Below are 72,089 nucleotides of genomic sequence, written 5' to 3' on the forward strand. Positions count from 1 at the left end.
TTTTTTCAGGAGCAGCACTAGAAACTTTTTAAAAAAATGAAAGTTATTGACATTCATGGGGGGAAATCCTTACTCCTGCTGAGTGGATTTTTGACACTTTTTATTGGATCAAATTCTTCTATCTGTCACTAACTCACAGAGATCTGTTAATATTGTTCGAAGGATCATGTATTGCACTCTTGATCTGCGAAAAGTATGGACTAGGTAGGTTTCCTACTTGCAGTTTCCTCTTGCACAGTTTACAGGATCCTGTGAAACGTTCCAGCAAATTCAGGCTGGAGTAATACTAGAATAGCTACAGAAAGTGTTGGATACACAAAAACTGAACAGTGGGCAGTAGGGGCCCTTTCAAAATGAAGGTTAAGAACACATAAATGTATTTCAAACAAAAGTCCTAAACCTGGTGAAATTTGTGCAGATGCTTAACATTTTACTTTGTGAGTAGCTCCATTTAAAGCAATGAGGCTCTTCACAGCATGTAAAACTTGACACATACACAAGCCTTTGCAGGATGAGGGCCAAATTTTTTTTTTTTAAGAGTATGACTAGCTTGGAGACATTCCAGAGGAAAAAAAACATGTGGGGCTTTCTATAAAATTGTTGGCACCATTCTGCTTATTAAACAGACAGGAATTCACTCAAATAAGATAAGGTCTAGACATTTATATCAACTATGTGGAAGCTTGTGCCTCTTCCTAAGTTTAAAAAAAAATAGCAATAATGCTTCTAGATTTGTATGCTGGCTTAAATTCTTAATATATATTTATTTAGAGTTTTATAATATTACCTCTCTTACCTATTTTACTATCTTTACCTATAGTTCTGCTACCAGGCAAAATTTGCTCTGTTAGCTAATAAATTGCTATAACTTTCAAGCAGACTGCACGGAAAACAGTTTCTATTATTTACTTTATGACCTTAGATGTGGCAAAAAGTAAATCTTCCTATCTTACCTTAAGCTAATTCAACACTAAGTATATAAGACAAGAATTTATTGTTCAATTTGCAGCTTGTGTATTGAAGAGCAATATATTCATTTCAGGAACAGAGTCTAATTTTAGATCAATATTGAAGGTGCGATGAAAATGTGAATGCTGGGAGTGTCAGTAAGACTTTTCAAGAGCAAGCCCAGTATAGTTCTTGCGCTACAATGATTGTGAGATGAAAGAAATCATAGAACAGACTGTACTGGTCTAAGTGGAACCTGTTATATACCTGAAATTACTCACCCCCCAGTTGTTATCATGGGCATGGCTTCAAATGACTTCAGATAAATGCTTCGACATTATAGCTCTTCAAGAAAACAGAAATAGTCGTTTGGCCCACTGGGTGCTGGACTGCTTGGTGGTAGATGCTGCCAGCACTTTAAATAAGCGGCCTAGGGAGACACGTGGAACATCTGGCGACAGCAGCTACTTTTAATCACACAAGCCACAGGTCACATTGTACCACAGCACACAAAATCAGTGTCACATTTAGCAAAGCACATTTACTTGACCACAAGGTGTCTTGAGGTCAGATTTAAAAGCTTCTGCAGATGTAGACAGCAACCCATCAGGACTTTCACAAGCCCCTAAGTGCTTATTTCCCATTGGTTTCTCACTAGGACTGTCTTTGTATTAATACTTTAAAAATACTTCAAAAATAAGGCGTTGGGTGTCTCAAGGCACACTGCCTTGCTTCAGGCTGCAGAAAGCCAGAAGATGCTGGTTGGGTAACTGGTTTTCAACTACAGTCACTTTTAGGGTAGCTGTCCCACGTCCGTACCGAAATCCTCTAGGGCTCCTAGTCTGGGAACGCAGGAGACCTGGGTGAGTTAACAGGGACAATTGCTACATGAACCAGGGACATTTTAGTTAACAGAATTGCATAGAAAGTCTTGGAAGTCTTTTTTATCTCCTGGGGTGTGGTAATCCCTGTGGATTTTTCAACAGAGATAGCACCCCATATATGCAGAGAAATGAACAGTTTCTTCACCATTTGGGCTTGGCTTGGTGCTTCAAAATCATCTTTGCAAGCAAGGATACCTCCTGTCTCCTCACTGGTGCTCTCCAGTCCCACACCCAGACTGGCCATACTGGAAGGCGTCAGGCCCCTTCTCTAGGCGTACTTCCCTGAGCAACTTCTGCATTCCTATTTTTAAAAGTTGCACATTTTGAAGATACGGGAACACATGCTCTTTGCAAGATAATCTCCAGTTCTTTCCCCTTTCCACACAGTCACGCTGCTCAGAGCCAATTTGAATGCATTGCTGGAAGGTCTGTTATAGAAATGTATATAATCTATATTATGACTTGCCTGAGAAAAAATGGGGGGTGGGGAATGTTCCCGAGGAAGTTAATTGCATTTTCAAGATTTCAGAGTGTTTAGAGCTAGAAGTAATGAATCCAGAGCAACGTCCTTGGAAATGCTATACAGCGAATGCAAGGATGAGCAGAGTAGCACTAGATGGCACTACAGCAATTTTCACTCAAAAAGCATAGGCCAAGCCCAGGGAAAGATGGACTCAGGTCCAGCTCTGAATGGGCAGCTCAGATTTACCATCTAAATTTTACCTGAGTGGCCTGGGGAGATTCTGAGGAATATGAGACATAGCAGTCTTTCCAAGGATTATAATATATAGCCTTGAGTAGGTTGGTAAGTGATATAATATATATGATGAGGAAGAGTGTGGAAAGCTACCTGAATGCTTTTGTTTCACAAAGTGATACCACAAGGCACCTAAAAACCTGTTACGTTCTATTGCACCCAAGGTAAGGATATCCAGATTCAGTACACCTAAAAGCATCTTGCTCAAAAGCACACCAAAAATGTTATGTGTCATCGAGTCAACTGGATAGTTCAATGTCTGTCTGCAGGTATAAACTGGCTGTTTATAACTACAGTGTTTTGTGCCTAAAAATGAAAATTTGACTTAGTGGGCCAAAATCAGCTAGATTTTGGGACTAGCTTCATAGCTTGCATTTCCTGTCATACAGAGTTAAATGCTGACTATTGCCAGTTTCTTTTAACATTTCCCACAGGTGGTAGCTAACATCAAAGCTTGATACGTATCTTGTTCCTAATAACAGACAATATAGCTTGGTGTCTCTAACAGGTACTGCAATAAGCTGATTTGAGACCCTGCTTTTAGAACTTTGCAGAAGTGTAGTCTTTTATAGGAACAACTGAATGATTCTGTAGCTTATATTATCAAATACATATAGGAGAAAATAGAGCCTGTTGAAAAAATCCTACTCATTCTTGTAAGTTGAACCAATTTAAACTAAATTCAGGTGGTTGTTGCAATTTAAAGGACATAGTCTATCTCAGATTTGAGTTCTAAAACATTGTAGAACCAGATTTATAAATCTTGTAAATCCTTTTCAAGGAAACATCTAGGTGCAGAATATTCACTACAACAGCACTACAAGTTATTTTTATAATATCATAATTCTTTTTCTATTATGCATTTCTGTGAGTTATATTTTGCCTTCTGTTATGCTGCAGGTTCAAATCCTCAAAGGGTAATTAGTATCTATTTCACTGGAATCAGTGGGAGTTAGATATTTCAGGGATAGGGAACTCTGACATTTAAGTTCTAAGGAGAGATTGGCATGAATGTTTAAGTTTCTTCAAGTAAATCTTACTCTAGTCATATAGCTACATACGCTTTAGGGATATTGCCAGCTAAAAGGCCACCTGCTTGTCAGTTACAAATAAAAAAATCTAATAGTACATTCCTTTACTACAAGAACAGTCTTTATCAATGGAAATAGCCCAACTGGAGACAATAGGATTGCTTAGAAAAATAAGCGCTGGAACCAGTGGTATTATTTGACCATAGGTTGTGCTCCCACCCAGCCAATATGTGCAGGTTAACCCCAATGGGCTTTCAACACAAAAAGGGAGGGGTCAGAAGAGTCAGAGCATAAAAATCTAGCATTGCACCATTGCTTCAAACTGCCAACATTTAAATAGCATCGTTTAATAAGACATTAAACGCCCCTTGTGCTGGAATTGGACTGTTTGCCCATGCAAGGCTAAACCTGTGGTAAAGATGAGAGACATATGATGTCCAAAAACACTTTAAACTGTCTCTTTTAGTCATAAGCCACTGCTCTTTGAAACAATTCCTGTGTGGTTCTGAGCACATCCTGAGAAAATGTTCTAGTTGTCCTACTTCTTCTAATGTGTACTCTAATAAGGGCTCCTTTAATCTGTGCTTTAAATCTCCTTTAATCTGGTCACTGTTTTACACTTTGAGATGTACCCCTGAGGCCTCCTCTTGCCTCAGAAGAGGCTTGAAAACAACCATAACTTGCTGCTTGCTTTCTCAGACTTGTCTATGTCTACATTCCTGGAGTCGATGTTGGTCCTGATAGACATGTCCTAAAAGCAGACTCCATCCTAGATGCAAAAGTGGTCTGTGTAGCTGGCAATGAAGCATGGCACTCATGGAAATACTCGCTGGTGAAGTGAAGGTCTGGTGAGACATGCAGTTTGTTGTTCAGCCCATTTTGCAACCTGAGTGACTTAACCAAAGTTGATCCCAACAACCCATCTGAAGTCCAGAAGAGCAACTGGGAGAGTCTCCCAAACAGTGTGGTATGCCTGTGGGAAACAACGACAATGCCCCAAAGCTCACTGTTTTCACTGTCACCCCAACAGTACAGGGTGACACAGAAGTAAATGAAGCAGCGCATAGCCTCACCTTGAGCAAGTACAGCCACAGCAGTGGTGTATCGCTGCCCAGCTGTGCAGGCTTGGGAAGAGGTATGTGCTTGACAAATGTGCTTGGTTGAGTGCTAATTACATTGCCAAACCACTCTGTGTGTGTGTATGTGCACGTGGGTGTGTGACGTAGGAGATCAGGGAGTTGTCTTACCTAGGTCTATTACCTGAGCACCAGGTATCTTGCCTAAACTAGTCACCTATGCTCTCTTTGTGTCAATGGAAAGGTAGGTAGGGTAATACATCCTGTTCTAACTTAGGAGATAAAGCTTAGCAAACTAATTTAGAAAATGAATAGCTACTATTTAGGTAGCTGAACATATGATAAAAGTCTCCCCTTGTTTAAAAAATAAGTCAAACTATGATGAAATATTTTCAAAATATAGCACATTTAAGACAATTTAATTCCCTTCTAGGTTTAAAATTCACATCTAAAACTTTCTGAACTTCTTTAATTTGTCTGTTGCAATGAATTTTGATCCCCTCCATTTCCAGCCTAGCCTGGTTCACTCCTTAGGCAGCCTGGTGACCCTGAGCTTCCTAGGGATCACCATACTGAGGCTGGCCTTAGTGCAGACACCTGCTCCGCATAGCACACGGCAGCCTGCGACTCCTGGGCTCAAGCGAGCTGGTGGACTCAGCCTCCCAGGTAGCTGAGACTGCAGGCGTGCACCACTGCGCCCAGAAAACAGCACACCAACAGCATCCTGGGCTGCATTAGGAGGAGCATTGGTCAATGGAGGCCATCCTTCCCCGCTACTCAGCCCTGCTGAGGCCACACCTGGAGTACTGTGCCCAGTTCTGGGCTCCCCAGTACAAGAGAGATGTGGCCTTACTGGAGAGAGTCCAGCCAGCACAGGGCCACAAAGATGATTAAGAGGCTGGAGCCTCTTTCATAGGAGGAGAGGCTGGCAGAGGTGGGACTGTTCAGCCTAGAGAAAAGGAGGTGCAGGGGGATCTTATCCATGTGTACAAATACATGATGGGAGGGAATGAAGAAGAGGGAGGCTGACTCTTCTCAGTAGTGCCCAGAGACAGGACAAGAGGCAATGGGCACAAACTGAAGCACATGAAATTCCATCTGAACACAAGAAAACACTTTTACTGTGAGGGTGATCAAACACTGGCACAGGTTGGCCAGAGAGGTTGTGGAGTCTCCATCCTTGGAGATATTAATAACTCAGCTGGATGCAGTCCTGGGCAACCTGCACTAGCTGACCCTGCTTGAGCAGGGGCTTGGACATGATGATCTCCAGAGGTCCCTTCCAACCTCAACCACTCTGTGACTTTGTGATTCTGTGAATTTTCTTCCAGAAAAGAAAGCTGCAAGTCTTTATTGAGTTGGTACTATAAGGACAATATCTTTTAATGTCCAATCTGTAGTAAATCCAGACAGCCCTGACACAGGAAATAGGCGCTGATTTTAACATAAACCTGGTGTACCCTTATGTAAATGACACTGGATTCACATGAATTGTATGTTTATTATTATTCTATCCCTTTCACTCTCATTTGCCTATAATTTTCATCTGTGCAGCTCTCTTCAATTATGGCTTTAATTGTATTTCCCAGTTTGTATTCTCCCTTCAACAAACAAAACCCCCAAACCCAAAGAAATAAATAAACACGCTGAGTATTTTCTATGTTTCTTGATGGAGAGTTAAGAAAATTTGAGATGTGTTCTCTTTTTTTACTACCTTGCTATTGATTACTAGTCTATATTTATATTTATGCATACACGCATGCACATGCTCAGACACAAGATCATTTAAGTTACATCATTCAGGTGTTTTGACATTGTATGGACTCCTTCAACACTTTCTTCCGTTCTTTAAGTTCAGCTGTCAGCCTTCAGAAATTACATTAGTAGCCACTAACACCAAACATTACTGATTATAATCAGATTTTTATGAGAGTAAGAGATCTAAATCCTCAATCCTACATCACTGATCTTCAGTGCTCTGAAAACACAGAGCAAGTTCAAAACTTCTTTGCTGCAAGTGTGGAAATCTCTATGTGGAGTGAAGCCACCAACCAGAATGTCTCCCAAACCCCCTCCTGGTAGGCACTACCACAGAAGAATATAGCCTGCACAGATATTCTTGGGGACTGTTCGGCTGCTTCAATTTATACTCAAATTACGCTGACAGTCAAGTGACCTGGGGAACAAAGACATGTTTTAAAGCCGCTTTGTAGGTCGCTCATACCTATATTCAAAAACCTTGGCCCATGTCTCTTGCATTGATTCCTTACCTGTTTGTACCTAAATTTCGTTCTAAAACTCAGAAAGATGAAATAATGCAACCCTGTCCACGCTGGTGTCAGACATCTGATTTACACATCATTTTGCTTTGCCTCTTTCTAACTGTGACTTCTGCAGATTAAAAGTGCTATATCAATGCTGAAAACTGGTCTTCCATGTTGAATCGCGGAAGGCACGGTCTGCCAATCTTGCAGCACAGTGCGCAGTCACAGGGACCGAGCACTGAAAATACAAACCTGGAATGTATTTGGGTGGCATTAAGTAGGTTTCAACCCAATCTTTTCCTACTGTTGCTGTAGCCTGAAAAACTATGCAAATGCATTGCTGCTGAAGAAAGGAGGAAAAACGAAACAAGTCCAGACAACAGAACCGCCAGCTCACATTAGTATTCTGCCATGGTGAAATAAACCAGATTGTTCAGACAAAATAGGCACAAACAAAGGTCTCATTGGGAATATAGCTGCTTGAATAGGAATGGCTCTAATCTCAGCAGTGCCACAAATCCCCTTTGAGAAAATGAATTTTGGAACACTTTAAATTTTTAACTGTTCTTCAGTTTCCATGGAATAGCACTGTGCCTCAGGCCACTAATAACATTCCTGGCTTGCCCTGCTGTAACAATCTGTAAAAACTCATCCAGTCAGATGATTTGGGTTTTAATATCAAGTTGCTTTGGAGAACATTCATGGTTGGAAGTGTATAATAATATGTTTTATTATTGCTGTTAAAAAAAAAAAAAAGAAAAGCTAGAAGAGAAGTGGTTTGCTTTTGCCCATTGGGGAGCTCTGGTTTGTTATTACATTCTATGCAATGGTAATTAATGACTCCACAACCAGCACTAAAAAAGTGTTCCCTGGCTAAAATTTTCAAAAGTAACTAATGATTTGGGGTTTCTTTGCTTTTATGTGTCCAGTTTGAAATACCTTAAAGAGGGACCTGGTTTTCAGAAAATGCTAAGCACTGACTTTCTGCAAATCGTCTACCTTCCTCTTAAAACCTTCAGACCTCATCATTTTAAGGTCATCGTAGATGCTGTTTACTGGTAACAAAAGAAAAGTATGTCAATTCACAAATTAGTAATAGAGCACCAGAGTAGATCACAAATAAATCCATTTCAAAGGAAAATATTTTAAAATGATACCTTCCTTGCACCTGCAAGAACAGACTTCTAGACTCTTGGGATGATTGCAAGCTACTTAATGAACAAGCATGTAAGCAAAAGAGGGTAGGCTAGGGACTGGTTCTAGCAGTTGTTTTGTATTACTTAGTAAAAGAAAGATCAAGACCACATCCTACAGTCTTGGGTGGTGCTTGGACATGTCAGAGTACTTTTGAATGTCACTGTATGCGTTGCGCCTGCCTGAAGCTGTCCTGGAGCCTGGCTGTCCTTTGCCCAGCAGGAGGAATCACTATTAACACCTGTGCAAAGTGGGGAACCTGCAACTGAATCAGAAAGCTGATGTTTCAGCCTTGGTGTCAATGCTCATTCAAGGTATGCAATGAGGGAGGAAGGAGCATCATAGATGTTCTTATTTCATCCACCCAAATGACTCAGCTTCAGAAAAATCCAGAAAGGCTTCTAGGTCTTTTCCCCAGCTCAGCTGCACTGGAGCAGGCAGAAGAAAACAAAGGACTGAAGAAGAAAGCAACTAACTGCTTCCGAGCTCTTCCTCTGCCACAGTGATTACACCATGGTATCCTTATTGCACGCCCCTCTACTTCTAGTCATGTTCAGTTAGCCCAGATTAAAAACCTTTGGACCTATGTCTCCCCAGCTTGGTTCCAGTCATTTAAGCAGCCTTGCCTTTTCTTTGAAGGGCAGTCCCTGGCCAGGGTAGGTGTGCTGGATGTTCAGGTCAACGTTTCAAAAATATATTTCTCTTCCGATACCTGAGGTTCTCACATTTTTAAATGCAAATTTGCCTTCTATGCATTTGGGCAAGATGCAACTTTCGGTCCTGTAAAATTAACAATGAGTATGCTTGGAAACAACCAGATCACTGTGCTGCGGCTGACTTTACATGCAAGCAAAACTGTCAGAGGTCAGTGAAGGCAAAGCAGGGTAGCACCTGGTAGCTCAAGGTGCCCAGCTGCATGGAGCAGGCTGGCCTGCTGATGGGGGTTCCTTAGTTCTTAATCCTAAATCTGTCCCATGTTGGGATTATTTTTGTTGGATTAGACACCAGGCAAGGCTCCGCACTTGTGTGAGCTTGCTCTACCTTCCCCAGGATTGTCCACTTTTGCTTTGCAGAGGTCTCTGTCCCTATTGCAAGTCCCTCCTCCCAAATCTTGTGGTTTATCTAGTACATGTTCATTATTCTTTTGCTTAAAGGTGTCCTTTGCTGACAGGATTTATCCATAGACACCAAGATTTCCTCAGCAGGATAATGAAAGTGGTTATTGTTTTACTCCAGCTCTCTTTCCTTGCGGTTATCTTAGATCTTCTGTCACTAATTCTTCTCCTCTGCCTGGCTGAAGGAGAGACGAGTGTTCATCTAGTTCCAGTCTGAAGGGAAAAAGCCTGGAAGTAAGGAGGCAGCATCAAATGATCACACTTCTGACGACTGCTCTGACTTTCATGAGCAATCCTCTGGCTGTATGTCACTTTGGCCTAGAAGAAGCACCCTAGCATGGGAAAGTCCTACCACTATTGCTGCACCACAGTTCTCACAGACACACAGACATCTGGGCACAGGGCAGGGATGCTGGGTCTGCAGAGAAGGCTGCTTGCTACATCAGCCAGAATTGAAAGGGCGCTATTTTGCTTTCCTGAACTACAATTCGATTTTACGACTCCTGATGCACTAACTGAGGTTTGGTATGTGACTGATGCTGCTGCTAGGAGTGAGGGGAGAACATGTGCCTCAACTAACTTCATCAAACTTTATGAAGTTCTGTTTGGAATTAAAAAGTTTTATTTAAGGTCTATGCCTGCATTTGCTTTCTCAGAATTGCTCTAGGCTGCAGAGAGGATAAACCCTGAAGAAGGGAGTGGGAGAAGGTGCTCGGAGCCAGAGCTGCAGAGCTTGCCAGGGTCAGGCAATTTTTCACGCAGAACCAGGATCAGTCAGGGACACACTGAGAAGCAACGATCCAGCAGAGCTGGGCTAGAGAAACGCCGTTAGTGTGGTAGCTTAGGACTGGTGAAGCAACCATGGTGGTTGATAGCACAGAAAGTGGGCAGTGTCACCCAGGAGTGGCAGGCTGAGGGCACGGTGCATGGCATGCCCAGCAGTGCTGCGCTGCATTGTTGGCAGCACACACAGGAGCTGGCGGCACGCCCAGGAAATAAACATCGAAAGATGAAAGCAGGCCAATGTGGGAGGTTAGCAGCCTGCTTCGTTTCCAGCCTCTGATCACCTTCTTCCAAGCCCTGTTTCTTCACAGTGTTCCCTTGTCCTCCCACAATGAATGGATCATTGCCCTCTATCAGGAAAATGAATTGCCTTATGAAAAAAGGGATTGCCCAGATGTTTCCCCAGAGAACTGCTTTGCATTCAAGGGTGTGTGCACATCCTGAGAAAGGAGGTGATCTGATTTCTTTTAATAGACTCATTGCAGCCTCACAGTCTGGAGCCTCCACAATTGCCCATGGCCTTCTCATATCCTTCTCAGAGTCCTCCTGATACAGCTCTTCAAGATGTCCATACCAACGCATTAGTACAGAAATACCACAGCAAGTAGCATCATGCTTTGAGGTCTCAGTGTTGGTCCCTTGCACCAATGCTTCCTCCCAAAATCTAAGTAGATCCCACAGCTGTGCGGGTCAGGCTGGTGAAGCCTAGGGATGATAACCACCAACTGCACAGTCTCCATCCTGCTGGGCTCTGGCTACAGCCTAGCTCTTCTGGTATTAAGAAATCTTCTTCTTGTTTATAGCAAGTAGCAGCCTATTTTCTTTCTTTTCCTCCATCCTATCATCAGATCCCCAAAATGAAACATACGGTAATAAGAACAAAGCAGCTGATTATTTCCCTCTATTCAGTTACTACTTCTTTGCCCAAGTAGCAGACCAGAATGGCAGGTGTTTTCATTAGATGAAGACGACTCTTGCTGAACCTTAATCCTGACAAAAATGGTAACATCAAGAGGATTTGCTCTATGAATAAGAAGAGAGATAGCAAATCTGGGGTTTTATGTTACTAAAACTTTATACTTCTGAGAAGTTTGTAAGTATCTAGCATAAAAATATTTACTACATACTAGAAAAGAAAATGGGAGAGCTCACTCCTCCCCCCTGGTGGGATGGAGGAATCAGAAAGATACAAGTGAGAAAACTCGTGGGTTGAAATAAAGACAGTTTAATAGGTAAAGCAAAAGCTGTGCACGCAAGCAAAGCAAAACAAGGAATTCATTCACTACTTCCCATCGGCAGGCAGGTGTTCAGCCATCTCCAGGAAAGCAGGGCTCCATCACGTGGAATGGTTACTTGGGAAGACAAACGCCATCACTCCAAACGTCCCCCCCCTTCTTTCTTCCTCCCCCAGCTTTATATGCTGAGCATGACGTCATATGGTATGGAATATCCCTTTGGTCAGCTGGGGTCAGCTGTCCTGGCTGTGTCTCCTCCCAACTTCTTCTGCACTCCCAGCCTCCTCGCTGGTGGGGGTGGTGTGAGAAGCAGCACAGGCCTTGACTCTGTGTAAGCACTGCTCAGCAGTAACAAAAACATCCCTGTACTATCAACACTGTTTCCAGCACAAATCCAAAACATAGCCCCATACTAGCCACTATAAAGAAAATTAATTCTATCATCCCAGCCAAAAACAGCACAAAGATAAGTGATGCTTTTGAAGCAAAAGCTCTCAGGTGATGTGGTGATATTAAATGTTACAGAATCACAGAATGGTAGCGGTTGGAAGGGACCTCTGGAGGTCATCTTGTCCAGCCTCCCCCGATCATGCAGGATCAGCTAGAGCTGGCTGCCCAGGACCATGTCCAGATGGCTTTTGAATATCTCCAAGGATGGAGACTCCACAATGTCCTTGGGCAACCTGTTTCAGTGCTTGGTCACCCTCACTGTGAAAAAGTGTTTCCTGATGTTCAGGCAGAACATCCTGTGTTTCAGTTTGTGCCCATTGCCTCTGGTCCTGTCACTGGGCACCACTGTAAAGAGCCTGGCTCCGTCCTCTTTACATCCTCCCTTCAGATATTTGTATACATTGATGACATCCCCAGAGCCTTCTCTCCAGGCTAAACAGTCCCAGCTCTTCCAGCCTCTCTTCATAGGAGAGATGCTCCAACCCCCTAATCATCTTAGTGTCCCTCTGTTGGACTCTCTCCAGTAGCTCCATATCGCTCTTGTACTGGGGAGCCCAGAACTGGACACAGTACTTCAGGTGTGGCCTCAATAGTGCAGAGTAGAGGGGAAGGATCACCTCCCTCAACCTGCTGGCAACATTCCTCCTAATGCAGCCCAGGATACTGTTATCCTTCTCTGTGGCAAGGGCACGTTGCTGGCTCATGTTCAACTTGGTGTCCGCCAGGACCCTCAGGTCCTTCTCTGCAAAGCTGCTTTCTAGCCAGTCAGCCCCCAGCATGTACGGGTGCCTGGGGCTGTTGCTCCCCACGTGCAGGACTTTGCATTTCCCCTTGTTGAACTGTTAGACTAACTAGATCCTGGCTCTGCTGGCTCTATATTTATTTTGCCTGTTGTTACTACTTGTTAGCTCATTCTTTCTTGCACTGTTTATGTAGGACTGCCAAGTGGCAATTTAGCTGCATCTGTGCTGGGTGCACATGAATCCTTCATGAGTGCTACCCAGTTCTAGAAATGTAAATTCACACATTGGCCTCATCAGTATCATTTCGAATGCAACTAACATCAATTATGTATGTTTCATTATATTTTTCATCCTCTTCCAAGGTGCAGAATTGCTTATACAGTGTATTATTTCATCTTTGGGGTTTTTGCTGGTGATGTATATGCTAGGCTGTGTTCTGTATGCAGAAGTATTCTGAAGCTGCCCCTTCTCCAAGCTGAATGAGGCCTGCTACCTCAGCCTCCCCTCACAGGGCAAGTGCTGCAGCTTCCCCGGGACAACTTGGTGGCCTCCCCTGAACTCACTAGTTTGTTGAGGTTTTCGTTGCATTCGGACAGCCAAAACTGGACACACTGTTCTACATGTGGCTGAGTAGAAACAGATAATCACTTTCCCTGGCCTCCTGGTGGTACAACCCAAGACGCTCTTGGCCTCCTTTGCTGCCAGGACACACTGCTGGCTTGTGGCCAACTTGCTGTCCACCAAGACGCCACATCCTTTCCTGCAAAGCTGCTCCCCAGCCCACCAGTCCCCAGCCTGTACTGTTGCAGAGGGCTCGTCCTTCCCAGGTGCTCGACTTGTTGAATTTCCTTGCATTTGCCCTTGCTGAATTTCATAGACTTCCTGTCAGGCCCTTCCTCTAATCAGTCGAGATCCCTTTGAATGGCAGCTCTGTCCTCCAGCATTTCCACTGTCCCACTTTGGCATCACCTGCAAACTTGATGAGCACATGCTCCATCTCCTCCTCAAAAGCCCGCAGTGTACAGATGCCTGGGGCTGTTGCTCCCCACGTGCAGGACTTTGCATTTCCCCTTGTTGAACTGTTAGACTAACTAGATTCTGGCTCTGCTGGCTCTATATTTATTTTGCCTGTTGTTACTACTTGTTGAGAAAGATGTCAAACAGAACTGGCCCCTGCGGTACTCTGCTTGCTACTGGCTTCCAGCAGAGTACAACCCATTGACCCCTACCCTCTGAGCCTGATGATCTAACCATTTTTTTCCCCATCTAACTGTCCACCCTCCGTACTGTAGCGTCCCAGTTTGTCTGCTAGATGCAGAAAGATGAGATGCGTGCTGTTACTTGGAATACCAAGTTGTCTTTTTGTACCAGTGCAGCAATGAGCGATTCCTTTGATTTGATCAAATATACTTCATCTGTACTTTAGCCAAGCAACGAATTTGCTCTCCATTATACGGAGGAAGGGAAAGGAGAGGAAACTCTTTTGAACGGGCTATTACTCCCTTCCAACAACACCCACTTGTCTTCAAGAGTCTCAATTTGTAAGCATTTAGTAGTCCCTTCTGCTTACAAGGAACCGTTTGACTTCTTCAAAGATAACGCTAGGGCAGCTGGAAGCGCTACCCGAAGGCGCAGCTGCCCCAGCAGGTATGTCAGCCAGCCACGGAGCCGTCTCTTTGGAAAAGAAAAAATTCGCACTCGGACCGCGCTGGGGAGCTGCTCTCAACACTCCTGAAAAGCTTTTAAGGGCTAGCGGTGCGGCGGCGGGGAGCAGAGCCGGGGCCTGCACCGCCGCCAGGCCCGGGCAGCCGGGCTCCCCCCAGCCCGCTCGCGGGGGACCGGCCGAGCCCCGTCCCGGGCCCGCGCTCGGTGGGATTTCGGAGGCCGAGCGAGGCACTGCCTCCCAGGGGCTGTCCCCGCCCGGGCTGCGGAGCGGGGTACGGGGAAGGCCGTCCCACAAGGCCGGAGCGGCCGGGCACGTCTTAACCGGCGCCCGCGGGGAGCCTCTCGGCCTCCGCTGCGGGGAGAAGCGCCGCGGGCGGCTCCCGCCGGCCTGCCCGCCCCCGGCCGCCACCGCCGTTCCTATTCTGACGCCGAGCGTCACCGGTGAACTTCGGCCCGGCGAGCGGCTTCCGCGTGCTGCGGGAACACCACGGCCCGGCGGCCGAGCACGCGCGCCCACCGGGCTCAGCGCGGCGGTGGGGGGCGGGGCCGGGCCAGGCCGCGCTGAGCCACCGCCCCCCGCCCCACCGGCGGCCGCCACCGCCCCCTCCCCCGCCGCTTCCTCCCGTCGGCCCCCACACCACGTGACCCAGCCCCTCCCCGCGCCCCTCGCCCGAACCCAAAATGGCCGCCGGTGAGCCCCTTCCCAGATTGGGCATCGTGCCCGACTCCAAGATGGTCGTCAATGGAGGGTAGCTGGAGACATCCTAGCGGGTCAGTCCGAACGCTGCGGCCCGGTAGGCTGGGCGATGCCCCGCCTCAGCCAGCCTGCCGCTCCCATTGGCGCTGCGGAGGGCCAGGCCTGCTCTCATTGGCTAGCGAGGTGTCGCTCCCGCTCTCTCCGCTCCAGGGCCCGGGGAACTATTTTCCATTCGGCGGAGGGGGGCCCGGGAGGGGGCTGCGACGGATCGCTCTGTCCGCGCCGAGCGGCAGGCGGCGGGCCCGGGCGGGGCGGCGGAGGATGCTGCGGCCGTTGGGGCCGCCGGGACGGCGCTGAGGCGTCGCTGTCCCCGCCGCGGCGCAGCGGTAGGTGCCTCCCGGTCGGGGCTCGGGCTCGGCGGACGGGACCTGCGCCGCTCGCCCCCCGGCGGCGAGAAGCGGCCGCTCCCCACCGCGGCTCCGGCCCCGCTGCTGCCCGCCGAGGCCGCGGCTCCGTGAGGGAGGCGGGGAGCTGCCGCCGTCGTCTCCCGGCCGCGGGCAGCCAGCGCCCGAGGGAGCCGGGGGAAGGGACGGGGCCGGGCGAGCGGGAGGGGGAGGGCTCGGCTGCGGACTGCCGCCGCGGGGCTCGGCCGGGCCGGGGCGCGGCGGGGTGCCCGCGGGGGAGAAGGCCGCCCTGGGGCGGGGTGGGGGGACAGTAGGGGGGGCAGCTCGCCGTCCGGCCACCCTCCTGAGAGAGGCGGGGGAAGCCGGGGCTGGCGTTTGCAGCGAAGCCCGGGGGGCTGGGGGTTAAACCTGCCCCAGCCCGAATCCGGTGCCAGCACCCCGAGGCAGTCGGTCGGGGGGTGCCCAGTGTCGGGCAGCTGGCGGGACGGCAGCGCCGGGCTGCGGCTCCCCTTGGGCTTCCAGGTTAATTTTGAAGCTGGTGCAGGAGCGGAGGGGTTTGGTCGGCGATCTCCTGTAGTTGAGTTTGCACGCGTGTTTGTCTGTATGGAAATCACCCTTGCAGAATTGCCATTAAAGAGTCTTCAGGGCACACAGCCTACTGTTAACCCCTTCTGTGGAGGGGGGTACGTTAAACATCAGGCTGTTTCCCTCATGAGCACTCATAAAAGTTTGAAAGTCGTCTTTATATGCATCTAACTCAAAGTTATGAATGGTTTCTTGGAATTGTAGAAGCAGTAAATCGTGTTATTTCTGCTGTTAAACTTTGTAGTTCAATACTTGCACTGAATCACAATAGCTTAATCCCGTGGAATACATTTCTGTCTCTGATATGTTTGTTTCATCAGGGTTGTGTATCATCTGATCATGTATTCTTACCAACACAGCATGTACAGTAGTTACACTTCCATTCCCTGAATGGAAGCATTCCATTACTGAATGCTTCTTTTCCGCCCCCCCCCCCCCCCCCCCCCCCCCCCAAAGCTTGTTGAAGTTTTCTGCAATGTTTCTATGATTGTAAGCTATAAATTTTAGGCTAATCATCATGTGGGGTACCGTATCCCATCATGTGAGGTGTGATCCCTGGCCATGCCACGCAAACCCTCTTATGACAAATACAGCACTTTTCCACTGAAGCTAATTCCAGTATGGTTTGTGAGTTTGGTAAAGATATGGCTTTTCTCACACCAATTGCAACAACTTCAGGAGTGCTTTTGTTGTTACAGTATGCTCCTATACAAGAAAATATTTTGGGGATAGATGTGGGCCAAGTGAACTATTTGCAGGGAGATGGTATGAATAGAAAGTACTACTAAAGCTTGCATTTATATAACATTATTTGAAAATAAATAGGTTCCATAAATTTGTATGGAAGTTGACTGGATATCATTTTAAATTGATCTGCCTCCTTCAGAAGACAGGTGAACTAAGTATGTGCATTGGAAATCAAGATGAGAGTGAAAATCTTGAGAGGCTTTTTTCCTGGCTTTCAAACACTGTGCAGAAGACTAAACTGCATTTTCATGGCTATCTAAATACTTCAAATACATTTGAGTGCTCTGTTTTCTTGAGTTTTTACTTTATCTTAACATCTTTTGTCTAATTATTTTTTAAACTTAAAATTCCCTTAGAGATGAGCAATTGCCTTTCAGGGCACTTCCCCCTCCCCCTCCCCTTCTGGGTGAATGGCAGAAAAGATCCTTGCGTGGTTGCAAGTACCACAGTAAATATTTTACTAGGTTTTAAGTGTGTTATTATTTAAAATGTAGCTTTAGAGTAGTTTCACTTTAATAATTTTGTTAATATCATATGAGTTAGGACCCAATACTGGAAGGACATTGTTCGGTTGTTGGACCCTTTAGTGTGAACTTCTTTACAGTGTCAGTGTCTTAATGTGCCTTTCTAGAAGTGCTTTTGTTTTTATTATGGGATTGTACAATGAGGGTGTAATTCCTAATTTCCTTTCATGTAAACCCGGTTAACTTCAGTTTAGGGATGTTACTCCAAGATACAGGATGTACCAAGATACAGTACTCTTACAAAAGAGACTTTTTAGTCCCATTCCACCCCACAAAGTGTATTTGTGCAACGTGGAGATTGTAATTTGTGGGCACCAGAAGTTTTGAGTCCAACGAATTATTGAGGAGGATGGAATGTCCTTTCATAAGTCCATTTCAGGAAGGGAGGTTGGGGTTGTGTCACTAGGTAATGACCATGGAGTATGTCATAGCCCCCAAATGCCGTTTGCCTTACTCAGATCTCATAACTTTTCTTCTGAGTTCGAATCTCTCATGGGCCACTGTGCACACAGATGACATTAGGTCAATTTTGTAGTTAAATTGTGTTATATCCGTAGAAATCTTGAGGTGTGGTTCACACACCTCAAGATCTTGTGTCGTGCAAGTTTGTGCCATTAAAGGCACATTTTGATGTAGGAATGCCATTTGACGAGGTTACTACAGAGATATTGAAAGAAGGCAAGTTTCCAACTTAACAACCTCCTAATTCATTCAGTTGTCAATCTGTAACCACGATATTCAAGTGGATCTGGTATCAAAGCAATAGCCTTAGCATTAGGGTCTCTGTCAGAACAGATTTAATTCTGTCTTTTTGTGGGTTTTGTACATTAATAACTATGGCAGAGTGAATTAGCTATGCTTTCAGGGCGTATTCTTTGTCAGTCCAAAGCAAACTATAAAAAAGAGGAAACAAAACAATTTTGAGACCTGATGGACTGAGCTGCTGAAATCTGTTCTGATTTTCCAGTTGGTCTAAATGTCTTGCATCTACTCTGGTTTCAGAATTGCATTAGTAATACAACCAACTAGTGAATTCAGACAGCTGGGTAGCATGCAATAGCTTGACGTGACTTCATATGTATGAGAGCATTGGAAAAATGGCTGGGTTAGTCCTCGGAGGAATATCTAGAATTTCTCTTCTATTGCTCTTTTAATGATGGCAGGTACATCTAAGAAAGAGAGAGCAGATGGAAGGGATTAGAAATCCACTGTGTTCTATTAGAAAGGGTTTTTTTAATCTTCTTTGAAACATGTGAAACCTGTCACTCTGTGGCAGGTTTCTAGAGATGACTGTTCATCAAATTTGGTGTGGCAATTCACGTGTTTCCCTGATGGACTAATAACCCAAGATGGTATAACGTGCATTTTTCTAGTCTCATTCATTATGTTTAAAGTTAAGAAAGAGATGTATTTTAGTCTAACCAAAGGATAGTGATGATTGCTGTTAATAGTTGTAAACCACCTTGTCCTGTGATAGCCTGTTGCTAAATAGCTCAATTTTTGGCATATACTTCATGGGATTCAGATGACTCCATGTGACTTCCATACAGTAGGTTTATCTATTCTTAAGATTTAGTTAAAGTGGTGATGTTTCATTTACTGCTACAAATAGTGAAAACAAATGTAAAATCTAAACAGGATACCTTTTTCTCCACTAAAATGTACGTTCCTGACTTTGTAGAATGAAAGAAAGAACTTTTGCTGTAAAGGCTTCACCATAAACTCCTAAAATGTTGATTCCTGTTCCAAAATATTGGAATAGGCTGGCTAGTTAATTAATTCTTGAGTAGCTGTCTATTTTAGCCTGATTTCCTTGCCTCTTGTTTCCCCAAGAGCTATGCTTGGTAGTTTCTTCAACCTTAAGGGGAAATTAGCACTTAGTATTATGTTGTGGTATTTATGCCTAGAGGTGTCATTAAGGCCACAAGGTTTGGTTGTGTTGAGCAATATGCGGTGCTTCCCCTCCATCTGATCATGGCCTGCACTGTATTAAGATGCCTGCTGTCTTCTAAAGATGTCTACCTAGTTTAAAAAAATGCATTTTGATTTATGGGGCTTGGGGTCAGAAGGATTATCAACTTTTCTGATACTGTTAACCTATACATTAGTTTGAAACAAACATGCAATTGCTCCATTAAATAAGAAGTGCCCTGAAACGATATGTATTTGTGTGGTTTGGTTGTTGGACAGCTTATTTTAATCTTTGAGCTATATCTAGTTAAAATATTGTATTTAAAATTTAGTAAATGTATGCTATACCTTCTGGAGCCCTTATACTTTGTCAGCTCTATAAATTAACTCTGACACACTGAATATTTTTCACCAGCTAACGTAGCTGTTAGTTAAGTTAAATAAAGGAGAAAAGCCCACATGCTCTCTCCATGCATACAGCTGGACATCTCTGTTAAATTTTTCAACAAAAATGAGATTTTGATTGCTTTTTAAAGCTTCATGAATACACTAATTGGTGAATCATCTAATGTGCAGTTTAGTTTCAGGAAATATGAAATGGCTCACAAACTTCATGGTTATAGGATTATGCAGACCTTCTGAAAATCTCAGTAAGAAAATGTGTGCAGTGGTGGTGGTTGATATTTTTGGCTGTGAGAGAGGTTGGCTAAAACTCAATGTAGTTATGCATAGTCTGCACTAGTTTATATGGTAGAAACTCCTTTAAAGAATTATCTGGAAGGAAGAAGAATAATTTTACAGGTTTATCTTCTCTTGGGACCTTATCTAGATTTTGTTAAAGAAGTTTGCAGTCAGGAACCTCTTCTGGATCTGAAACTGGTCCTGAACTCCTGAATAAAGTGGTAGTTGCTTTTCACCCTGTGCTTTTACACAGCCATGGTTGTTGAATTCTTCAGCCTTAATGTTGGACAGCTGCAAAACATTTAAAGCCTATATTTGAAAGATTGGGATAAGAAGGAGGGGGAGATGGAGGCTGCCCAGATAAATAATACTTCTTGAGGACTCTGAAGTATTTTCTTTATGTAGCCATATACGGTGTGTTCCTGGCTAGCTGGATACTGCTTGATTATGTACTGTGTTATCAGCTGAAGTATTTAAACCAGTAGTCCCTTCTTGTGAAAGTTTGGGTCTGTACAGTAGTTGAAGAATCAAAGAGGTCAGGAATTTGCTTTTCTTTTTGCTGCAGCAGAACAAGAAAAATTTCAGTGCAGTGCATAAGGTCTCTTTGTCAACTCAAGGTTTTCATAATAAATATTCTTGTTGTTGAAGATGCATGGAGCATTCTTAGAATATTGTTGTGTTGCAATACATATTGCAGTACTTATGGCGAGCACCAGTTTCTTACAGGCAGAAGCTTTTACAGTGTTTGGAAGTGCTTCAGCGATTTCTGATTGGAGTATATTTACAGAGGTGAAATTTGAAAGATTGTTTAAAAATTTAAGTACAGTAGAAGCAATCGAAAATAGTTTTCTGCAATACTAAATCTGATAACATTTTTGTTTCTCCTCAGCAGAATGAATTCTGATAGTAATTCAACAGTCACCGTTGCTCCCAGATGAAATCATTTGGGCCTCATTGCTTAAGGCCCAAATGTCAATCCTAGGACTAAGAATTGTAATTCTGGGATAAAAAGGTCTGGCATTTAGCACCTTTTACATATTTCCATTAGACTAGTAGAGACTCAAGGACTGCAGTTGAAGGAATTAGGCTTGATCAAGACTGTGATTAAAAACTGATCAAGATAATCTCTTAGAATATTTGGCCTTTAATAACGAAAACTTAGGTTGTAGTGATTCCTTATGCCAGTTTGACTTAATTTTCTTCATGGAACTTGGCTAGCTAAGGATGAACATGTTTAATAGGGCAGACCTGCAAGTACCCTGTTTCTTGAAAATAACTTGAACACCAGACTTCCATCTCCAAGATGTCTCTGACTTCTGATACCTTGAATTCTGTCTGCTTAGGTACATCTGCTTTTATATCTAACTATATACTCTGCCTCTGTACCTTAGATTTTTGGTTTTGCAGTAAGGCCTGTGCAGCAGAGTCTGATTTACTGACTGACTCGCTTATGGAAAAAGTTCCCATTACTAAACTTTGTTTTTGGAGAGCTTTTACATTTGGCCTCTGTGAAGAAGGAAGTATTTTAATCATTCCACTAGTGCAATAAGAGGTCTCTTATTCTTTTGAAGTAGCATATGGATAAAGTGAATTAATTTTAGACTGCAAATTATCTTTAATCTTCAATTGACTGGAATCTTTGTGTGATAGATTTGGTTAAACACTTATACTGCTTAGTTGATGCTTTGTTTTCTTAGATCTTTAATTTTCACATTTCTGTTGGGGAATGGTGAATTACATACTTTTTTTAAAACATGTATTAAACCTCACTTGGATAGAAAGTGGAATTCAATTAAATATACAAATAGCATTTTAAAATTGGTTTGTAGTTTATTACCTCAGATGTGCTGGATGAGTAGATAAACCAGCAATTTTATCAAAACACATTTTTTTATTTAAAATTTACTCAATAAGTTAAAATTTCTATTCACTTGTGTCTTGTAGTATTTTAGGCTTCGTAGATCTCATTTCTCATTCATTGGTCTTGCTCATGGCTTGGAAGAGGAAAATAACTATGTATTTTTAAGCTACCAAACAGTTGTGGTGGTAAAATTATTAATACTTAAGATTGAGAGGTCTGGCTAAGAGGTTATCTTTACTAAAAGAACATTCCTTTCAACTAAAAGCTAGCAGTCTGTGATTGTTTCCAACTCCCCACTTCCAAGCTAGGATAATACCGGGTGTGCCACTCCTCTAGGCTCCACCAGGAGCCATCTCTCCATATTGTCATGTTATTTACTGCTTGAGGATCCTTAGAATTGTGGCTGTTTAGCAAGGGACTTAAGGAGCCCATTCCTCCCAGGGATGGGTGCCTGGCTTTGTTAACATTGAAATGATTGTTTTTCCTCGCCTTTTTTTTTCTGAAATGGTATATAGGTTGGGTCTCTGTGATCTCTTGGCAGACAGCCAGGAGAGATGCTGTCAATGTTCTCTCACTGTGATCGTAGTTAATAAAGCTTCTGTCTGACCTGTCCTAAATTTTACCTGTGTTATTACGCACTTGGAGTCCCCAGATTCTCTGACACAGTTTCTCAGTTTTTATTCAACCACTTTGTTTAATCCATGATGTTCTCCTTTCTTTTCTGGGTTAGTTGGTAATGGTTTGTTGAGGGGGACCAACTTGCTGAGACCAACTCATGAGTGCTGGTGTTGGCCTAAGAGAGTGGGCTGGGGTGTGTGATGGGACAAGAGGGTGCAGAAGTGTGATGGTGTTGTGTTGTCCCTTCAGACTGCAGTGACTTGTTCTCTTTTAAGTCTGTCTCATCTAGCCACACCCTTAATGTAAGAAAAGTCTCTTGAATCCAGTGAGCAAAGTTTCTGCTGCCAAGATCTCACTGGGTATTTCTGCAAGTTCTCGCCAGTGGCTTAACTCCTTTGGACATTCAACATTCTTTGGCAACAAACATGATCTGCTTTGATTTTGCTTTATTTTTACTTACTTGTTTATTTATTAATAGTAGGTCAAGGCCTTAATGCAGATTGTCACAATGCTGGGTAGATTTGGATATAAATTGGATTTAAAGTTTCAGTATCAGACCAGCTTTATCTTCAAAAATATGTGTTTTATCTACTGAAGAAGTTCCTCACAATTATTGTCCTTAAGATCTGGATGCCTTATTTGTGGAAGCAAGAAATTTGACAACAGGACCTCTGGTTCTTACAGATGTAAGACAAATTATATGTAATAGTTTCGATTAAGATTATGAGATTAAAATTTTTGTTAATATAATATTGGAGAATGCAAAGGTACTACCTCTGGGTTTAAGGCCCTGAACTGCAAAGTACTGACTCTGGGAGAGGATATCAGGGATGTGTTAATGAATAGTTCACCCGTTCTTATATTTGCTGAGCAGCATGTATTGGCCAGACAGGTTTTTTACTAGGTGTACCCTTTGATAGTCTGGGCTATTCTTATGTTACATCCCATTTCCGTGTTTCAGGAGTGCATCGTCTGCCTGTTAGTATTTGCTGACATTATTAGCTTACAGCCTGGTTTGGCAATTAACAAAATTCTGTCCCATCTTGGATTATGACATTGTGATTGTTGGTTTCTTTTGACGACTTAGTTATCTTTAGAAGACAGTGTTTGAAATAGACTTTTGGAGAAAATCTACATTTATTCTGGAAGCTTAACGCCTTGTGCACTGGTAAAATTGTAGAAATACTGATTTTTCTAATTCCTATTCACTTACTCACTTTGAGGATGAAAATTCTTTTTTTGTTCTTTATTATAAAGATAACTTAGCAATTAGTCCTTCAGTATGACAATTCCAAAATAACTTCTCCTGTGGTCTTCTATGGTGCTTTCATGGCTCAATTAAAATGTTTGCAAGTTCAGTAAATCTACACGGTAGTCTATATTGTAGAGGTATTTTTATTGCCCGTTGAATTGTATTCTAGCAAAATTTATTTGTATATACAAGGACTCTTTCAGATTGACCTGCTGATCTACTGTTTCCCTTTACTGGAACTAAAAAGAGAAAATCTGGGAATCTGTCAGAAGTTTTAATTTTTATAATGCTGAAACAGTTGTGCTATAAGAAGTGAGAAAACTTCTTTGCTTCAAGAGTCTGGGTTGACCAGTGTCAATTCTCATGTGCAGATGATATGGTTTTGTTCTCTCAAATTCCTTGGGGCCTGAAGCATCTGTTAGAGGATTTAGCATTTTTGTCGGTAGAACTGTTAGACCTTATATACATATGACGTGGTTTTGTTCTCTCAGACTCCTTTGGGAGTGAAGCATCTGTTAAAGGATTTTCAGTGTTTTTGTCAGAAGGAATGTGACTAAAATTCAAAACTACCAAGTAATTACGCTCACCTATAGCTCAGAGTTGCTTATGTAGATGACTGATGACCGCTGCATTGAACAAGTTTTCTATTTTGATACTTGTCTAACAGTTGTGAACAGAATAAATGAGGTTAGGGGCCTTAAGGTCCAGACCAGTAGAGTAATTTGCGTCTGAAAAAGTAGTAGTCATCTTATATTTTAGATTAAGGTTTGGACTTAGATTCAGTATGGCATGTGGTTTTGGAAAAACATTTTGTTCTATTGTAGACCTTAGAAATGTATGTAATTCAGGCAAAACTGACTTTTTGTTGATTAAACTTATACTTGTTTCCAGGACTAGGTCTGGAAGCCAGCTTCTAGGGGCTAACTCTTTAAGTGGTCTGAAAGTTTGAAATCTCCCTGCTTTTGTGCGTTGTTTGGTTCGTCCCTTCCCCACATCTATTGATCACTGTACTTTTTTTGGTGAGTGCTGTTTGGCTTTTTTCCAACTAGTTGTGATCAGAATTTTAAGAATGGAAAAAATTAGCATAGTAATGTATCATCAGTTGTCTTTTTGAGGCTATCTATATTTAACTGATACTTGGAAATCCTTGTTGGTAGTGAGCTCCAGAGGAACTTTACAGCCCTGTTTTCAGCAATACAGTTGGTTTATTTGGGTAGAAAATATTCTCCCTGAGCATCATAGATGACAATAGATAAGCTGAAGATTTGCAGTTACACCTATTTTGTAAATGGTTCTTAAGATATAAATGACTTTGGTCTTAGTCCTGTAAGTTCTTGCTTATAGGCTCAAAAATTATCATGTTATGAAATCATGTTTTGTTTCAGTTATGCAAATAATTCCCTTATTTTGACTGTGTAGCAGTAGAAACAAAGACTACAAAAGATCTACATAGCGCATGAATTCTATAATATTTTTTAAACTTTAATCAAATATGAGATGAATCAATTTTGTACCATGATAAGCCAATCATCTCAATGCTAGTGAAGTTAACATGGCACACTAATAGTATATCTATGCGTGATTGAGGAATATGTCATCCCTCTACTTGCTTTAAAGCCTGTAATAAGTGAAAAGAATCTTGATTTGCCAGTTTCATCGACAGAGGCATGTATAATTTCACACAAGTATCTTAATGGGACACCTGTAATGGCATTTTCTGTTTTCCTGAGAAATACAGAGGCATTAAGATTTTTTTTTTTCCCTTTCCTCATAATCCCAGAGAGCAGTGAGTAAAGCAAACCTGAAAATTGTGGAGAAAAGAGAATACTGTTACGTAAGGAGATAAAATGCCATACAGCTGTGGTTTACAATTTGTTCATTACTATAAAATTTGATAAAATTGTATTTCTCTTTTGTCAAACAAAGCATTGATATTAAAAAAGTTTGAATCAGCGAAGATGTGCAAAGAAATAGTTTTGCCCTTTTTGTTATGCAGTACAAATCTAGAAAGAGGCTAGTCTTGTTCAGGGTTCGTTCTCAATATTTTCCTGTAAACTCACCGCTTGAATCTCATTTTCTGAGTTCTCACAAATGTTGGGCTTGGTTTCTTCTGTTACAGACTTGCTTTTCTTTGTACCATTAAGTTATAGCTCTAATGCCAAAAAATCTACTTTGCAATTTAATTTTGGCTGACTTGAAGAGGGTCAGTAATTATAGTTACTGTTTCCAGCAAGTTGAGTTTTTCCAGCAGTCTTTCTATGAAGAATGTGACTGTGGATTAATTGAACATAAAAATGAGTCAAAAACTCTTTTATGCCAAAGGCAAACATAGGAGTAGGTGCTAGTAAGGTTTTCAAAGCTCTGTTACCTAGGTAATTTATAGATCTACTGTGAGCTGTTGCTCAAGGAAGTATAAAACTGATTTAATTTATTGAGAAAGTTGTTGGGGTACAGCTTACTTGTAAAATAGATAGCAATTTTGTGGAAGTTTTTTGATTTTCATTCTTAGAAACAAGTCAATGTCGAGGCATTTTTAAAGCCTACTGCCTCTAAGCTTCCTGCCAACAGTGAGCTTGTCATCTCTAAAGCATGGTACCCTGTCTTTTTTCAAGTTATTCTGAATTCAGAGAGGACAGTAAGTTAACAGTTGTTGATTTAAGAATATGCTGACACCATGGATGACATAGCTAACAGAATTTCTTCTCTTCTGCCTTGCTAGTTTATGCGCATTCCTTTAGTGTCCTGGAGGGGCTGAGGAGGCAGCAGTGGTGCTCTGCGGCATCCGGATGACGTACTTTAGTCATTGAATAGTGTGTGATAGTATTCAGCTGATGCCTGTCTTCTGAAGGATATTTTAGTTCTGCGTTTCATTAATCACTGTAAGTTTTCCTAATGCTCAGTATGCACTTTTCTTTTATAAAAACACCATAGTACTGGTATAAGGAATGATCTAGAGGGAAACACTTCGCAAATGTAGCTGAGTTTATTAGCATGGAAAAGTAGTCTTGATCTTAGCTGTCATTACTGTGCTGTCAGAAACCCTCATGGTTTGCATATAGCAGGAGTTATGATGGTGTTACAGATATAGCTACATTGGCAAAAATTCTGGTCTTTGATTTGGGACAGTGATGAAAGCCAAATCAGGAAAAGAATGTCAATGCACAAAGCTACCTCTCTGTTACAAAATCTTACTAGGTAGGCCTACCGATACAGCACCATTTGCAAATCCCTTAAGTATGGATGAATCCAGTGCTTCTGATCCTTGTTTCCTACTCATTTAGCTTTGCATGTGTATTTTATAATCTTTTTACTAATTTTGGGGTTGAACCATGTATTTGGCTTTAACGGGAAGTGATTGTACTTCAACATTTGAGGCAGCATAGGCAGTTAAATGCCTCTATGCAGGAGCTAAGCCTGGGGCTCAGATAAATGCATGTAGAAAATTGCTACTCAAAAGGCTTTGCAAGCATACCTATCCTATATGTGCAGGAATTAAGTAGATAGGAGTAAACTGTGTATTCATGTACTTTGGTTGTCGTATGGGAGCGCACAGAAAGAAGATAGACTTGAGCCTCCTTGGTGAGGAGCAGCAGCAAAGGAGTGCATCATAAAGTGAGGGAGGAGAAGGAGGTGAAATCAAGTTCTGTGCATGTGGAGTCTGCAGAGCTGAAGCTTGCAGCATGTCAGTAGTAGCATGACTGCTGGTGGTGGTGATACCAAATTTGTGTGCGATCCCTGGGCTGTAATGTAGTGCCAACTGGTGGTGCTGTTAAAAGAATTATTGCTGCTTTTGCATCTTTCACCCCTCTTGTCAGGTAGAAAGGACATATGACCATGGAAATCTGTTGTGGGGGAAATCTGTTGAGGGAACATCCCCCAAACAAACAACCCCCCCTCCTGCCCCAACAACAAATGACCAGTATTTGGACAAAGGTGCAACTTTGGACCAGGTGTAGCTATATTGAAAGGTATTCCAATTTTAGGCTGGCTGTGTGTAGTGCACTTCTCGAGGTACTTCAAATAGCTTTAAATTGCCCATAGTGGAAGTTGAGCAATGGTAACTGGAAGTAAAGAGTTAGTGGCCATGTCTGTTTCTGGTTTTTCTTATATATGATTTGAGGTTAAATAGGAGTCCAGGACTGCTTGGAAGAGAGGCAGAAGAGTGAAGAAAAACCTCTCCTGGTCATTGTGTTTTCTTACTGTTGAGGTGGGGTTTTTCCACTCTTCAGACTCTTTGAGGGGTCTTATCTGGTCCTTGTGGACTTTAGCTCCTGCTTACTGTGGGTCTAAAAGTCCTCCATTTTCTGTAATAACTTAAGAGAATATTGTGTTCTGTATATGTCCATGTTGCTTCACTTTCTTGTTCGCTGCCTCCACTCAGTACTTCAAGGATGGAGTATACCATTGTACAAGATCAAGGCTGTTAAGTCTTCCAATTCAGTGTAATATCTCTGAGGCTTGCAAAGGTCGCTCTGATTTGCCTTTCATACAACGTTTTCTGGAGAAAACAAGATGGCATAGTGTTAATGTTACCTGATCTCAATGAGTAAACAAATAGTTGGAATTTTTAGAGAGGAAGATAGTTTTATTTGTGTTTGCTGGATGATCCTGCTCTGTCATTTCACTGAACCTGGCATTGTCCATTACACAAATAACTCCGAGAGCGTCTAGTTGTTCGCCCATCATTTTGCAAACTCTTAATGGACAATTTGAATAGTTGCGCTTCTGTATCATTGACAAAGTGTCCTATTTTATTGTGCAGCTGTAAACTTCTGTAGCGAAGTGCATTGCTGCATAAGTGGGAATGGGAGTTCACACATGAGTCATTGTTCCCACTGGTGTTCTTCCTTCATCTCTTACTTCCATAGATAATAGGAAGTGTTAGAAAATTTTTAAGAGATGCTGTATTCAGTTGTTTATAACTTTGCTGAACTCTAATCTTTTGGACTGAAATACTTTATGCCTTTTCTTTGTCTTGAGTTTAATTTTGTTTAAAGCTTTCAGCCAAAATTCTTCATCTGTTTTCAGAAAAAAAACCTAGAATAATTGTCTGTGCCGTTTTTTTTATGGCAGTCTCTTCTTTGAAATATTGTAGTGCACCTCTGAACTGGAACAGGTACTTGAAATTTGTCAGTGGGTGACCTCTGGCTGAGATGTAATGTTTTAATTTTATATGAAAATCTGCCAAAATTGAGCCAATTCTCTTTTTGAAAATTTGTGATCTGGACATGGCAACATTTCCTTGTGGAATTCCGTGGAGACTGTCTGCACTCTGTGTGCTCAGCAGGATTTTTCTTTCAAGTACATCTCTGGACTGCAGTAAGCTGTGCGGAGCCTGGGAACCAGAATTGTCCCAAGTTAATTGAGGGGGTTGAGGGGGCTCTTACAGCACAAAGCCAGGTGGGAAATCTCCGTGAGACAGCCCTGGCACACATCAGCTCCAGAATCATGGACTCATTCCTCCTCCTTTCCTGTCCCATCAGCTCCCCAATACCTGCAGACTCCAACCAACACCTGTACTCTTTACAGTGATGGCTTCTCCTGTATGCGAAGATATGTTACTACTGAGCATAACAAGGATGCCACTCTTCATACTAGTGTGTAACTGTGGGTTGTAGGGAGCGTACTCCATCACTTCGTATGAGCAGGGTATACGCATTTGATCAGTGCTGATTGCTGTGCCAGTCATCCAAACAAGCTCAATCTGATTCTTTAGAGACCTTAACAGATAAAATCTGGAAAGACTACTGAGACAATGAACCTAAAGGCTTTTTTCTTCAGGAGTTCCGAACTGGACCAAGTTTGGTTGTACTTCTGTAAGGGTAGCAGAAGATATTCCACACGAAGTCCACACTTGCTGAATTTATAAGATGAGGAGGTGGTGGTGGTGTTTTGTTGTTTGGGTTTTTCTTAAGACACCTGAAATTTAACTTTTTGGTGCAGTTTTCCTACAACAACTTCAACTTTGAAAAACTATTTTAGGTAGCTACCTGGGCTATGATATTCAGACCAAATCAGTAAGCTGCAGAAAGCCACTGAATGTGGTCTGATAATGGGAAGCATTAGGTGATGGTAACAAATTATTTTTTTTTTTTTCAAAGGCATATCCCTCTTGTTGGGAAGAAGACTTTAAGTCCACCAAGTAGGTTAAATTTCTCTGCTACTTTTGAGGTGGCTAGTTCAAGCTTTAAGAAGGGTGGTCTTGCCTGTTTATACTGTACAGCTTAAAGTACCCTTTTTTAATGCATTTCCCCTGTAGCAAAATCCATGTCAATTATGTAGGTGGCTGAAGTTGTGTGAGAGAACCTTCACTGAGTTTTTTTGCTGGCCCTCCTCTGAACTAGCAGCAGAGCCCACTGCGGCAGTGTGAACTTCACAGGAAGTTAGTACCTGATTGAGCAGGAGTTTCTTTTCCATGTTTTTTCAGTATAGGAGAGAACAGACAGATTGTGCTGAAACATCTTCCAGTCTGGCTGGTTATCAGAACTCTTATGAAGGTAAATCTTCATTTTTCTTCAAATTGTGATAGATTTTAAGTTTCCTACTGGTTATTCCTGTATGCCTGTGTGCCACTGATGCCAGTGCTATCAGAAATTTGCAGTCTTATGTACAACTCAATCACTGGACAGTGTTCTCTGGTTTTCCGCTCCTTCCCCTCACCTGACTGGTAGACTCCTACCAATCTGTAGCAGAAGAGTTTGAGATCTGTGTGAAGCTGCATAACTGGTTTTAGTTATTCAGACCCTTCAGCTTTATCTAAGGGTTTGGGGGGGTGCTCAAGCTGTGGCTAATCATGGGTATGTCAAGAAAATTTCTTAGTTTTCATCTATGAATGAGAATTTGGAATTCTCATTCTTGTGATCACCATGCATGTTTTCCATCAGGAGCTCCTGGCCACTATGAGACAGTAGCTAGATGTGGAAACTGCCACATGTCTCCTAATGATAAATTGAGGAAACTTAAATTTCTACATCAAGAATCAAATTCTTTTTCATCATGGAGGATACTTAAGGATGATAGCTTCCTGAAATAATTTATTGAACAAGTTGTCCCTGTGTCCTTGAAAATGTTTATGTGGATTGTCTGGTATTTTAAGTAACAGTTGAACTGTCTTTTTGAAAAAATGAAGAGGAATAGTTCTTGTATTTTTATGTTAATAGTTTTTCCTGTTAACAGTGTTATGGATCCTGTATCTTCTGAAATGTATAGTATTTTTCTAGGGGAGTCTTAGTCTGAAGGCTTCATTTTATCTTTTTGCTGCACAATTATGACTTTCATTTAATCTTTCATTTAATAAAACATGTTTCCTGGTATAAGGAGAATGGCTAAACCAGTGTTAACAGCTCACTGCTGCTAGTAGAGATGGGTCTTCTCCCTTTCTCTCTTTGCATAAGACCCTGGAGCTTCTCGTACCCTCACGCTGTCCCTTGTTTCTTCTGGCTTCTTTTTCCTAGCTGAAGTGCTGTTTGTCTGTCTGGTGCTTCCATTAATTAGCTTATAGTGAAAATAGAGGTCAGATGAATGTTGGAACTGATGCAAAAGCGTGGGAGGGAAACAGGAATATCCCTTTTAATTGCAGCAAAGCAATGGTAGGTTAGTTATCATGGACTATCAACATTAGAGTGCCCTGGCTATGGCTAAATTCTGTTAACAAGAAACAACCTAGAAAGACCTGTATTCTTCTGTTCCTTTCATGCAGGAGATGGTAAATTATCATCTCAAGCTGATATGGTGAAATAGCATTAATCACTCACGTTGTTGTGTTTTGGGGTTTGTTTGGTTTTGTGTGGGGGTTGTTGGTTTTTGGTTTTTTTTTGTGGTGGTTTTTTTTGTTGTTGGGTTTTTTTTTTTTTTTAATACCTGCTCTCTGACAAGTTCATCATCCAATAATCATTGTCTGATTTAGGTTTGGTCAGTTTTATGTGGTGCTGCAAACTCTTCTGCGTGAAATGCAGTCTCTTAAACCATTCGTACAACTGAATCTCTACTTTCATAGATCTGATTAAGGGCAAAAGAAGATTATTAGTTTTATTAGTCTCGTGCAGCTGGTGGTGCTGTTGTAAAGATTCATTTTTCTAGTCCATTCCTTTACTGCATCTTCTTGGAGTTCCTGCAGCCTATAACTTACGCTTAACCGTATCAGACAGGAGCCCATAGATACTTAGTGACTTTCCAATACTGAATGAGCTGTTGTGCGTGTTGGGTATTAGAGTGGTATCACAGGTTAGTGAGTTGCCTTTTTCAGATAAGCCATTTTCCTATTGATTAATAGGAATGCGCATTACCTAACCAGTGGGTTATTGGTCTATGACCAGGTCTTGGTGCAACAATCCTTAGTGAAAACCGGAGTCAGCTTTAGGATTAGATAGATGACATCAAAAGGCAAAGCATTTATATATTTTATTTTCGGAAGAATTTAGAAGCTAACCAAACACGTACATTTTTCTTAGAAAATTCTCATCCTGTGGGGGCTCACTTTCTTAACATACACAGGTGCTTCTTTGCTGGAATAAGCATTTCATTCAAATAGTTTTGGTGTAACTGATTGCATTATGTAAGGCCAAGAAGGAATATGTAGCCACATCTTGACAAAAAGTATCACTTCCTTTGCATCTTACTATGCAGTAGGGTCCAGCTCCCTAAAGATAAGATAGTAACATAATAATCTAGTTAACACCTCGGTTGTAATGGACTGAGGTAATAGATGCTCTTAAGAGGAAAGACAGACCTGATTTTCTTATCAATGATTGTTCAGTCTCTCTAATGCATATCCTGTGCATATAGTCAGTCTTACATTTTTGACAATGTGAAGAGTTAGATTTTTTGCTTGAAGCTTTTATGGTACATCCTGATACTATGTTTTGAATCAGAGCATTCCTGTTTTGTATGGCAGAAGAAAAGTGTTACTTTTTTTTTTTTTTTTAAATTTAAAAACACAGAAGTGGCCTTGCTCATGAGTAGAGACCAAGAGAGCCTCTAAATTTACTCATTAGTCGTCTTTGTGTAAAGGTGCAGAATAGAAAAGGAGAGCAGGTATTGCAAAGAGCTGGATCCTTTACTGTGCTGTCACTCTAAGAAACATTTTTTATTGTTAGAGCAGTAACTCTAAACTTAGTGATGTATAATCTCATTACCCTGAGCTTTTTAAAGATTGCTAATGGATCTTTGTATTAGTACTGTTTAACATCACTATTAGTTAAAGGAATGGTGCAATTGTTTGTATAACATGTTCAGTGAAAAACAGAGCAGCATACTCCATGGCTCTTAGGGTGAGTTTGTTCTAGTGATACCAGTGGTTTGACTATCAAGCGGTTCCATTACAATCTCTTGTTTTCACAAACACCATAATTCTGCATTAACGCTTATTGATTGAAACGCTTATTGATTGTATTGATTCATACAGAGACTATGTACAAGTACTGACTTTGCCTTTTAACACTTCTAAATCTCCAGTTAAGTTATGGAAATATTCGTGCTACCGTACATTGTTGGAATTCTTGACTAGCAAGCCAGAAGTAAAACTCCTAAAACATGAAACTTGGCAGAGGCATAGATAAAGTCTCTGCTGAGCACTTTGCTTTAAAGAAATTTAGTTCTGACTTTTCAATATTTATGTTTAAACTGTCTTGCACAAAAAAATTTAAGTCTGAAATATATTGATGTATATATTTTATATGTATTAATATTTATAGTTTGTATGTGTCTATATATATAATTAGACACTTGTTGGTTCAATAATATAAAACTCCGCTAAGCTAACAAACTGATATATTTTTTTCCCTTACTCCTAAGAAGAATCTCCCTACCTCAGGGGCTCAGCCTGCAAGGCTAATACTTTAAATTTTTTTACTTAAATTTTAATATTGCGAAAAAACAAAGGGCAGAATTTCAGAAAGCTTCAAATTCACTGAAATCATGATTCCTAGTAGAGGTCAAAATATGTTCTAAGTGTACTTTTGGAAGTCCCACTTGAAGTAGTTCGTGCAGTCTACTGTTAGCTAGTTTCCAGAATGCTGTGAGGTTTTTGTTTTGTTTTGGTTTTTTTACTTTTCCTTAAAGATGCACTGTAATTTACTATGTATCATAAACTATCATTGCACATGCTTTATATGTCCAATATACAGAATATCCAGGATAGTCTTAGTTTTGATTTTTCTGGCATATTAGTCTGTAATTTTAAAGTTACAATAACACCTTTAGTTAATTTTTGGTGGCATTTGAAAACCAAAATTTCGATTCCGCTGAAATTTAATAATAGCATTGATGTTGCAGTTGGCCGTGCCGCAGCGTGACCCTGCACAGCACGGCTTGGTGGGCGCTCAGTGGCAGAGCTCGCAGGTACAGAACCATAAAGCATGGGTTCCTGTCAGCTGGAAAGTTGCAGAAAAATATTTCTGATAGCTCTAACTGGATATAGTCTAGGATAAAATTGCCTGTGGATCAAAGTGAAAACATGAAACAGGCTAGACCTACTTACTGGCAGCCTTCCAGCTGCTTCTCCTTCTTTGCAGGGTTTATATTCTTTTACCTACCCCAGCCCAGCCTAGGGAACCAGGTGCTTGCTGCCAATTAGTCTTGTCAGGACAGCCCAGAGCTTCTCTTGACAAGCCTGACTGCTGACAGCAGCTGTGGGGTAGTCTTAGGCAGGATTTTAACTCCTTCCTTGCCAAATACTTCACAGGTTAAATCCACGGTCTCATTCTGCAGTTATTCAAATATGCTTCTATTTTATGAAAACATGTTTTATACAGAAACTGATTTAATATTACCAGTGGTGCTATAATGATAAAGTTTACTTGTCAAACTTCTGGCATGAAAAAATGGAAGTTGGGAGTTAAATCATTATGAAGGTCACTTTATAAATTTGTGGATGCTATCAGAACCGTCCATCCCAGGCCACCTTCTACTTCATGTAGAGCGTAGCTGTAGCTGGATAAGACACCAGGCTGGTCCAGCAGTTTTCTCCCCAGTAGCCTGAAGTTTAATCTCTCTTCAGTATTGCAGTGGCACAAGGGAGTTTGACCAATTTACAGGTCATCCGTTAATATAGTTGTACTATAAAATATAATTAAATGTTTCATATTTTTAAATGTTTCAAGTAATTTATGTTGCTGCAAAGAGAAGCTCATTTTTAGTTGTGGAATTTTCCTGAGTTTTCTTGTCTCTTATGTGTGTGTATGACCTTGCTACTATCAAGTGCTTTGCTCCAATAATGTTAGCAGTGAACAAAAAATCCTATCCATAAAACCTCAGTGGGTTTTTTATTTTCATAAGAAATGGAAGATTTATGAACTGAGCAACTCATAGTGCAAGAGATTTTTTTTTTAAGTGCATGTAGCAATATTTAGTCTTCAGGTTAACACTAACTTCATAATTGCAGTTCCTAAGAAATCACAGCTTAGGCTGTCACTCTTCTCAGTTGTTGTGGTTCTAGAAACGTTTGAACTTTTGGGTCCATTTCACTCAAATTTGAAAGAGAGGTGGCTTTTTTAATATGTCTTGCAAATTGCATGAATAGCAGTACTGCTTTTTCCTATGTAGTCACCATTGTAGATACATCACTAGAGAAAGGCAAGTAGAACTTTGTTTTTATCAATTTTAAGAGGTGGCAGCTAGCTAGTTTGTATTAGAGAATATGATCTTTTGCTTGGTCAGATAGAAGGGAAACATGGGAAGTAGCTGGGTGCATGAGAAGAGCTCTGTGTGTAAAGGAGATGCTTGTAAGCTGGTGTGGGGCAAGGGTACTATGGTGAGGGAGAGGCATTAGGCAGGCTGTTGAGGTTTTGAAAAATGTAGAGAGAAGAAATAAGATTGTTAAAATAGTATAAATTGATCCCAGAACAGAGGAACTATCTGTTTGCAAAATAGCCAATTTGCAATTGAATGAAATGCTCTGTTTACAAAATATCTTAAATTGGATGTTTCTACTGAGTTAGTCAAGGATGTGGGATATGATTGACCCGCCTTTTCAACTTTGCTTCCAATTTCCTTTGCTTTTAGTGAGGCATAGCTATTAAGGTATGCTTTTCCTTAACTCAGAACTACCAAGAATTACATACGAATAACCATTAGAGCACTCTTTATATCAATTTGAGACATATTTATATTTTAAAACTTGATAGAGAAGGATATGCTTCGTTAGTGTTCTTAAAAGTAGAAGCAAATTCTGCTCTGCTAGGGGAGAGCTCCATAACTTTTTCTCAGAGTACTTACGGCTTTTGCAGAGGTCATCAAGAGGGCTGCGGCACTTAACTTGAATGCTGACTGGAACTGTTTATTCTGCCCACATGAATTTAAAAAAGTATATTGGCAGCTTCTGTTAGAGGAGAGTTAAACATAGCAGTACAGAAAACATTTTTTCAGCAAGTCACCTAGAGTTCTCTTCCGTAGTGGGTACCTTACTTTGCTAACTTAATGCTTTTTCTTTTACTTTTTCAAATGATAAGGTGGAGTTATGAGTTGCCTTCTTAAGGTGTGTGGAGGTAATTTAAAGGAAACTTCTTCCATTTAATGTTGCTTGCGTGGATTTACATGTTATGATGAGTGGCCATCAGGATACTGCCTAAATGATTTGAGGGTGTCTTTACTTGGAATTAATATGCATCATTGTCTTGAATTGGCAGAGCTTCTGCCATAGATATCTACCAGTATGCAGAGTCCTCAGTAGATCTGTATAGCATTATTTCTGTGTTATATCTGAAACTTAATGCTTGCTAGGTGTAGTTCTGTGATCCTTATATAATTAGAAGTACTAGCTTTGTTCATGATGGTTGTATTATTATCCACTAGACTTGTGTAAGTACAGGGAAAAGGGTACTTCAGAAACAACTGTTTCTTTATTTTTGGTTCGGTGTTGTTCACATTCTGTTCTTCCGTTGATGTTTTTCTGTTTCAGGGGTTTTAGATTTTCTGAACAGAAAAGAAATGAGTGACAACTGTACAGTATTTTCTAATCTAACATATGAACACATATAGTCCTGACATTGTCCTTTTTGAACCCCAAAGCCTAGTAAGGGGCTACAAGGATGTATCCCACTGTTTGAAATATCTTGGAATGATATTTTTGAACTGAAATTACTAATGTGTAGCTGCTTGGAAAGAAACTGGCAGAACTTTAGCTATCGAAGTTAAGACTGCTTTTTGCTCATTGTGAATCTGCACCAAGGAGGGGGAGGAGATTACTTCTTACTTTCAGGTTGGAACAATGGCAAAATATAATTATTTTTCTTTGACTTGACAGTCTGCCAGCTTAAGTCCTTGAAACTTGTAGCTTTCCCTGTGTTTTAGCAGGATGCATCAAGCCAACTCAGCATTTTATTTTTGAAGTAAACATTTTCAGTGGCTGAACTTTCAATGTGAATGTTCAAAGCAGCAGCTTAAATAGCATCCTAATCTCTCTTCGCAGCCAGAGCCCCACAGTTGATTAATATATAGGCTTCAAATTGAGATTTCTTTTCAAAGTAGCCGTCTAAGCAGTGCTGCTGTGGAAGGAAGCAGTCTTGCCCTGGCTGCTGCTTCCTCCCTCCTTATCCCCTCCTCCCTTGTGTTAACATGAATGTTTATACAGAAGTCATAAACCAGAGGGAGTAAATGATTGAGACTTTTTCTGAGAATTCATTTTAGTCTGGATCAGTTCCTTGAGCTGGTTGACTGAGCAGCCGTACGGTGTACAGACCACCTCCTGCACCGGCACAGGTGGCCAGGAAGAGGCTGACGCCATTTATTTTGGTTGCAGTGCTGACTTACGCCAATTTTGTGTGTTGTTGGAATTACAGCTTGGTATCCTTTACCTCTTCTTGGCAGGTTTGAGTTTTGATTTGGGGGTTCAGACCTTAAGATTCTTCTCCCTGTGCAACTGCACTTCCAAATTATCAGAGCCTGCTAGGAAAAAAACACGAGTACTTTGCCCTGATAAGGCTTTCATGAACACTTGAGACACTTGATCCCTTTACCTTGTCTAGTTAAAAAAATAACAGCCACCTTTTCCTTCCAGCCCTCCAAATCAATTCTTCAAGCTGTCTGCAGGGAGCACATTTTTGTGTGTGTGTAGAAAAATGCATGGTTCCCCTTAAGCCAACATGTTCCTTATTCTTTAAGAAATGTTGTCTCTAGTATTACAGTAGTAATTCATTGTTTCTGGAATGTGTATTGGAAGGGAGGAAATTGCTTTGTAATCCTTAGTATTGCCCTTTCTTCCTTCCTCAAGTGGGTTACTTTAGACGGTAGGTGTTTGCCAGCCTTATTCATTTTGACTGAATAAGGTTGAGGAGTGCTTATGTGAGCAGCTTTGTTAGTGCATCCCTAGGAGCAGTAGCCTATAGCAGGCATTTGGCAATGTGCAAATAGGACATTAACCTCTTCAGCAAGCATACCTTAATGGAAGCAAATGTCTTTAATAATGGAGTCTCTCGTCACTGCTAAGCGAATAATTTTAAAATAAGGAACGATCCAAACAGAAGTGTAGTCTCCCTCCGTTCCTTTTACTTCTGCCTCCATGGTCCAAGGTGATGTGCACCAGCGTCACTGAATATGTTACCCTGCCTGCCTGTGTAGGCTCACGCTAGCATTGAACTAAACAGTGTGCAAGGAGCAGAGAGACTGTGATTTCTCTCCCTCCGCTCTTTTCCCTCCCCTTTCAGGTTATTGGTTTTTTGACTTGTAAGAATTGTCTGGTTTTGTTTTCCTTCAATGTTTTGTCCTTGTTATCCTTCAATGTTTTGAAGCTATCATCATATGAAAATACCAAAACAAAGAATCTTGTAGATTCTTGTTTTTGAAATAAGCATACTGTACCTGTTGTGTAAGGTGCCATACATTAGGTATCAGCTTTTATAAAGATGGTACATTTTTAGGAGTTAATATTTTGAATGTAATTTACCATATCAACTAATTTTTAAATTGAGTAACACTGTGAAGCAAATGTATTATCTTTAGGACAGAGCACAAGCTTGGCTTTGAATGTTCCTCCTAGGAAGTCACAGGTGGAAAGCTCTGGCTAGATCTTGTGACACTTCTGGAAAGAGTGGTCTGAATTTTCACAGTAATCTATTAATATGTTGTATTTCAGGATTACAAACAGGTTGTAACTGTTGTCTTTAAATCATATTACATAAATGGTTTTCCTAGCTCTCTGTAGTTTCGTCATTTGTACACTCAGAATACTTGAAGACTACACTCATGCAAACTTCATGGCTTTGAATGTCTCTAAATTTACTGCAAATGGGAATATAGTGTTAAGATACTACTGCTCATTGCTTCTGTAATCCCTGTAGAGTGCTTACTACCTGTTGTTTTTTTTTTTTTAAGATAACTTATGCCAGTTTGAAGTAGACAGAAATCATTTTTATTTGAAAAGAGATTGTTTTAGGAACATGAGCATAACTTTTTCTTAGAAAATCTACAAATTGATGAATTCACTTTGTGGATTTTGGTGGAATTAAATTTATTTTTCTGTTTAGGCTAAAATAACCACTGGCAGTGCTCCTTTGTAAAACCGGGATGGCTTTAGGGCCAGTTCAGAAGTAATTTGTATTTTGTCAACCTTAGCGCTGCCACAAGAAATCTGTGAAACCACACGTGTTGCACATTGATTTAAGCTAATTTAAAATGACTAGATTGAATATTAAATACTTTACTAATGACTCAAGTTTTATTCTAATACAAGGTTGAGAGGTTTAACTGAGACAGTCACCCAAATTCAAGAAACTGTTTTCCATTAGCAAAGGATGGTTCCCAAAGCAACCACTCCCTCCTGGAGCCACCGGGCAGCTTGTCCAACAGGCTGTGTCAGCTGGCTAGCAATGGTGATGTGATAGGCAGTACATTGACTGTTCAAGTTTCTGAGCAGACCGGAGGAATAATAATGATGTATAAAGTTAAGTACCGTTAAGCGTGAAATTTCAAGATAAGCTTCCGTATCCTTTTTAGATTTAATGAGTTTAAAATTGTTAGTATGCAGCCTCTTTGGCACCTGTGCCCAGTAAAACAGCATTACTGGTTTTATTTGGAATGCAAATATGTCTTCAGAGGCCTGCATGACCTAATGTTTTAAGTAGGGCTTTATTGACAATTGTATAGCCCTTATTCTACCAACTTTACCTTTCATTTGCTCTGTTAAGGCCTTGCTCTGAACCAATTATAGTAGGTTTTACTGTCTTGTGTTTGTAGACTTGCTAGAAACATAATGGGGGGAAAAAAAATGGGTGTAAACGTTAAAATTGCAAAAGAACGGTACTTCAGCATTAATCTTCATTTTGTACTAAGATTTTGTACTTGTAACTCTGTTGCTCTCTGGAAAGGTTACTCTTAGGGAATCTTTCAATAGTAGTAGTATGGCCTAACTTCAAAAGTGTTTCAGCAATTTTAGTGCTTCCAGAGGTGAAGGGAAACTAATAATGTTTAGTACTTTTCTAACATGACTCTGGAGTTTCTGCCTAGGAATATTAACTTTTAATATTCACCTAGTGATTGCTCAACCCCATAGTTTTTTATCCCAGTAAATATGCTTCATATTTGAATATTTTTCTTCATGTTCTGCATGTAAAGCTTTAACATAAGTTCCCAATGTTTTCTGTTAACTGTTACTGCTGTCCTGGGCTTGGTTCTAGCATGGAGAAGCAAGTTATTCTCCTCTGTCCTTTTACTGTTAGATTTCTGACAGTGGTGCGAGCATACTAAATCCCTCAACTCCTCTTGGATTTCTGAAAAACAATGATTATTATTTTAGGGAAGTGCTGACCTACTCTTTTAATAAAGAACTTGTCTTGTATTCCACTTCCCCATTTTTAGAATCATGGTTCATATTCCTCTTGCTTCACAATCATATAACATCCTTGTGGCAAGTACAGCAGTTGCTTACCTGGAAAAGTAATATTAGAAAAGTGTGTATTTTTAGCTGCCTTTTGATGTGATGTAGCAGCTGGAAACAAGGAGGAGAGGCAGTATGAGGTGATCTGACAGCACTGCCAACCGCAACTTGGGAACCACTGCTTTGGACTTGAGACCAAAATGTGGGGAAACCATTTTTACAGGCCTGAGTGTGCCCATTGTGCCCGGCACTTCAGTGATTCAGATGCTGTGGCTTCGCTCGTGGTTCTCAAAGGCTTCATTTGAAGGTCCTCCCCTGGACTCTTATTTGACAAATGTTGTTAATGGATGAAAAAGAAAGTTCTGTGAAGCTTTTTGTTTATGTTAATATGCATTAAAAATACATAATAAGCAGGCAGTTCCATGCACACATTTAAGATATAGTTAGTAAAATATCCCGTTGATACCAGTGACTAATAGTAAAAATCTAAATTAAAAGATATCTAACAACTAACAAAAATACCATTTTTCTCTTTGTAGTAATCATGTCCACAACTCAGAGAAGGAATCTAGCAAATTCATGTTGAGGTATATTCTCAAGACAAGATACAGTGACTCGTATGCTTTTCTGGGTAAGAACGGTATCTATATTCTCTTGAGTATGACAAAAAGTAGTTAACCTTTTAAATTTAACTTTTGAAAAGTGCAGTCTGTCAAGCCAGTATGGTGGGGGTTTTGTGGGTGGGGGTTTTTGTTTGTTTTTTCTTTGTTCTTGAAGCCTTCTGGGCAAGTGTAGAAAACTTTCCACCCATCTAACAGTCTGAAGATATTCTAGACTAATAGTGCAAAGGAAGAGCAATAATGAGCAATTTTAGAATAAAAGACACCAGTGAATAGTGTATGACTTTGGTTAGAAAAGTAATTCCAGTTCATTGTTGCAAAGATGTGTACTGTTTCTAGCCTGATTTTCCAAGGGAATGGAGGTTATATACTCTCTCTTCCTTTTCCCTTCCCCAAAATTTTAAACATCTCTGTGACTAGGAAGAGAAAGACATGTACAACTTGAGAGAAAAGTGGGTAGAAGTCAACCTTATATATACTGTGACAGGCTGGCAGCCAGCAAACATATGCTGCCTCCTGGTCAGTGTGGATATTCTGAGACACCGCAAACAGCTATGATTATTGCGATGGCATGATACATGGTTGTATGGTTCCTACAAATCTGTACGTGATCTGACTTTATTAGTTCTGCTGCTCTTAGAACTCCCCCAGTCCCCCCGCTTGGTCCAGGCAACTCCAGAAAACACAAATTTAGGAATATTTTTTTTTAAATCAGGAAGATATCCCTTGCTCTTTGCTTACACACTTTTACATATGCACAAAACTCTATAGCATCTTCTATGTATAACATTTCTCTGCAACTGTCTCCCTCCTTAACTACTTGGGGGGTGTTCAGATTGTCATTAGCACTGTGTTCTAGGTAACTTGTACCAGTAATCTCCAGAGACTGTTAAGGCCTGATTTCCCTGCTTTGCCCCCTACCCCCACCCCACCCCCAGCCCCCTGCATCCACACTAAATTCATAAGGTTTTATCTTACGCAAGTGGATGTAGATACCTAGCTTGCTGGGTTTGCTGAAGTATCTGAGGAGGGGATGGGTAAGAAAGCTTTTACTCCTTTTGCTTTCTGTTCCTATAACAGTTAGGTGTTTCACGTTCGTTATCCTTTCATGAGTCTCATAAAATGAGAATGATTCTCTGACTCTTCCCCAGTCTCAGTGGATTCTGCTATAAAGTCATGGGCTTACAGCTGTGCTTCTATCTTAAGGGACTTTTATACTGGATCGCTAGAGTATTGCTTACTTGTTTATCATCCACATTATTTCATGAGACCCAGTGCATTCAATCACTGCTTCAGATTCCTTTCTAGCTGTGAACAGGAAAGAACTGCAGCAACAGAGGAATGTTGCTTCAAAATAATATGTTTCCAAAGAACAGAGCAGTTTCCATTAAGAGTTAAATCAGATAAGATGACATGTTTTGGTCCTTTAAGTTTAGCACTTCTCTCGGAATTTAATTAGATCTAATTTAGCTTGGCATTGCGTGACTTTAAGTACAGAATTAGCCTGTTTCTCTCTGTCCTAGGGCAGTCCTGTGTTTTTGGCAGTCTTGTTCCAATTACCAAACTCGGTTTCTACAGAAGTGGCTGCAGAATACACACTGCTAATGTTTTTATCTTTTTACTGTATCTTCATGATTCACTGTTATCATGTTTCTGCTGCAGAGCTGCTTTCTTTTTAAGTGCTCTTACTAAAGATAGAAAAGCTCCTTGGGCTCTTTCATTCTTTTATATCTCAAGTAATAAAGCCAGACAGTTGGGGGTTTTTTTGATGTTTCGTATGTATGGCTTTTATTAATATATCAGAGACTTTATAATTCTAAAATTCTGCTGATACCTTACTGCCTTTTCTTGTCTTTTGGTGATTGCCTCATCGAAGAATGCTGAATGCTTCCCTCCCCCCCCCCCCCCCCCCCCCCCCCCCCCCCCCCCCCCCCCCCCCAATTTCTATTTTTGTGCTAATTTTTTTAATCTTGTCAGTTATAGCTTGGAATTTATCTGACCTGCGGCTGGAGCTTTTGCTTTTAGATGGTGTATCTGGACATTTGCAGTGCACTTGTTGGATTTCACTAACTGCTGTCATAGTTTGGAGTGACTTGAATAGTTCTTTTTCAGGATTTGTTTTACTGCTGCTTATTGGAAGCTTATCAGGGAGTCATACCTTACATATGACTTACAAATTCTTCCTAAAATGAAGAATTTTAGACTGTGTATTTCCTGTCCATCAAATACAACTATGCAAACCTACCTACATGCCTACAGAAAAATGGGAGGGCCTGCTTGTAAATAAAGTGTTTGTAATTTCCCAAACATTTTCTTCATGGTGAATTTTCTAAATATCAAAATGGTGTGATGCGTGTCACTTCCACATAACCATACAAGCGCTAGGGCACTTTTTCAAATGTAGTGCGTTCAATTAACAGTCGTCTAGTGTCTGTAACTTAATTGATAACTGAAGATGTATCTTCATTTTTTTTAAACTATATTTTTATTTTAATATTTCTTCTCCTCTTGAATTTAGATAACGTAATCCATGGATAAAGTGGGAAAGATGTGGAACAATTTCAAATACAGGTGCCAGAATCTCTTCAGTCATGAGAATGGAAGCCAAAATGAAAATGTAGTTGTGAACTCCAATAGTTGCTCATCTGCTAAAGAGAAAGCTATCCAGATAACTGATTTGGCTCAACAACAACCCAGCAGCCCTTTGAGAGAAAACATTGCTTTGCAATTAGGTTTAAGTCCTTCAAAGAATTCGGCAAGGCGGAACCAAAACTGTGTCACGGAAATTCCTCAGATTGTTGAAATAAGCATTGAGAAAGAGAATGACTTGTGTGTCAGCACGGGAGCTAGACTTGCTCGAAGGGACTCTTATTCTCGGCATGCTCCTTGGGGTGGGAAGAAGAAGCATTCCTGCTCTACCAAAACCCAGAGCTCCTTGGATACTGAAAAAAGATTTGGTAGAACACGAAGTGGTTTGCAGAGGAGGGAGAGAAGGTATGGGGTGAGTTCTGTCCATGATATGGATGCAGTATCAAACAGGACAATAGGTAGCCGTTCTCTGCGACAGCGTCTACAAGATACTGTTGGGCTGTGTTTTCCCATGAGAACTTACAGCAAACAGTCCAAACCTCTGTTTTCTAACAAAAGAAAGATCCATCTCTCTGAACTCATGCTTGAGAAATGCCCTTTTCCCGCAGGCTCAGATCTGGCTCAGAAGTGGCATCTGATTAAACAACACACAGCGCCTGTGAGTCCTCATTCAACTTTTTTTGACACATTTGATCCTTCCTTGGTTTCCACAGAAGACGAAGAAGACAGGCTCAGAGAGAGACGTCGACTTAGTATTGAAGAAGGGGTTGATCCCCCTCCCAATGCCCAAATACATACTTTTGAAGCTACAGCACAGGTTAATCCATTATATAAACTGGGACCAAAGTTAGCCCCTGGTATGACTGAGCTGACTGGGGACAAAAACATAACACCTCCAGGAAACTGTGACTCTGAAGAGGACACAACAACGCTTTGTCTGCAGTCGCGCAGGCAGAAGCAGCGTCAGGTGTCTGGAGAGAGCCACGGCCATATCAGCAGGCAGGGGGCTTGGAAAGTGCATACTCAGATTGATTACATCCATTGCCTTGTGCCAGACTTACTTCAGATTACAGGTAACCCATGTTACTGGGGTGTGATGGACCGCTATGAAGCAGAAGCACTTCTGGAGGGTAAACCCGAAGGCACTTTTTTGCTCAGGGATTCTGCGCAAGAGGACTACCTCTTCTCTGTGAGCTTCCGTCGTTACAACCGATCGCTGCATGCACGCATTGAGCAGTGGAATCACAACTTTAGTTTCGATGCCCATGATCCCTGTGTGTTTCACTCCTCCACTGTTACAGGGCTTCTGGAACACTACAAAGACCCTAGCTCTTGCATGTTCTTTGAACCGTTACTTACTGTATCTCTGAACAGGACTTTCCCCTTTAGTCTGCAGTATATCTGCCGGGCAGTAATCTGCAGGTGCACTACGTATGATGGAATTGATGACCTTCCTCTACCCTCAATGTTGCAAGACTTTCTAAAGGAGTATCACTATAAACAAAAAGTCAGGGTGCGATGGCTGGAGCGGGAACCTATAAAAACAAAGTAAATAGAAATCAGAATAAGCTTCTAGAATATGCTTTTTTTTTTGTGTGTTACAGTTTAACTGCAGCGAGCGCACCAACAACGTCTAGCTTTTCTGCAATACCCTATTTAAGCTGAGTGTTAGTATCCTGTCAGATGCTGCCTGCTGTTAATCAAACTAAGTTGTGATGCCTCTTGGAAACAATAAGCAGACACAATTCTGCACGTTTTTCATTACGGCCTAATGAAAATATTTTTGCTAATTTCTAAATATTTTGTTTCCCTTTTATAGCTGTAGTAATTGGATGAAGAAACTATGAGGCATTTTCCATGGGGCATTCATGTAATGCTAATAAAGAAAGGCTTTATTAGAGGAGCATTTTTGCTAATATTTGAAGTATTTTTTTAAAATTATCTTCTTGAAAACTTTCCACTACTCAAAGTACTAATTTAGCTCACAAACAAATTTCCAGATACTAGTGAATGAGAGTATTTTCTTTTAATGAAGAGCAGTTCATTAGAAGCAGTCCATTAAGAGTTAATGGTGTTTTGATGCTAACAGATGAATCATGCTTTTCTCAGTGTATAAGGTTTCCTAATCATTAAGACTTGAATATGCCTGCTCAGTACTGTAATTCTATTTTAAACACTTGGAGATTTAAGTGGCATTGTTAGCAAAAGTAGTACTGTCTTGGACAGTTAAATACCTTCCAGTGTGAATTACTGATTCAGTGGCAGGACACAGGATGAGATTATTGCCATGAAACAAAAGGTTGCCTTTTTTCCTAAAACAGAATTTGGTGGCCTGACTGCTAGTAACTTACAATGGAAGGTAATAGTGAAGAGAAAAAATGTTTAATTATTTAAAGTCATCCGATATTTTTATGGAGAAAATTACAAGTGGTTGAATTATTATAATCGGAATACAAAATCTGACGTATCTGAAATAAATGTCAGGTTTCAAAGGTACTGTTACACTTTATTTGTAAATATCTTTCCATTTGCGCTTTTAAAAATCTTTCAAAGTAATATGCACTGATTATAGTTTGAACAGATTACTTGGAAACAAGATTCTAAGTTCTGTTTGCTTATTTAATTGGAGATAGAACTTAAAATAGTTCTGTCTTAGACATTTTTGCACTAAAATTTTGTTGGAATGCCCTGACCCCTGTTTAATGTTTTGTACCAATTATGAGTGCTCCCTAGTTTCTTTACCAGCTGCTACAGTATGTTATTACTTACTTCTCTATGGCAGTGACCTGTGCGAGGTAGGGAACATTTTGGCTGCAAGTACAATAAACGTTATTCTTGTATGCTACACTAACCCTTCTATTGATGTATTTTTCTGCTTGCTGTGCCTTGTTCTGGCTTCTTGTGCTAATAAAGTACAGTATGTTCAGTGTTATACTTGTATATCTGCTCTGTTTTTATATATTCACGTAACTTGTAGCAGTTAACTGAATTTTTAATAGGCTTTTCTTAGTACTTAGTATAGGTAATGCACAAATAGTGTGCAGTTGAATATTGGTTGGTCAGCACACCATATTCCTGTTTTTTGTTACATGCTTATCAGAAACCTAACAGTGTACACCATTAAATAATGTTTTTGTAGTCACTGCAAAGTAATGGACTTATCTGCAGGCATAGATCATTTTACAGTTTTTTGTAATGTAAAGGATAAATGTTAAGCAAAAAGTATTCTAAAACATTATTGATCCCCTGAAATGGTTGCTGAAGGTGTTTCAGCTTGTTATGTAGCTAACTGCTAAGCTTAATGTTTTGATACTCCCCACTGAGTAAGGAATGGTTATTCCTGTAAATTGACAGTACAGCAGTGGCATTTGTTCACTTTTAGACTATTTTAATAAATAGATGTACACGCAAACTGGCCAAATGTCCTGTTTTTACCAAAGAATACTGTCAATTTATGTTGGGGTATTTTTTTAGTAAAAAACTTAAGAGTGGAGAGGTGCAATTTCTGTTCTATCAAATATTTATCCCAAGCTATGATAAACCAAAGTATTTGACAACTTCATCTGAACTTAAGTAATGTACACGTTTATGTTGGTAGAGCTTAAAATTTTTACATCAACGGTGTCGTTGTTTTTCTTGAACTCACAATGCACCTGAAGGGGAATGATTTAAATAATTTTGTAATGACTGGAACAGCACTACATAGAAGCTCATACTGCAAGGAGTTAATCTGAAGCACCCAGAAAGCACTTTAAAACATGTGTTTATATGCTTGTGGAAAATTTGTGATCCTGTTATGCATTCTTTGTAGTAGCTTATCTTCTTTCATGTGTTAAAAGACTTCAACTGTTAAAATGGAACTTTGTTTAGAATATGTAAATACTAAGTTTATGTAAGTATGTGTACAAATGTGCTAACAGTCACTTAAGTTTTGAATTGTGTGTGTGTCATTGGATATGCAACTCCTGGTTTAAAATCTGCTCTAAGCATAAAAAGAGGAAAAAAGTCACCAGCATGAAATTGCACCTAAGTGTACCTTCACTGTGTCGTTTTCACTGTTCCCTCAGTTGGATCTGAATTCCAGATGAGTTTACTTTAAATCTTGCTTTCAATATTAGTGTCATACAGTCAACCTGCAACCAAGCTTTGTCCCAGTGTAGGGACCTGTGTTTTGTTTACACCCGTTGCAGTTGCTTGTCATAAACTAGCTGATGAGGTTCTAGCTGTGACATTATCAATGTGATCAGGAATACACATTCACTTAAATTTTTATCATGTGGTGGAATCTTTGAAACAAAAAAATATAAAATAAAAACCCCAAACCCTTATCTCAGAAAGTTTGCTCTTGCATTTGTGTAAATAATCTTTATGGGGAGGATTTATTGCTCCCTTAAAACACACAAAAAAGGAATGATCTATTTCTGTACAACTTCTTTAAAGCTTTGCTTCACTGAAATATACAGAATAACTTGCTAGTGTGGTTATGCTAAGAATAATCACTTTTTAAATTATAGTAGACTTGAGTGTTGACTGCTCAAGTTGCAGTGTATTTCTTAATAAATTTTCAGCTCTAAAGGCACTAAAACGTTAGTATGTTGAGAATGCGAGTAGTTGATTCCTCATTTCTGTTTGAGGAGTATGCTTTAACCTTTTGATTTTGTTTAGGAAATCTTATATGTGTCTTCAAGATGTGCACAAACCACTGATATTTTTTTTTTAACAATAGGATTCGATGTAATAAGGTATGCTAGCGTGATTCCGATCTAATTTGGTTACATGACAGATAAGTATTTGATCCTCAGTCTTGTGAAGTGTTCTTTTGAGGTGATTCTCATTTCTACAGAAAGGGCTATAGGAAGGGCTTACTCAGTAGGATTATTTTGCAAAAAATCCTACAAAGATCTTTGACCATATTTGAAAAGAACAAGGTGGTGGTGCTACGTGGGAATTAAGATCTTTGAATACTTAGCACAACTTGGTGGTTTTGTTGCGTATAAATACAGACATCATTATATTTTAGAAAGTCAGCAACAGCTCCAGTTTACCAAGATATGGAAATTAAAATAATTGTAATTTCCATATAACATGTTATCTAACATTGGAAAATTATTGTGTAAATAAAACAATGTCATTAATGCGTTGACATATAGTGCATGGAGGTTTTTTACACTAACTGGATCATTGTTTGTAGAACAGAATTACAATTTTAAAAGTCAGGGCATTAAATCCAAATCTTTTTAGAAATCTATCTATCTTTATGTCCCCATGGAATTGGAAAAAAGTAATTATACTGTATTTTGACTATATATGAGGGTCTACGGCTTGGGTTTTTTTATCAGTTTTAAAGGCATAACTCTTCTGAAAATGCTCTTAAGGATATGTAGACACTTGTCCAGATAGTTTACGTGTCAGAATGAAACTTCTCTTAAGAAAATAAGTTACAAAGCCATGTTTTGCATTTATGTACTTTAGATTTTGTGTGTTTTTGAAGATTTGTTGCTTACAAAATGATAGTTTTTTAAATCAGAAGCATACAGTCTTTTAAAGACCTGTCTGTGTATCCATAGTGTTTGGTAAGATGAATTCAAGCCTTTGCTAGACGTCATCCTGACGGTCACTCACATCCTTAAGTCCATATTTAACTTTAAGGTTCTGCACTACTTAGAAACAAGCAAAGATTCTGAATTTCTGTGATGTAAAACTGGTTTGCTTTAGTCTCCATGTGCAAGCCAAAATATTTGCAGAATGCTTTAAAGCTTGTCTCTGCTGCAAAGTTGCATGTAAGACTGAAGCTGTCAAGTCAGAAGTTGCCAAGTACCAGAGAGATGAATCTGCAGGGAGCATGGTTTGGTTTTGGTTTGGTTTGGGTTTTTTTTTTTTTCCCCCCAAAGCTACCTTGAAATACAGTATTTAATGGAAAAATATGAACTGAATCTTCTGTGATTCTTTCTAAAATAACAATATTTGTCTCCTTTTAAAACTATTCACATTTAAAATTATGAAAGCGCTTTTTGAGTCTCATTGTCCTGAAGTAGTGTTGTGAAATGATCATGTATGTGCCAAACCTTAGTCTGCAAGAATCTACATAGCCCATATATATATGTGTTAATAAGATGCCCCCAAGCATGCATGCATGCATTCATGGTCTTTTTTGAAGCTACCTGAAGTACACCAATATGGTGAGCATTAATATATTGGAATTCTAAAAATTCTCTCTCTAACTTTCTGTCTGCATGGCATGCATTGCAAATAAAAGGACTATTTTATTTGTATCTTCAGCTGTATTTATATATTATAGCCAGTTGATTAGTGTGTGTTTTCCTGCTATTGCAACACTTGCCTAAACGGTTGTCTCCTGACTGTGACCAAAGGAGATTTTTTTTTTGTTCATAATTGCTTTTTAAAAAATCTTACAATGGACAGAAATGAAATCAGTTGGCTTTTAAAGTGTTAACTCTTACAAAGCATGGCGTAACACTGCTAATTGATCTCCCTTTTTGCAATATTGATGTACAAAGAATCATTTCGTTTGACCATGGGTTGTGTCTACCAAATGCAGTTGACTTAAAATGTCTGAATTTTAAGCTTTCTTTTTTCATTTTTAATTGAAAATGCTACTGATGAGGGCTTTGAAAAGAAAAAGGCTTGATGTTTTCACAGCAAGATACATAAAGTAAATGTTTTGCGATGAGGTAAGGATCTCTTGAAGATGCTTTTTAAGATGTTTTCCCCCTCTCACTATGTCTTAAATCAAGATTCTTTAAAAGAAAAAAAAACCCACCCTTTGATGACTTTAACCTTACAATCACTTAAAGACTGAAAAGCAATCTGGTGCTTTTACTTAATTTGCTTGCATGTTGCCATACTGATTTAAGAGGAGTAGTTTCAAGAAGCAAATTTTAAATCTGTTATTTCAATGAAGCATTGCCATTTCTTATTTTTATAAAATATTCCATTTACAAAAACTGTGTGTCAATAGGATGTTAACCTGATACCGTCTTTAAATCTGTTGTTATCAAGGTAACTATTGTGTATATGCTTTTCAAGCTGCATAAATGTTCACTTTGTAAATTTGCATTAAAGCTACAGCTGTTACCAGCTAGGTTTCTTAGGGCCAACACAATGTATTTATGAGCTGAAGCTCCTGGTGCTTGACCCTTTTTTTTTTTTTCCTGCCTTCAGTAGGAAAAGATACATAATTGTGTATGTGTGATATAGCTCATGTTGCAAGTTTCCTCGTTAAGCACACAGCTACACTGACAAGCAGAAACATACCTGAACTTGCTTGTCTGGAGTGAAGCAACCTCTCTGATTTCTCAGCAGGAGTTGTACCTTGGTGGCACGTTGGCAAAGAGGAAGCAGAATTAGGTTTTGTTCTTCTCTGAGCAGCTGTTAAATTGAACGTGGTCTGTGCTTCCTGTACGATAAGGTATATTAACTTTTTAGAGCCCTGAGAATTTTAATAGCTTTTGGAAGACACAAAAGTACTTGGCTGCTTTGTCACTTCTTGCTTTCGTACTTGTAGTTTTGCAAAAGCATGAAGAGATACATTTATTAAAATTGAATCTATGTAGTCACCAACTGTATAAGCACTACTTTGTAATATCTTCACGGAGATAGCAAATTCCTACACAATTATATTTAAACTGTTTTGGGAGAATGAATAATGACACTGTGGGCACAAATTAATTCAGATTGCGCTATAAACTTTCTTACCAGAAGCCTTCATTCTTACAAAAAACTATGCGATCCCTGCACAGAAAAACTGTAGCTTTGGTGATGCGTTCTTTGGTAGGCGTCCAAAAAGCGGCACCCAGGCGGTCCCTGGACCTTTTCCCGACATTCCAGTTGAAGGGGCCCTGGCAGGCCCGCTGGGCACTCGAGGAGTCGGCTGGCAAGCGTGCCGTGCCGAGCCGAGCGTCGCCCGATGCCAGCACCTTGTATAACTGTGCTGGTTTAGGTCTACCGAGCTTAGATGGTTTTTAACCTGCTGCAGCTTAAATGTTTCTCCACCCTGCCTAATTTGTCTTTGTTACCTGGTTGCCAAACTGTCTTGCATCTTAATATAGTAAGAAAATAATGTGATTTATGGCTACCCAACCAGTGTATTAAGTAATAGATGGCTCTGTCTTAATAAATGGGGTACAAACTACCATATTGTTTTCTTTTTATATTTGTTTGGGAGCAAAAAGTTGTGGTTTTAATGAGTTTAAGTCTATACTGTAAATACATATTTTTACAAATATTTAGTTGTCATACATGTCAAAGGGATAAATAGTTAGATCAAAATAATCAGTAACTCATGTTTATTGCAGCCCATTTCTGTTGCATCTAAAATGCTTGGGTGAAGAGATCCAGAGACTGATAATTATCATCTTTAGAAGTTTTGTCACACTCCGAAATTCCAGCAAGCTCTTAATTTAGCGAGTTTTCACTTATCTCAAGGGTTTTTCTCCCCAGTTGTGGTCTGAGTCCATGTTTTTGTGACATAAAAGTGTGTATTCTAGAGCACAGCCCCCATGAGCACAAACTAAGGAACAGATGTAGCTGTCATCCTGTTAACTGAGTGAGTTTCTCCTTTGTGCCTGATGGGAGCTACTCCTAAAGCAAATTAGTGCAGACTCTATGAAAACTGGGCAAAATGCTGCTGGTGAGGAGTTGTAGCTGGGCACAACAACGGCCGTGTGACAAGCTGAGAAAGTATAGTGGGCTGCTCTGTGGAACTATTTCAGGCTTCTTAATTTGTTAATTATATATTTTCTAGAGCATTGCTCCTAAAAATACATTTAGTCTAGGCTCCTTTGGAGTCTGTCTCTCTCATTGCTAGTGAACTAATAGAAAACCAAAACCCCGAAAACAAAACTGTGGTTTTGTGGCTGTTTTATAGAGAGATTGCCTTTGTAGTTTTAGCTTCATTGAAACATGCAGAAGGTTAATTGTCTTAAACTTGGCTAAAATAAATCCGTAATTGATTAATAAAGGAAAGTTATGGGAGTTAACTTACCTGTTATAGTGGTGTGTTTGAAATGTGAAGCTCTAATTCTGTTAAACTTACGGCAGAGGTCATCATTCATAATATTATATGATGAAGTGTTTTGAGTGTTTAGGTAAGGAATATGCAGGCACAATATTATTTCAAAAGGGTTTCAAAACACCAGGTGATCTGAAGCTAAGATTTCTAGAATCAGTCTCTTCTGTGTCACTTTCCCTAGAGGAGGGAATTTTAGGAGCCTTGTCTCAGAAAACTGTTTGTGTTGTGACTTTGCAGGATGTTAAAAGTACATAGGTATCTAGAAGAGAATATATAGGTATATAGAATAAATGTAGGAGAGGCCCTAGAATGAACATGGCTGGCTGCGCTAGTGCGGGTTGTGCAGAAAAGAATATGTACCTGTAGCGGTGTTTCTTGGGCTTCTAATTGTCCACACAAGCATTTATTTGGTTACCCAGATCAAATGCTGGGAAGCAACACAAGAGCTTTCCGCACAGTAGAGATATCTGAAGCAACGTTGCTTCTGCCAAACCCAGAGGACCTGGACAAATGAATCCGTAAGAAGGGTTCGCGGTGTCGCTTCACCTCTGGAGCAGCTGGTGGTGTGAGGAGCATTAGCAGGGTTCCAGATCTGAGCTTCCCAACAGTCAATGGGATAGCTTAGGTGCGGGTGAAATAGTGCTGGCACAACCTGCTTGCGAGACTGTTCTCACTTCACTCTCCCATCAGGTGTCCTGTGGCACCTGGGAAGTCAAGGTTGTAAACCTTCAGTAGGGCTTTTGTAGTCTCTTCTTAAAACTTCGTGAAATGAATAAAAATTGCTATTTGTAGGGTCTCTAATCTTCAGAACAGTGTTAGTTGTAGCTCTCATCTGTTATGTTAGGAGGAATATGTAAATTCATCTCAGTTTTAAGAGTGGGACACAGACTTTGTAACAAGGTCGCAAGGAGCTGCTTGGAATCGGACTTGCTAGACGTGGGGTAAGTTGGACACATTGCTGCTCGCTAGCTCGGGTTTCCCTTTAGTGAAAGAACGGTGATACTTGATCAGTTTGTGAAATACTTTGTGCTCTAGTGATGAGCAGCATAATAGAAGAACTAGTCTGTGTTATATGGGAATGTCTGATGCCCGCCCTTCACCGAGCAGTAGACTTGAGGTAGGTATGTGCCCGCTCTCAGTATTTGTAATTCACTGTTTTTGCTCAAGTGGTAACTGGCTGCTGTGGACACAATATATACGGTGCACAGGTATGTAGGGTGCTGAGTGCCATACGCCCTTTATTTCCTAACCTAGCCCTTTGTCAAGCCATAGTTTGGGTTTTCCCCATGTAAAGTGGTGTTTTCTCCTTGCAAGCCCTGTTGTGGAGACACTGTTTTTGCCTCCTGGCTTCTGTCATTTTATTTTTTGTATCCAATCTGATAAGGCCGATAACCTGCAAGCAGTGTGCAAGGAGAATTTCCTGGCATGAGCCCATGAATTGCTGAGATTTTTATCATTCTGTACTACAGAAGCACCCTGTTTTATTTATACACCGTTTGTCTTCAGTTTCATTATGTGCCAAGAAGAAAAAAGCCAGACTTTTCCTTCAAGCGATTGCTTGTATAACCATTCATACTATGGGCGTGCAGATGCCTGATACTTAAGCCAAATACTTTTCTGCTCTAGCAATGTTCTTAAGGGTACTCTCCTTCCCTCCTCTCCAGTCTGGCGCACGTGTTGTGTACTCTTGGTTGGAGGATGCTTTCACCCTTGTTCTAACTGTCCAGTTGAGCCGGAGGTATCAAACTTTTCTTTTTAACTGAAAATTTGCTTTCTTGTCTTTGTGGGCATGGCTTTGCATAAAGGCTGTGGCTTTAAGCTGTTCCAGATGTGTCGGAGCCACTGCTGACCATCAGATGAGTACTGCCAGTGTTTATGCTGTTCAGGAAAAAGCCAGTGGGAACCATTCTGTGAGCAGAGGTTTTAAGCCAAGAGTTTGCAAGAAGCAACAACAGCTTCAGCTAATTTTTTCTGGAAGATTTTAGCTTCATCTTGATTCCATAATTCAAGGAGTCTTAATCCTTATGCCGGGTCACCTCAACTAGATTTTTTACATTGGAGGGGAAAGGAAAAGAAGGGAAAAGTTACTTGTAAATAATTCCAGCACAAACTTTGAAAGAACTGTTTCCAAGACTGGTATCTGTATCGCTTTAAGACGTCCTGAATTTCTCAGGTGTCTGGTATCTCTCACAGGAATTTAAGACTGGCACCAGCTCCAGAGATACAGTTGCCCAGAAAAGTTGAGTAGTGCCATGAAACACTACTTGGCTGCGGCTGTTGGTAGATGCCTTGGAAGTCACTTCCCAGCAGATCATTACTTACTGCACTACGAACTAGACGGACATTGGTGCCCTCCAGAGCTTGCCCTAGGTCCTGGCTTCTGGTAGTTTGAACATTTTAATAAAGGTCCCATTTCTAATCCTTGTGCTCCTCTCAGGACCGATGCCACCTAATGAAACAGCCTAAGATGGTCTGGGGCTCTGAATGTGGCTCAACCTTCCTTTTGCTTCTTGGGGAGACCTGTTGTAGGTGGAAAGAGAGGGCCAGGCACAGGAGTTGATCCCCATCTCAGACTGGACAGAGAATGGATCTAGTGGCCAACCCTGCTTTCCATCCACTGCAGTTAGAGAGCTTTTGCTACCCTCCTGTAGCCAGAAGTCTCAGGTTCGTAGGAGAAAATCTGGCTCGGCTCCTGCCTGAGTGAGCCTGTGGACCAAATCCCTCTGTCCTAACAGGGCCAGTTCTGGCATCCTTGTCATGTGCAAGGTAAGAGATTCTGCCCAGCTGCCTTGGCTAAGGGTAGTTGAACAGGGCTCTCCTCAGGCTGCCTTTTCTAGAGTACAGAGATAATGTCTCTGCACCCGTATCATGAGCAATTTGCACTCTGAGCAGTGAGCTGCCTTCTGTTTTGCGTAAGGAGAATTTCTGCGGTATTATGGTCCCCTTGAGGTCATTTCAAAGGGCTCCTCTTGGTTTTCTCAAGACAATGTCTAGTCTCATCACATCCATTGTAACTTCAGTCAGTAATAGCTTATAATTTCTTTGTTTTGCTACAGCAAGTTTTGTCAAAAATAACTAAGCAATTTACTAATCAGTAACATTGATCAAGTAGGCACTGATCAACGTTATGTTTCAGACCTGCTCACAGATTTTTAAATCAGCATCTCCACTCAAAGCTCCATTCATTGCCCTCAGTCCGTGAGTCATATGGTCCTCCGTGTTAAATCATGGCTTTGCCTTTCTGTTGGGAGATACCCTAATTAACAGTAGGAATGAATGCCAAAGCCAAGTAATTAGATTCTCTGCTTGAAGCTTAGTCATTTCTTTTCCCCAGGGACGTGTTCCTCTCCTTTCGTTCTGGCATGCTGTTTGGTGTCTGAGCTTCTTAGTTAAAAGTTTGTCTACAGCCATCTTTGCTGCTCAAACACTGTTTTTCTCCTTCATCCTGCAATGTTTAGAAACCTTAAGGATTTAGAAACACTTCCTTTCATTCTCTTTTAATTTTCCTCTCCCTATGTTATTTTAAAATCTCTTTCCTTAGGGAATATTTAAACTGGTTTAGACATCTATGAAGATCAGATCGCTGAGCCCATGGCAACCATTCTGATGGCTGTCAAATCGATGAAAAGGGTGAGCAATACATGCCCTTACAGCTGGCCCTCCCCATACTGTCTCTGTCTTGACAAAATTACCTTTTGCATTTGCTTTACTTTTCTGTCTGAGTTGAGGTGAGTTTTGCTTGTGCTAATTACTCCAATCTTGCCAAAACTGCAGATGTTCATATCTGAACCATCCCATTTTACCCTGGATATTGAGGAACCTTCTGGTTTTCTATCTGAACACCATGAAACTGGTTGGGAGGACCTTCCACAACAGAAGTCCAGGGCTCAGCTATTTTATCTAAAGTTTGTGGTACCAGAGAGCTGGTTGTGACACCACCTATAATGAAAGTGAGAGGATGGAAATATTAAATGTGGTTAAAATACCACCCACCAAAACTTGGACAGCTCAGATGGACTGGGTGAGGAAAGCCGCTACCTGGAACTGTGGTTGCATCTTTACTGAGGAGCGTGCTGACGTGGGGGCTTCCAGGTACGGTGTGGTTTCAGCAGAACGGTACCCTGCTCACCGCTCTCCTAAGGACTGCAAAATACTTCACCACGTCGTTTCCTCAGGTTCAGGGGATAGCAGGGTTGTCTACCAAGTGAATAGTCTGTGGAAATGGATGTTGCTCCTGGAAAAATGACACTTCTGTAACCTGTTCTGAAAATACATTTAATCATAGTGACTTTAATGAGGGGGGAAATACATACGCTACATCTGCTCCAGACACAAGGTAAGCAAAGCACGTGCTGCTGGGCGTTGTGTAAATGGTCACAGGAGTACTCCGATACATTTCAGCTGGGATGTAGCGAATATGTGCCTTAACAGATAGATTTATACTTTTTTTTATTAATTAATTTTCTGAAAAATTTCAAGCTTACTGAAGTCATACTTGAGAGGATGCTTTGCTATGCCAAACCAATCTCTTTGCATGGATGAGGAAAAGGCCGGAAAACTTTAAGAAAATGCCTTCACTTAAAGCTTTTTTAACTAATCCTTAGATATGCAAAAGGAGTTTAAAACTTTCTTACAATGTTTTCATGTACAGAATTACCTTCCAAAGCTGTATCTTCATTCTACAGCTTACTTAATCTAATGTACGTGTGCATATCTCTCTCTCCAGCTTCCTCCCTCTCAGAACTTACTGTGCAGTTGTAGTTGGTCAGCGTACACGTTAGGTGAAAGTTAGATGACATGCTCGGCATGTGCGTGATGGGTCAACAGGTATCAGAACCCGGGGGGAAAATGACAGGACTGTGATTCCCTCTGAGTTGTATGAGATTCTGGAAGTGCCAACCAGATGTGGATTGGCATGTCGCCTGCAATTTTCTGTAGGGTAGCTTTTCGATCTAGAAATACAGAATCTGAAGATGCAGGTTGTAATTATTTATGTGTATTGTCTTGATTTAATTGGTTTATTCTACAGTTATTAAATGCTGTTGTTTGAGATGATAAATTAGTATGAGTTTACAATGGGGACTTAAGGGAAAGCTTTGAGGGGGTGTTTTGATTTATTTTGGGAACTTGAGTAACTAAACTCAGAAATGGTGGACTGGGTTACGCAGCACTGCCTGTCTGTGTGGGGCTGTGAAGTGCTCATGGGTTACCTTCTGGGGTACACCCCACAGCCCCAGCTCCCCAGTCAGCCAGCCTGTCAAATTATTGCAGCTTTTGAGCTGTGTGTTTGTATGTTGTTTGCACGGAAGCTGTGACGTGGGGACGGGGGGGAAGGTGGCCACAGATGGTGCATGCTCACCTCTTTCCTCAAAATGTCCCACAGCATGGACGTGCTGTCCTGGACCCTCTCTGTGAGGCCACAGTCCTTCAGGAACACAGCTGTGCTTTGTTCCCTGTTAGCATTAGGTCACCCGTCCAAATAAGAGGCTTGTTGTTGTGCATTTGCTGGAGGAAAGCTTGAGCCTCCATTATTCCTTGCTAACCACATCTGGCTTGGGACCCAGCGCTATTTGGTGGCCTGTTACACTGCCTGTGTACTCATCCTCTGTCATACGATCACGTTATGGGCTGACTCAGCTCGCTCTTTGTCCTCAGCAAATTGGCTGGGATCACGCGCCGGCGTTCCCTGTTGCTCCCAGGTCTTCCGTGGGTATTTACAGTCAAACAAACTTTTTTAGGATGACACACATGGTCATCCTGGAGCATGCTTCTCAAAAGCAGTCATACGGGGCCACAGCAAAGACCTCACACTCAACTCATACTGTTACGGTATTGAGATGGCCAAAGGTTCAGCCTGCCGTCTTCCAACAAGTGAAACCAGCTAAGGGGGACGTTGTAGGTAATTGTTCATTGTATAAATTTCTCCCTCAGGACACACCCCAAATAGTTTTGATCATCATCCCAGCAATCAGTCGTGCAGCAGAAAGGCTCTTCTACCTCACAAAGATGATTAAAACACGTCATGCAAACATGAAGCATGGTAATTCACCTACACGTGTTATCACTTGAACGAGGTCCCATGTGTTTCTGTGCTTCATGTGTATAATTATGACTAAAAATGTAGACATATTTAAAAACTAACTTGGATTTTTTTTTTTTAAGCTGGCGTGGAGACAAACAGCGTAAGTAATTCACTGCCTTTTCTTTCGTATCATGATTGTTGAAATTTAAACAGACTAGACCTGCTGTTCTGGTGATGATGCTTGCTGGTTGGTTTTTTTGCTGTTGTGGTTTTTTTGTTTAACATCTATTTAGTTAAGATTTATGTAGAATTTACTTTGCCTAAAAATGTTAAATAGATACATAAGAGAAAACCTTCAGAAACTGTTTTTAAAATTATAAATTAGTAGCTGTGACATTAGAGCTTTACACTGCAAACTGGGACATACCCACATTCCCATTCATAATGGGACTACTCATTTTAGGATGGAATCTCCTATTCGTAAATCCTGTTTATTATGTGAAATATTAATATCCCTTAATGGCAACACCTGAAAGGTTTAATCTGTGAAGAGACACATTAAAACTAGTGAGAGTACTGTGGTGTCTTGTCTTGTAAAAGGCAAAGAAAAAAATCAGTTAACCAAACAATCTTTCTGTTATTAGAGCTAGAGATAATAGTCTAAATATGTCATCTTTACATTGAATTTTGTTTGTGATAATGAAGGCAGTCAGACTGATCTAACCTTGATTACTTCTGAGTACACAAAGCCCCAATAGTGTGTTTTTCAGGTTTGAGGGTTTAAAGAAATTTTTTAAAGCAATCTGCATTATTTGCAGATTTTTGAAGTCTCTCCTGCAGCCAGGGAGGCCTGAAAATACTGGATTCATCACATAAAAATTATGTTAGTCTCCAGGATTGATACCTTAAAGAGCAGAATCTGGCTGGTTAAACTAAAAGATACTCTTAGAGATGTGCTGAATGATTTGAGGTAGAGGAGAAAATATTCTGCTAAGTGTGGAGATAAGCAGAGATGTAGTGCTGTTGTAGGATTGCTGTTGTCCCTGTTATGGTGGCTACACGAGCTGAATGCTGACAACAGCTTTTTTTCTAAATTCAGAGATAATTCAAATCCCCATGCACCCAAGCTTCTTTGAGAAACCTTAAGAGAAGCTGGGGACTGCCAAATGGGTGCAGAGTGTATTGCTCCAGCAAAATCAGTCTGTTAGCACAATGTTCATTAGAGGCTCTGGGGAACCCCCCCCTGTGGACACCTTGGAACAGCCTTTCTTGAAGCTTCAAGTTTTCTTTGCCTGTCAGGTGTGTGATTCCAGCAAGGTAAAATCACATTCTGGACAAATTTGATGGGAGGAAAAAGGCCCAGCTCAGCAGCTGTTGTACCTAACCAGGTTTTTAAGCTAATAGAAGCAGTAGTAAGCCCTCCAAAGGAGATCATTTTGCTATCAGAAGAAGCTGGAGAGCATAATACATGCACAACTGTTATTTCAGACTTCTCCTCCCTGCCCCACCTCAGTTCGACTATTTAAAACGGCTAAAACCCAAAGTGTTGGGGCAGTTACCAACTGGACAAGGAGCACCGCAGCTTAGCTGGCCCAAGGACGTTCAATGCGATTGCTCCTCACTCTTAATCTTCTCCTTTGATGTCTCCTCTGGACCGATGGTTCCATCAGATCCCTGGGGCAGGTACAGGACAGCTTTCTTCTCTGCAGTGTGCTTGCTGGAAAGCCTCTGAGTGGTCATCCTGCCGTGAAGATTTCACGCCAGCCCCATCCAAGGAGTTCCCCAGATGCGTGTCTGGAAATGAGCCAAGCACAAGACTGTTTGCTTCACTTTGCTTGTCTTTAAGACTTGGGAGTCTGAAGCCACAGTTGCTGTCAAAGGCTCTCTTGGCTTCATTTGAGAGTTTACTTCAACAGTTATTTTCCTCAAATTCTTTGCTGTCCCCAACTTTTACGGATTTATTTTGTTCTTTAGAAAGTTACAATTCTATCGGTGAGTTTTGTTCTCTCTGTAAGTTAGAAAGGAGGGGACAGATGATGCCAGGGTTTGCTAAATGGTACTTCATATGACTACATCAGCTGGTCCAAAGCCTGCCCTGACAGTGAGGGACTGAAAGTTGCATCTGTAACGCATGTGTTTCATGGCTGATGGATCTTCTTGTACTGACCAGACTTTTAATATCAGAAACTAAATTTGTCAGAAAACATCATTTCCCTTTCAGTTGAACATGTACAGCTGTTGCAAACACTGCTGCATGCTGGTACCAAAAAATACCACATTTTTCTTCTACAGTTTGAACGGGAAATAATTGTGGTTTCTCAGATCCCACTTTGAAGCGGCGGTTGTTTATAGCTGGCTGACTTTAATAACTGTAATTGTACGTGCAGTCCTGCTCCAGCTGTGCACTGGGCACCATGAGTCACTGTCCAAAAAAATCACTTAGGTTCAAATCCCTCTTAAAAGAGACGGTTCTAAAATTCTCCTGAATATCCTCTGCTCTGTTATCAGGAAGTCCCCTTCTGGTCAGGCAGCTGTGTTGTGGCCATTTTAGATGGATCTCCTGGAGTTTGCATAGGCATATCCTACGTTGCATGCTCCCAAGCCGGAGCTGGGGACAGAGGAGCGGGCTGTCCCCGAGGAGCCGCGGCTCAGCCAGCAATGGGCACGTGCAGTGATCTCACCCCACAGCACGGCGGGCAAATAGGCGCATCATACGCAGGCCATTGCATGAGTCACCAGCGTCACCCTGGACCCTCTCCTGAGGGCACGCGCGGGCCTAGGGACCGTTCCCACCTCTGCTGCTCATCCTCTTTATGCAGAGCTATGAGCTGCTTCTGCCTCTTTGCTCTGCTCCTCGCTGCTGTCACTCCAGCATTTTTCATAGTAGGTTAATTTGCTATGAACACCAACCAAGAAATCCAGGGATTTTGTCCATTTTGTCAGAAGAAGCCACAGTTTAAATACCTTTGTATTATACTGTTATAAATCTCACCAGGCTTTACAAATTCCTTTCCATCAGCAGAACTCAAATCAGTTTATTAAACAGCTAAGTATTGCCTGGTGTGGCTGTAAAAGTAAAGAAACTGAGGCAGAAAAGTGGAGTTCACCTCATGTTGCCAAGTGGCCAGTAAGAAAGCTGGGGAAAAGGAGGTTATCCACTTCCAGCTCTCTTCCCAGCAGCTATTGCCGTGCTGTAAATAAAGTTTAAACACTTAAATATTTTTTTAAGTTCCTTTAAAATAATTATAATAAATGTCTTCTTATTTCGTACATTTCCTGCCCACATAGCGTATTTACATATTATATGTAGCTGGAAGGTATTATTAGAGATCCCTGTTCAGGCACCTGAGTCATAGCACCTTTAACTTGCCACCATAAATAGGCATGTTTGACTGAGACTGCTTGTGACGTGATGCCTCAGCCTGTGCATCGAAGGCTCCCTCTCCTTCTGATAGCTAAGGAAGACCGCAAAATCGGGCTTCTTTTCTACAGCAAAATCCCGTTTGCATGATTCCTGGCAGATGTTTGCACAGGCTTGGGAGCTGAGCCTGACCCTCACTCTGTTACTGGCCTCATCAGGTGGGATGAAGATCACCTTCAAGTCAAAATATCCATGAGACTTCCTCTAAGTGAAGCATGGTGGGACCCAAGGGATCACTCTCTGCGGTGCCAACACGACTGTCCAGCCTGCCGCCCATCCATGTCAGCAATGCTGGAGGCCAACTGTTAGTGCTCTGGGAGATGCTCGATTGCAAAGCGCTAGGTCTGTGCCAACCAGCTGGCCAAAGGCGCAGAAGTCAGGCACTTCAGTCTGATTTTCTTATGTGCTGAGGCATGTAGGAGGTGGGGAAAGAGCTGTTCAAAGGTATCTCAAGCAGTCGGGTCTGAAATGGACTCTATAGTGCTACTACTGTCTGTACTAATATCTCTTTGAATTTGCAAATACAGGACTTTATCCAAGAAATGTCAAATCTCCCTTGCCTAAGCTGGGCACGTGGTCCAGGTGCTACATGGGTTATCTGATGCTTTGGGAGGTCCTTGACTGTATGTGTGTGAATTGTACGTACTCAGCAGGACCTGTTTTGCAGCAGGATCAGACTTATGTGAATCCACCGTGCAGCCCTGAACAGTATGTGGAAGCAGACTTTCCAAAAGTATTATAATATCCTGAGCGGAGGCAGGGTATGTGCACTATAGTGTATGTGTGCTTTGGATTCCCAGTTTTCTGCTAAGCCTGAGTGGATTTACTGCATGGTGGTTCCAACCACTGCTGGACACACGAAAGTCCTGGGAAAACGTGGACAATAGTTGTTCATCTGGACAGAAGCTCTGAGTGGGAAAGAGATATATTTTTTTTCCTAGGCGATGTTGGGTATACTTGGCCCATAAGTGCACCCCTACATCTGCTTTGGTTAAAAGTCAGTCCCATACATTTTCCTGAGTGATGTGAAGTTTTGTAGCTCATCAGATCTGACCCAGTTGTTGGGACTGCAAAGAAATGTTTGCTGTGGACTCTCAAGAGATCAGCAGCAGTCCTGGAAGGTGGCTGAACTTGGGCCCTCTCTTTTGACAGAGCGCCATCCACATACGACGCCGAGCAGGATGTGGTTTCTCAAGCAGAATAGCCACATTCTTGCAGGAGGCTACAGGCAGAGGGAATCTTAATTTTAGTTACTGAACATGGAATCACTTATCTGCTTATGCAGCTCTTAAAAGGGAAGGAGAGCATGGTCATTCTGTGCAGTCCTTTGTGGAAGCATTGTAATAGCTCAAGCTGTCCGTCAAACAGCCAAGTGGCACGGTGTGTGTGACCTGGAAGAATTAAGTACTGGGGAGACCTTACACTCGAAAGTAGCCTGACCTCGTGCCACTGTCTCCCAAACTGCACATGGAAATCATAGGACTTCGGTACCGTTAGTATGGTCTTTGCTGGGTCTGAAATGATGGTTTTTTGCAGATTAGCAATCTGTACAATGAATGATATCATAAAATTCTATCTAGCAAAAACTGCTGCCAACATTTTAAAATATCTACCAAATCCTCTTCCCATTAAAACAGTCTTGTTAAAGTTGTCTGCTCCAAAGAGAAAGAGATTTTACTGTTCTTGGTTATGTGGTTTTCCTCCTCAGATTTCTGTGAAAGCATGTGTTTCATAAGGCATATCGAAGTTGTCTCATGGGCAAAAACATGTAAACAAAAGCATTTAATTTTCTTGAAATCCCCTGTAAAATGGCTGGCCACATTGCCTTAACCGTGCAGACAGTTTTTAGAGGCATAAGAAGAAAGAAGGCTTTTGCAGACACTCCAATCCTGGGGCTGAGGGAGATCTGAGCTGTGCCTGTGGCTCTTCAGTTGCCCATCAGGAAGTCACCCAAATGTGCTTTCTATGCCTCAGTTTCCCCATTTGGGAGGCAATGACTGTGTAAAGGATCTCAGTTCTGCTAATGAAAACACAAGGTCCACGTGTTGCTGGGTTGACTCCTTAGGTCTGGCCATACCTATTGTTGTGATACATAAACCCGGTTCATGCTCCTGGGAAGAGTTTACTGCAGCACTTCAGGGTGTGAAGTTTCTCTCTTGCACTGGCTCCACATCGAGCTCTTTCTCCGTAATGCAGCCAATACATGGAAGCAGAACAAGCTCTCTTATTCCTTGCCTTGATTCCCTGCCTGGTTGTTTAGGGTGAATCATTAACCAAGCACTTGAGTCTGGCAAAGCAAAAATGTTTGTCGAGTGCCTTTTGCAGACTGCATGGAGCCTTGGCCTTCTGCAGGAGGAATGGCTCCCCTCTCCCACAGGAACGAAAGCACCGCCGAGTCCCTCTGCTCACCGCCGTGTTTTAACCAGACCTTGCAATTCCAGTACATTTATATACTGAAGTTCTGGTGTTGCTCCTGCTTTGTGGGTGAGGAAAGGGAACGGTAGATGCGTCCTGAAGAACGGAGTTAAGAGGTACGTTAACTTTTCCTATAATTCCTCCTTTGTAGCGAATTTTTTGGTAAAAAGGAATGAGAATCCTTTTCCTAGCAGCAGTTAATGAACTGAAACCATTCTCCAGGGTGATGCTGACATGCCAGCTCTCTGTATTTGGAGAATGGCTTCTGAGGTCCCACAGGAAAGGACCGCATAGCCTGCTGAAGATCACGGAAAAGATACCCTTCTGTGAAAGGTGGGGTTGTTTTGTCCGATGCCTGCTTCGGGTGTTTCCTCCATGGATCTTTCTGCTTGCCTTGAAACCGTTGCCTTGGTGTGCTGGGCTGTAAATCCCTGGGGGCACTGATGAAGGAACAGCATGGTCTAGATAAACTCTACTTAACACGCTTATTCAGATGGAGGTTGATTGGCTTTGTCCTTTCTCCATAAGCCAAGACTGAAGAATTACTGAAATGCTGCAACATTATCAAGCGGGTGAGTGCTTTCATTGTAAATCTGTAAATCCTCTTAACCCCTATCTGTAAGAGATGAATGGGAGCTCTTCGAGCCCACCTTCTCATAGACCATCGGTCCCATTCATGCTACAGATACAACGCAAATACTGATTTCTCCCTTTTAAATGCAAGAGCATTTATCTGCCAGTCCTCAAACCGTATTTCCATAATATAAGGAGAGTTGTCTGGATAATTAACAAATACAGTTACAATGCATCAGTTTGAACAGATGTTCTTGTCTGTGCTTTTAAAGCAAACAGCCTTGATTTTGCAGCGAAGTCAGTGAGATGGCACCTGAATGCAAGGATTTGGGTTTGTGAAACTGTTTGCAGAATGAAGGGCTATATTTGTATTTCTTCCACAAACTCTCGCTATAGTGCACACAAACCTCATTTAGAGAGTTTTACTGAGACGGCACATTCAAGCCTTCATTACTAGGAGATGTCAGCAATGAGACTGTCCGACATTAATTCTTTCAGCTGCGCCTCTATGTATTGTAATTGCCCTGATTTATTGGGTCGCAGTTCGTTTTCTGCAGTGATCCCCTTGCCTGCTCGGCGCTCGTGGCGCTGAGGTTGAACCCAGGCTGTGGGGCAGACAGGGCTGTGGTGTATCAGACTCGCGCTCGGGCTGTCGCAGGGACCAGCCGGCCAAGGAGCGGCAGTGCCTGGCTGGTGGGGCAGAGGTGCTGGGTGTCCTCCAGCCGCCAGTGGAAACTGCTGCTCTTGTTGGCCCTCTGAGGGTGGGCAAACGCAGTCGTTCCATGAGGAGCAAGAGTCAGTGTTTCCGCACCTCTTATCAGCTAAAAAATTGTCACAGAAGTTTGGGCTTGTTTCACATTGAAGTTCAATCAAATTTGGAAAAATATGGAGATGTCAGATGGAAATGCTGGTCTCTCCAGCCCACCCTTGGCTCCATACCTTCATCATCCAGCCATGGAGGGGCTGCGCAGGCATAACTGTCCAAGGGTATGGGTGAGCAGAAGCTGCCGCCGGCTGGCAGAAAGCAAACCCCTTTCTCACCTGCCTCACCTCCTCTTCCGCCTCTGCAAGGTCCAGGTCTCCATCCCTAGCCGGTCCTATTCCTCGTCCCTTTACAAATCTCTGTCTTTTTCGGTCCCTTCTCTGTCAGTCCTTCCTCTTGCCGGGGCTCCAGGCCATGTCTCTTCCTTGCTCCCGAGTTCCTTGGTTTTCAGTTGCGCCTCTTGCTGCAATAGGTCTGCATCCATCCTCCTTCGCAGCTCGAAGTGAGCCGTGTTCCTGTGGCTCTGCATGAGATAAGGAACCTCTTGCCCACAGCAGAAATAGCAGGTAACTGCAATTCTCAAAAGCCTTTACTGAGCCCTCAGCTGCAGTTTTTCCTTGTTCTGTAATCTGGCCGAAGTTGGGTAGATTTTAATAGGGATAGATGCATTTCTACCACAAAGGCCACCTCTCTGCCAAATTTCAAAATTCCCCTTCTGAAGCTAGAGATCCTCATATAAAAGGTTGTCTGGATTTATTTAACGTGTGCCAAGCAGTACATTTTCCCCTTAATAATATTCCTGGAAATGGCTGAACTGTTTTGGCTAAAGCAGATGCCGAACTGTTTGGAATCAAATTCTCAGTGCTAAAGTTTGGCAAAGTCGAGTAACGTGCCATTTTCTGTCGCTGACACTGGGGAAGGCTGAGCACTGTGACTGTAGGGAGGGGAGGTGGCACTGCCGGTCGGCAAACCAACTCCAACCAACAAGTGATGCTTTTAAGAAACCGTCAGCTTGAAGCCAGCGAGGAACGTCCCTGTGTTTGTGCGCCCAACGTGCCGTGTGGTTTGTACCTTCATCTTAAATAGCGAACACGGCAACCCAGAAGCATCAGTGCTGCTTCCAGCTACCTTGAACTGCTTAAATCTGCCCTTTAAACCACCCAGGCTCCCTTCTCCCCACCTTTATCACTCCTGGGTTTAAGGCTGGATCTATATGTGGAATCTATAGGTATGTATTGGAGTTTGGCCCAAAGTAATTTGTATTGCCACCTTGGTGCTCATTTCCCACCTTGGAAGTCCATCTGCAGAACCCCTCTGTGCCAAACAAGTGTCCCCCATGGACGTTTCACCATATAGTTATATCTATCAGGTTAAAGCCTTACAGGGCTGTGATGTGAATGAGACCAAGGCTCCTTCCCTCTTCTCTGCTCTGTGCCCTGGCTCCTTTCTCTGTTTTTAGGACCCAAGGCACAGAGACATAAAGCTCCTGTTCTCCTTCTTGGGTATATATAATGCTTTGGTACATAAACCAACTGTGAAATGCTCTGCCACCCCTTACCAAGCTGGCTTTGTCACAGACAATACTATTATTTTGGGGGTAGAGATGAAGTTCCCATCTCTAGAATTTCCTGGTATTTTAAAATGAAAATGAGTAAATGAATGACTGAACAAACAAAACCTGTTACACTCTTAAAAAATGGTGTGCCTACTGATCTCAGCACCCCAAGCTGGATTATTGTGCTCCTTTCCAAGTTTGTGCCGTGCAAGTATTTTCCATAACTTCACTTGCTACTCAGCAGTTTTCTCAAACGATACTGGTACCAGAGCATGGGCCCAGCACTTCTATTAGCTGCAGAGCTGTGAATATCTCTTTTTATGGATACAATGTTCGCATGCTGTGGCTTTGGGCACAGGGTACGTCAGTGTTAGTACAGGGCTAATAATACCCTCTAAAAATAATTTCGGAAGTTGCTTACCTTTCCCCAGGGAACAGGACATGTCTTTGTATTTCGTGCCTTTAGATACACAACCCGCTCCTGGGCTTGACTGCATAGCAAATGCAGTGTGAGACTCATCCTAGCTTTTATATATATATATATACATACACATATATATATATATGTGTATATATATATATATTTTTTTTTTTTTTTCCCTCCTTTATGTTCTGCTTTGCCTGCTCGGTCGTTTTCTGCCTGTTTCTCCAAGGCTAGTGATTTCATGGCAAGTTATTGCTCATAACCGAAGTAAGGTAATGGGTAAGCGGCAATTGCTGTGCTAGGTAGCCCAAACTGACCCTGCCACTGCTTTTGTAGGAGAAAGAAGCTGTTTCAGAAGAGCAGAGTCATCCTGAGCGTGCCTCTGGGCTTCATGCACACAAGGGCCGCTCAGAGGAGCCCCTTGACCCTGCGCCGTCTCTGCAACCTCTGCCACTCTGACTGATAACAGTGAGTGCAGTTTGTGTTGGGGCTTTGTTCGCCACTCTACAGAGAGAAACATTAAACTGCAGAATGACTAAGTGCCTTTTCAAAGGCCACATAATGAATCAGTGAATGAACAACAACTCCCAGCAGCTCCAGGCCCCCTTCTCTCTGCAGAACAATGCCTCTTTCCCTGTATCAAGATGTGCACGTAGTACATGTTGCATACAGAATTATGTATTTCAAAAGAAATTTGGATATTAATATTTATATTGTAGTGATGCCGCTGTCCTCTGGGCTCTGTAAATAGCAGCACCACAACAATGTGAATTATTCCTTTTATGCAAAGTCCTGGCCAGTGAAATAGCTTGTCAATGCAAAATAAAATTGCTGCACAAAAGTTTGACAGCTACATTCATTATATATGTCGATCAAAGGATCCTAAAGGCTTTATTGTCACTGTACAATGTCTGAACAATCTGCTAGCCCAATATGCTGCAAAGCTATTTTCTCACTACTCCTTTCATTTAAAAAATAGCCACCAATAACTTTTGTCAAACAGTCTGAGAAAACTGCACGAACAGCAAAGAAATCTTAGATTTTCTTGGGTGTCTGTGGGCTGGAGGCATTCCAGCCTTAACTCGCTGCGCTATGCTAACATATCACAGCGCTTACAGTAGATGAGATCTGATCAGAAACACAGGACACACAAATTAAATTGCTGCACAAACCCCAGAGCAGTCTGAGGCTGTGAAGATGGCACAGTGAGTTAGAAAGGGAAAGTTACGCTAAAAAGAAGTGAATTTAACCACTTAACCTGCTTTTTGTCTGCTTTTGCCAGGTATCAGGTATTCAGGCTCCTCTGTCCCAAGTCTCCCCCAAGGTTAGGATCGGCCCTTTAAATTGTTGCGAGCTATTTTCTGAAACGTGGGGTTTGATAAGGTCTTGCTCTCAGTAGCCTAGCCTACAACTTGAGGGAAGAGTTTTCCTTTTGATTTTCTTTTTCCAGCATGCTCTCCTCACCGAACGTGTCAAAAACCAGCCACCAGTTATCACTTAACTGGTTGTAACTGGGGGCAGGGGGACGGACGAGAGGGCGGCTGCTTCCCCAGGAGGCAAAACCAGCCGCGGGCGCTCCGGCGGCGGCGATGCTGCAGCCCGGGCTGCCCCGCTGCCCGGCCAGAGGGAAGCCCCAGGGCCGGGCATCTTGGTTTTGCCCAGTTCGGAGGGCACAGAGGCCAGCTCTCGGAGCCCTCCGCGCTTTTCCAGCAAAACGCCGAACAGCCGCGAGAGGGAGCTTACACAGCTCCGTGAGCGGCGGGAGCGGCAGGGAATCCCCCGCCGGGGAGCCGCTCCCGGCTCCCGGCTCCCTCCTGGGCGCTCTCCCTGCTCGGGAATGGCCCAGCATTGCCCGCGAAGCGGCTTTGCTTGACGGTGCTGCTGCAGCAGGCAGGAGGAAAGTTGTCGTCGGAGTAGGAAAGTTGTCGTCGGCGTTCACCTACCAGCGTTCCTCCTTGCAGACGAAACGCAGCGTCGTGGCCTTGTGCCACGACAGACCGTATCAAATCTGGTTTATGAGGGTGTCGTAACTTGGCCGACTTTAGTTTTGCTCTGGGCTGGAGCCTAAATTAAGTTTCCCAATTCAAAATATTTTGGAGGTTGGTTGTTTCCTCTAAGCGGTCAGCTGGGTTCTTAGCGTGTGCTGGTGCGTGGCTTTGCTTTCAGAGCCTGGCCACGGGTATCGCAGCAGCAGCAAAGCCTCAGGAGGGTGCTTCCTGCACGCTCCTCTGGCTGCACCTTTCTGGTGCCTGCTTTCGAGATGAGATGCTACTTTTGGCCTGGGCCAAAGGGCACTTTTCAGCTGCGGACCTAAAGGTGTTAAGAATAGTCCTGCTCTTATGTTCAGGAGTGAACCATGGGGTTGCTCTGTGAGGATGCACACAGAGGACATGTTGCAACAGGAATGCTGATCGTGACAGCTAGTGTTTCTACTGAAAAAGCATGGTGAAGAAATGGAAAAATGGAAACTTTTAAAGAATTGTGGTGTTAATTCATGTGCTGAGAGAGCTGTGCTGCCCACTCACCATCCGAAAAACTGTGTGACATTTCCCTGAGGTGCGCTGCTTGCTGCTGCATCATGGGCATGTGTTTGATCACAGGCAAAATTAAACATGTTTTTGTAATCAACAGACTCCACAGATAACTTCAAGATACATGGGATTAAAATACGCAGACCAACACTTTCCACAGTGTTGAAGTTTGTACTTGGTGTGTTTTCTCCCCATAGAGCGTTGTCCTCTTTTTGAGGTCCTGCACAGAGCCCTTTTATTAATGTTTTACCATTACCGCTGGCATGGTAATGGCATAGAAGTCTTTCAGCGCAATTACTTTGTGGCGAGCACCAAATGTCGTGCAACAGAGTGTCTGTTACCTGTGACAGACCCGATAGCCAAAACAATGACTAGCTTTCATTTCAGCTTTGCAAGACTGATATCAACTGAGTGTAATTAGGTGATGCTGACAGGACGCAAAAGGCTTTCTGTAAGCAGAGTGGGCTGTGCTTTTCTCGCTAGTCCACCTCCAGCTAGGGACAGGCTTTGTAGTGTGCGGGTGCAATGATAAAGACATTGCAAATGCTTTTCCTACTGTGGTAGGGCTCGGAGCTCCAGTCACTATGCTTGGTGCTGTACACAGGAAAAAACCCTACCCAAGCCTGAAGCCTCAGCCACGAGCATCACTGCTTCAGTTTGTTCATTCTGACGCTAAAGGAAACCCTCCTGAAGGACCTGGGAGATGCATCAAAACGGGTAGTGAAGGAGAGGGGTACCCAGCCTCTGCTTCTGTGAATGCAGAGGTAGCGGCAACTTCCCAGGGGGGATGAACCCGCCTGCGCGCGGTGCTTGGCTGTCTTGCTTCACCGCCTTATGGGAAAATGTTATGACTCCCTCTGCTTGGGCAATTGCTCATAGCATCCGCGGACTTCATCCATAAACTCTTAGCAAAAATTACGTACCGATGCTGGGATGGCTTTTGCCAGCTAGGAGCTGTTTTCCAGTGTCACTCACTTTTAGTTGGCATGTGGAACAGCTGTGGTATTTTCTCAATGTTTAATGTGACCTAATTGTGCACTTCCACTGTCTGGGAGGATCAGCTCTTCTGGTGTGAGAGTTGCTGTCAAATCGGTGGCATTCAGGAGCTGGGTGCAAGGCGCCAGCTCCTTGATTTTGCTCTATCAGCCCAGCAAAACATTGCGTGACTGTTTGTGCAGCCAACTGCTTTACATTATGCCTGGTAATGGTGTGTCAGTGTAACCTCCAGCTGTCTAATTTGCTCTAGTGGGAAAAAAAAAAAGTTTTCTAATAATCTTCATATTTACTTGGCACGCTTGGTTTGAAGCAGATGGAGGTGATGGATTGATTTACAGGACAAATGACAAAGCAAGAGGAGAAAAAGTGTGAGTGGCTGCACCGTTAGAGGGGGAAGAGGTGTTTTTGACACTGGGGTCTCACTACTGGCCCTTTCGAGGTTTTTTTTTTTGTAAGTCAGCTTATTGAAACTGCTGCCCACCAGCTTGCTCCTTTGAGCATGGCCAGCCATTTCCCTCAGGTGCCCATTGTTACCTCTTGCTATCACCTACAGGGGAGGGGAAGGTGCAGAGCCCTAACTAAGGAGAGGGGTGGAGGTGGCCGAGGTGATCAGCACCTGCAGCTCAGCCAAGCCGTGCCTTCCTCGCCCACCCCAAACTCGGGGTGCAGGAGCCTCCCCGTTGCACCACCCACCTCCTCGCAGTGGCCAGACCGGTGAGTCCCTGCGTCCTTTTGGCTGAGCTGGGAAATGGTCCTTCCTGAGCCACTGCTGCAGGTGCTGGCACCGAGCAGACCTGGGTCTTCCAAGCAGGCTGGCGCTGAGGCTCTGCCCTCCGTGCCGGGACCACGCACACCGCTGCCCTGGCAGGCAGCTGGCAAGTTACCAAATACAGATCAGCATAACCTTTTTTTTTTTT

The 72,089-nt window shown here is 41.9% G+C and overlaps 1 protein-coding gene across 2 annotated transcripts; it reads left to right on the top strand.

The window, feature by feature from the left end:
- Positions 1-15,185: 15,185 nt before the first annotated feature.
- On the top strand, positions 15,186-46,373 carry SOCS5 (suppressor of cytokine signaling 5). 2 transcript variants are annotated; one of them, XM_050893826.1, is made up of 3 exons: positions 15,186-15,228; positions 40,772-40,863; positions 43,371-46,373. In XM_050893826.1, the coding sequence occupies exon 3, from the start codon at positions 43,383-43,385 to the stop codon at positions 44,991-44,993; it is 1,611 nt and encodes a 536-aa protein (XP_050749783.1). In that variant the 5' UTR covers positions 15,186-15,228; positions 40,772-40,863; positions 43,371-43,382; the 3' UTR covers positions 44,994-46,373. The 2 variants fall into 2 exon arrangements, with proteins under 2 accessions (XP_050749783.1, XP_050749784.1); XM_050893827.1 differs by lacking the exon at positions 40,772-40,863 and having other exon boundaries at positions 15,193-15,228.
- The last annotated feature ends 25,716 nt before the right edge of the window (positions 46,374-72,089 follow it).

The sequence above is a fragment of the Gymnogyps californianus genome, chromosome 3 (genome assembly GCF_018139145.2).
Source record: "Gymnogyps californianus isolate 813 chromosome 3, ASM1813914v2, whole genome shotgun sequence".
NCBI lineage: Eukaryota > Metazoa > Chordata > Aves > Accipitriformes > Cathartidae > Gymnogyps > Gymnogyps californianus.

What these genes read in the sequence shown, in the direction of transcription:
- SOCS5 (XM_050893826.1), top strand. Translation starts at nt 43,383, where the DNA reads ATGGATAAAGTGGGAAAGATGTGGAACAATTTCAAATACAGGTGCCAG.